Source organism: Balaenoptera ricei, chromosome 3 (genome assembly GCF_028023285.1).
Source record: "Balaenoptera ricei isolate mBalRic1 chromosome 3, mBalRic1.hap2, whole genome shotgun sequence".
Taxonomy (NCBI): Eukaryota; Metazoa; Chordata; class Mammalia; order Artiodactyla; family Balaenopteridae; genus Balaenoptera; species Balaenoptera ricei.
In genome coordinates, this window is record NC_082641.1 from 169644911 (window position 1) to 169710881 (window position 65971).

The 65971-nt window shown below is 56.2% G+C and overlaps 6 protein-coding genes across 12 annotated transcripts; 2 read left to right on the forward strand and 4 right to left on the reverse strand.

Annotated features, from left to right (window-relative positions):
• Nucleotides 1-9907: 9907 nt before the first annotated feature.
• On the reverse strand, nt 9908-14869 carry TMEM59L (transmembrane protein 59 like). 2 transcript variants are annotated; one of them, XM_059919738.1, is made up of 8 exons: nt 14639-14869; nt 13568-13727; nt 13373-13482; nt 12075-12140; nt 11401-11503; nt 10978-11095; nt 10758-10875; nt 9908-10517 (listed from the first exon to the last, which is right to left on the reverse strand). In XM_059919738.1, the coding sequence occupies exons 1-8, from the start codon at nt 14798-14800 to the stop codon at nt 10389-10391; spliced, it is 966 nt and encodes a 321-aa protein (XP_059775721.1). In that variant the 5' UTR covers nt 14801-14869; the 3' UTR covers nt 9908-10388. The 2 variants fall into 2 exon arrangements, with proteins under 2 accessions (XP_059775721.1, XP_059775720.1); XM_059919737.1 differs by having other exon boundaries at nt 12075-12227.
• An 8767-nt stretch (nt 14870-23636) lies between these two features.
• Nucleotides 23637-31282, forward strand: CRLF1 (cytokine receptor like factor 1). Its single transcript, XM_059919158.1, has 9 exons — nt 23637-23919; nt 25700-25981; nt 26318-26447; nt 26615-26784; nt 27792-27949; nt 28047-28215; nt 30125-30312; nt 30426-30468; nt 30969-31282. The coding sequence occupies exons 1-9, from the start codon at nt 23637-23639 to the stop codon at nt 30980-30982; spliced, it is 1437 nt and encodes a 478-aa protein (XP_059775141.1). The 3' UTR covers nt 30983-31282.
• A 280-nt stretch (nt 31283-31562) lies between these two features.
• REX1BD (required for excision 1-B domain containing) lies at nt 31563-34341 on the reverse strand. Of its 2 annotated transcripts, none has more exons than XM_059918073.1 (5): nt 34189-34341; nt 34012-34094; nt 33494-33785; nt 32427-32503; nt 31563-31788 (listed from the first exon to the last, which is right to left on the reverse strand). In XM_059918073.1, exons 1-5 carry the CDS (start codon nt 34288-34290, stop codon nt 31716-31718), a joined length of 627 nt encoding a protein of 208 aa, XP_059774056.1. In that variant the 5' UTR covers nt 34291-34341; the 3' UTR covers nt 31563-31715. The 2 variants fall into 2 exon arrangements, with proteins under 2 accessions (XP_059774056.1, XP_059774057.1); XM_059918074.1 differs by having other exon boundaries at nt 33494-33698; nt 34189-34337.
• Nucleotides 34342-35623: 1282 nt separating this feature from the next.
• Nucleotides 35624-38095, reverse strand: UBA52 (ubiquitin A-52 residue ribosomal protein fusion product 1). Of its 2 annotated transcripts, none has more exons than XM_059918077.1 (5): nt 38015-38095; nt 36976-37089; nt 36623-36709; nt 35904-36006; nt 35624-35818 (listed from the first exon to the last, which is right to left on the reverse strand). In XM_059918077.1, exons 2-5 carry the CDS (start codon nt 37076-37078, stop codon nt 35725-35727), a joined length of 387 nt encoding a protein of 128 aa, XP_059774060.1. In that variant the 5' UTR covers nt 37079-37089; nt 38015-38095; the 3' UTR covers nt 35624-35724. The 2 variants fall into 2 exon arrangements, with proteins under 2 accessions (XP_059774060.1, XP_059774059.1); XM_059918076.1 differs by having other exon boundaries at nt 36976-37086; nt 38015-38088.
• Nucleotides 38096-39117: 1022 nt separating this feature from the next.
• KXD1 (KxDL motif containing 1) lies at nt 39118-46354 on the reverse strand. Its single transcript, XM_059918078.1, has 5 exons — nt 46236-46354; nt 43548-43669; nt 42353-42505; nt 40903-40949; nt 39118-40105 (listed from the first exon to the last, which is right to left on the reverse strand). The coding sequence occupies exons 2-5, from the start codon at nt 43646-43648 to the stop codon at nt 39876-39878; spliced, it is 531 nt and encodes a 176-aa protein (XP_059774061.1). The 5' UTR covers nt 43649-43669; nt 46236-46354; the 3' UTR covers nt 39118-39875.
• Nucleotides 46355-51124: 4770 nt separating this feature from the next.
• On the forward strand, nt 51125-60544 carry FKBP8 (FKBP prolyl isomerase 8). 4 transcript variants are annotated; one of them, XM_059918082.1, is made up of 9 exons: nt 51125-51220; nt 52612-52937; nt 55285-55454; nt 55609-55697; nt 55993-56213; nt 56789-56961; nt 58868-58945; nt 59446-59577; nt 60004-60544. In XM_059918082.1, the coding sequence occupies exons 2-9, from the start codon at nt 52637-52639 to the stop codon at nt 60088-60090; spliced, it is 1251 nt and encodes a 416-aa protein (XP_059774065.1). In that variant the 5' UTR covers nt 51125-51220; nt 52612-52636; the 3' UTR covers nt 60091-60544. The 4 variants fall into 4 exon arrangements, with proteins under 4 accessions (XP_059774065.1, XP_059774064.1, XP_059774062.1 ...); XM_059918081.1 differs by lacking the exon at nt 51125-51220 and adding an exon at nt 51826-51959 and having other exon boundaries at nt 55285-55400; XM_059918079.1 differs by lacking the exon at nt 51125-51220 and adding an exon at nt 51829-51959.
• Nucleotides 60545-65971: the final 5427 nt, after the last annotated feature.

A 65971-nucleotide genomic window follows, 5' to 3' on the forward strand; every position in this document is an offset into this window, starting at 1 on the left:
GGAGCACTGGGGGTAGACGCCATTCCACAGCCAGGCAGGGCCAGGACTGCTGCTTAGAGGTAAGCCAACCCCAGGGGACCTCATGCAGGGTGGGCAAAGGAGGCCCCAGTAACTGATCCCCAGTGAGAGTGGGCTCTGGGCAAGGGGAGGAATCCCAGCTTCCCCCGTTGTTACTATTAATAACATAGTAGCCACTATGGACCAAGTGTTGTGACATGTCCTCCCAGAAACTTCTTCCTATGAGCCAGGGGTCCTGGTAGCTCCCCAGGACCAAAGTCACATGTGAGTGTCCGGCAGAGCCCAGCCTCACGCCAGATCCAAATCTCACCTCATTTCAAATCTACTCTCTTCACAGTTGACTCATCCCCTCTCAGCCTCAGTTTTCTCATCTTTAAAATTGGCGTACACCCAAGGGAAGTGAAATCGGGTGTTTAAACAAATACACATGCACACATGTTCACAGCAGCATTAGTCACGACCGCCAAAAGGAGGAAACAGCCCAAGTGTCCATCAACTGACGAATGGATAAGCAAAATGTGGTCCATTCATACAATGGACTATTACTCAGCCATGAGAAGGAATGAAGCTCTGACACATGCTATAACGTGGAAGAACCTAGAAAATATGCCGAGTGAAAGAAGCCAGACACAAAAGGTCACCTTTTGTATGATTCCATTTATATGAAATGTCCAAAACAGGCAAATCCATAGAGACAGAAAGCAGATTAGTGGTTGCCAGGGGCTGGGGGAGGGGGGTGAGGAGTGGCTGCTAATGGGAACAGGGCTTCCTTTTGGGAAAAACAGAAATGTTCTGAACTAAACAGAGGTGATGGTTGCACAATATCGTGAATGTACTAAATGTCACTGAATTGTTCACTTTAAAATGGTTAATTTTAGGGAGTTCCCTGGTAGTCTAGTGGTTAGGATCTGGTGCTTCACTGCCAAGGGCCTGGGTTCAGTCCCTGGTCGGGGAACTGATATCCCTCAAGCTGTGCAGCGAGGCAAAAAAAAAAAAAAAAGGTTAATTTTACATTATATAAATCTCACTTCAGTGGAAAAAAAAAAGGGGAGAGGCATAGAGACCACTTCCTTCCAGGATTGTGAGCAGGGCTCAGTGACAAATAAACACAGTTGCCCTTGATCTTCTTCTCTCTCGCTGTCACCCCAACCGGCCTCATTGCAGCGCCCCCTTGAAGTCAGATCTGCACCGGGTCCACATTCTCTAACTTTACCTGCCGTCTAGAACGTTTCCTGCCTGGGTCGCCCTCCCGGCTCACCACCATAGCTATACCTCCTAAGATCGTACTGGGTACTCGGTGACCTCCAGACTTTGACCCTCGTCCTCACAACAACCTTGCAAAGTGGGGAAAGTGAGACTCAGAGAGTGGAAGCGTCCTGCCAAGGCTCAGGAGCTGGAAATGGAACCCCCAATCTCCGACCCCGAGGCTATGCCCTCTCCAGCACCCCATGCTGACTCCCTCTCCTCCTTTTCTTCAGGCATTCAATGAGCACATATTGACAGCCTCCTATGCCCCAGACCCTGTGATGGGCACGGAGTACATGCTCCAGACAAGGCTGAGACAGCCCTAACCCCAGGAGAACAGTCTCTCTGAAAAGAAATTGAACAAACGCCCTCACTGTACTGGGTTGAATGGTGTCCCCCCAAAGACATGTCCACCTGGAACCTCGAAATATGACCTTTTTTGGAATAAGAGTCTTTGCAGATATAACTAAGGTAAGGATCTCGAGATGAGATTATGCTGGATTGGGTGAGGGAGTTAAATCCAAAGACTGGTGACCCTAGAAGAAGAGGTAAATCCAAACAGAGAGAAGGCCATGTGAAGATAGAGGCAGAGATTGGAGTGATGTGGCCACAAGCCAAGGAATGCCTGGAGCCACCAGAAGTTGGACGAGGCAGGGAAGGATCCTCCTCTAGAGCCTCCAGAGGGAGCACAGCTGCCAACACTTTGATTTCAGACTTCTGGCATGGCAGAAGGGCTGGTCAGTGTGGTCCCGTGCACCCTCCCATGTTCTTCAAACCCACCACAGGTCTCTTCCTCCAGGAAGCCTTCCTGGCTGCTCAGCAGAGATCCCATTTCCCCTCTGCCTAGTCTGGCTGCCTAGCCTGTGTCCAGATTGGGGCCTTGCCAGGCTTCCAGCCTCTTGAATCCAGCATTGGCTGGCAGCAAATCTGTCGGTGAATGAATGAATGAATGAATAATATTTTCTTGTGCTGGCTCTGCTCTGGCTTTCCTTAGTTTCTTCCAGGCTTGAAGCTCTCTTGGGCCTCCCAGTGTACCCATTATCACCCCAGAACCCAGCCCCCACTGGCTTCTCCTACCGGGGGAGAGGGGCCCCACTCCGAGCTCCCTGTGTGTGACTTCTTCTAGGGAAGAGCAGAAAAACCCAACATTGAAGACAGATGGAGCCGAGTTTGCACCTTCTCTGCAATTTTTTTTTTAAGTTACCATTTACAGAGTGTTTTCAATGCCCAGAACTGTGCATCCTCGTGTATTCTCACCACACCTCTGAACAGTTATTAGTGTCCCCATTTTAGAGATGGAGAAGCGATGGCTCTTACGCTCAACTAGTGGGAATGTCAATTGGTACAACCACTTGGGACAGCCGTTTGGCAATATTTGCTAAAAGGGAGTATTTGTACACTCTGTGGCCTAGCAATTCCATCCGTGGGCATTTTACGAGTGTCCTGGGGCTGCCACAACAAATGACCACAAATGGATGGTTTAAAACAGAAATTTACTCTCTCACAGTTCAAGAGGCCAGAAGTCCGAAATCAAGAAGTTGGGAGGGTTGGTTCCTTCTGAGGGCTCCGAGGGAGAATCATGCCTCTCTCCCAGCTTCTGATGTTGTCTGCCATTTTTGGCGTCCCTTGACTTGCAGCTATATCACTCCAATCTCTGCCTCTGTCTTCACGTGGCCTTCTTCTTGTGTCTCTCTGCGTATTCATTTCTGTCACTTACCAAGACACTCTCATTGGATTTGGGGCCCACCCTAATCCAGTTTGATCTGGATTCTTAGCTAAATTCCATCTGCAAAGACCCTATTTCCAAACAAGGTCACATTCTGAGGTTCCATGTAGATATGAATTGGGGGGGATTTGGGGCACCACTCAACCCACTACAGGTATCCATCCAACAGAAAGGAGGACAGGGATTCACCAAAATATGTAAACATAAATGGTCATAGCAGCCCCAAACTGGAAACAGCCCAAAGGTTCATTAACAGGTTGATGGATAAACAGACAATGACATGTTCAGTGGTGGAATACTATGCAACAAGGAAAAAGAATGACCCACTGCTACATGTATCCCACAAGGGATCTCACCAACACTAAGCAAAAGAAACAAAAAGGACACATGTTGTGATTCCATTTATGTGAAATTCACAAACAGGTCTCACTAATCTGGGGTGACAGAGGTTGGGCCAGGGGGCCACCTGGTGGGTATCATCAGGGAGGCAAATCAGTGACCACAAAGGGACACGGGGCCTTGGGGTGATGGAAGTGTCCTATATCTTGATTATGGGGCAACAGGGGGGATTACATTTGTCAAAACTCATTGAGCACTTAAAATGCTATATTATTAAATGTAAAGTTTGCCTCATTAAAGCTGATTTAATAAACAAAAATAGGGAGTTCCCTGGTGGCCTAGTAGTTAAGATTCTGGGCTTTCACTGCCGTGGCCCAGGTTCAATCCCTGGTAGGGGAACTGAGATCCTGCAAGCTGCATGGCGTGGCAAAAAACAAAAACAAAACAAAACAGAAAAACAGGTTGGGGCTTCCCTGGTGCACAGTGGTTGGGAATCCGCCTGCCAATGCAGGGGACATGGGTTCGAGCCCTGGTCCGGGAAGATCCCACATGCCGCGGAGCAGCTAAGCCCGTGTGCCACAACTACTGAGCCTGCGCTCTAGAGCCTGCATGCCACAACTACTGAAGCCCGTGCATCTAGAGCCCGTGCTCCGCAACAAAAGAAGCCACTGCAATGAGAAGTCAGTGTACCACAACGAAGACTAGCCCCGACTCGCCGCAACTAGAGAAAGCCCGCGCGCAGCAACGAAGACCCAATGCAGCCAAAAATTAATTAATTAATTAATTAATTATTTTAAAAAACAGATCGGATGGAGCAAAGGGGACAGAGGTCAGATGTGGGGCTGCCTCTGGGAAGTGACTGGAAGGGGGCACAAGGGAGCCCCTGGCGGCTGGCAGGTACTCTGTATTTGGGTCACAGGAGTGTTACCATTCATTGGGCTGCACAGTAAAAATGGGTGCACCTTGCTGTTTGTAAGTTACATTGGATTGAAAAGAAAAAACCTGGGGCTCAGAGAGGTAAGTAACTCACCCAAGGTTCCAGCAGGATAGTGTGAGAGCTGCCTACCCTGGAGCTCTCATCACCACCTCCTGGTCTCATCACCCCCTCTCTCCATTCAATCAACAAGCACTTATTATGCACCTGCTATGCACCAGGGGCTAGGGATTCAACTGTAAGCACACCAGACCCGATCCCTGCCCTTCATGTTCCAGAATATTCTGGAATATATATTCTAATGGGAAGGACAAACCTGAGACATACAAACCAATCAATGGCCAAGACCTTTCCAGATGTGATCATTGCCATGAAGGCAATGGGCTGAGAGTGACCGAGAGGGGAATGACTGCTTTAACCAGGAGGTTGGGGAGAGCCTCTTTGAGAAGGTGATGTCCCAGCTTTAATAAAGCAGGAGACAGAATGTTCTAGGGTGTTCTGGGACATTCCAGAACATTGCGGAAAGGCCCAGAATGTTCCAGAATATTCCAGGTGGAGGTAATGTGTATGGATCAAGCCGGGTGCCTGAAAGAGCCTGAGGGACAGAGATGAGACCACATTGGCTGGGTTGACATGGGCAAGGCCTGGAGCTGGGAGGGAGAGTGTTGACAAAGATGTATTGAGAGCAAGCAGTGTGTGGGACACAGCTGTGACCGAGACTGCTCCAGTGTCGCATCTGGCAGAGGGAACATTTATTAAACCAATCATCACACAAGCAAAGAAGCAATAAGATAGAGATTTGAGCTGGGGCGTAGTGATTTAGGGGGGCTGGGCTGAGCCATGGGATCAAGGAGGGACATTCGGGCTGAAAAGTTGGCTAGGAAGAGAACAGAGCCTTCCAGCCAGAGGGAACAGACTGTGTGGGGACCGTGAGGAGGGAGCGTACCAGGAGCCACTTGGAACCTGGTGGGACTGGGTGTGAGGGGAGTGGTGGACAGCATCACATGACACAGGACCCCTGGAGACTTCAGTTTCCCTGTTGGGTTCACACCTGGCCCCAAGCAGGGACTTAAGCAATCCTCAGCTGGGATTTGGCCTGCACCTGCCCCCCTCACAGAAGAGAAAGACATGAGTCCCCATTCTTCCCTCCAAGATCTTACAGAGTGTCTCCAGGGACGCCTCCCTCCCTCCCTTCCCACCCCTAGGCCCAGAACTCAGGCCTGTCGCCAGGGAACCAGGACTGCAGGTTGCCGTGGTAACTCTCACTACCCAGATACATGGGCGCTCCTGCTTGTTGCCATGACACCAGTCACCCACCCACCTTCCACCAGGCCTGCACTGGGGTATGAGAGGAAGGCAGAGGGAGGGGCAGAGAGGGTGGCATCCCAGATGCCTTGCGGAGCTGGGGGGGAGGGCTGAGGACAGACGAGGAAACTGAGGCTCAGAGAGCTGCAGCAAGTCAGGACTTATCCGTGAGTAAGCTCTGTGGGGCCCTGCCCCTGGGAGGAGCCTCTGATGAAGGTGAAGGGCTCCCTCTCTCCTAAGACTCCTGAAGAGTCTTCACTGAGCACTTGGGGCCCCTTCTCCAGTGAAGCCCTCAGAACGGCAGGTTATGTGAGTAGGTATTACTTTCCTCTGAATGTACACACACACCTTCAACACGCATACCCATGCACCTGGAACACCCTCCCTTCTCCCAGGATTCTACCCAGCCTTCAAAGCCCAGTTCAGCTGCCACCTCTTTCAGGCAGCCACCAGCTTGGAAGGGAATCCTCTCTCACCTCCACACATCCACAGGGCTCACAGTTTCTACCCGCACCATATGGCATTACGCATTCCACAACTATGAGGGATCCGATCTGGGCCCAACCCTGGGCTGTTCACTGGGGTTTCAAGAACTAATGCACTGGGGACTTCCCTAGTGGCGCAGTGATTAAGAATCCGCCTACCAATGCAGGGGACGCAGGTTCGAGCCCTGGTCCGGGAATATCCCACGTGCCGCAGAGCAGCTAGGCCCGTGCGCCACAACTGCTGAGCCTGCACTCTGGAGCCCGCGAGCCACAACTACTGAGGTTGCGTGCCACGCTACTGAAGCCCACGCGCCTAGAGCCCGTGTCCGCATCAAGAGAAGCCACCGCAATGAGAAGCCCACGGCACCGCAACCAAGAGTAGCCCCTGCTCACCGCAACTAGAGAAAGCCCGTGCGCAGCAACGAAGACCCAACGCAGCCAAAAATAAATAAATAAATAAATAAATTTTTTAAAAATAATTAATGCACTAGGGAATTCCCCAGCAGTCCTGTGGTTAGGACTTAGTGCTCTCACTGCCAGGGGCCCTGGTTCAATCCCTGGTCCGGGACCTAAGATCCTGTAAGCCATGCAGCAAGGCCAAAAAAAAAAAAAAAAGATTTAATGCACTAGACACACAGCAGCATACAAACAAAAGTCTCTGCCCTTGCAGCTCAGTCTTGAGAGAGGGGAGGGAGGACAAAGAGACCAGAATCAGTCACAACTTTTCAGTTCCAAGGAGCCCAACACAAACTGGCTTAAGCCAAAAAATCAAGGATAAGATGGCTTCAGGCACAGCTTGATCCAGGACTTACAGCAAAGGCATGAAGATACCGTCTCTTTCCATCCCTCTAGCTTCAGACTGACATTCTCCCAGCTCAACAACCCCACTTAACAGGGCATGTCTCTCTCCCAATAAATCCCACCAATAGCAGAGGAAGCTTGGGTCATGCTGCTCAACTTCCCCTGAGCCACATAGGTTTGATCAAACCAAACCAGAGTTCTGTTAGAAAGGAAGTTGAGGGTGACAGGTGACAGGTAGATTCCTACCAAGTCTATGATGGTGTTCTGAGCAGAAGGAGCAGCTACAGCAAAGGTCTGGAGGCTGGAACATTGATGTCCCTTATGTCTTCAGACTAAAAGTTTGGAGGAACATAAGAGGTGGTGGCTGCCAGCTTGGTGAGGATGAAAAGCCCTTAAAAGGTAAGCAGAGGAGGTACTTCCCTGGTGGTCCAGTGGGTAAGACTCTCACGTGCATGCCGCAACTAAGAGTTCACATGTCACAACAAAAACAAAAAATTCCCGCATGCCACAAGTTAAAAAAAAAAAAAGAAAAGGTAAGCAGAGGAAAGTTAGGTGGTGTCCGAGGGCAACAGGGAGCTTGTAGGAGAGGGACAAGGTCAGACTCCGTGTAGAGAATGGACTTGACTGGGTGAGGCTGCTTCTGGGGTCTGAGAGGGAAACAGGGAGACACGCAAGCAAAAATAATTACTGGTCACCTGCTCCATGCCAGGTCACATGTGAGACCCTAGGGAGCTGCCTTCATGGAGCTCATAAAATTATGTTAAAGGAGGCTGACATTGAAGCAAATAATTATTAATCGACTGTAAATGTGGTAAGCACAGGGAAGACGAACAGGGAGCTGAACATGGGTATAACAGGGGATGCTGGCCCAGTCTGGGGTGGTGGGGATGTCTTTGGTTGAGGAGGAACCCTTTTTGTTGAGAATTTTGGTAGAACAGGGCTTCGAGGGTGTTCCTGGCAGAGGGAGATGCGAGTGTAAAGGCCCTGGGGCTGGAAGGAACAAGATAGGTTCGAAGGATCCAGAAAGAACCCATGTCAGCAAGGGACAAAGCCTCTGTAGAAGCGGTTGGAGATGCTAATTGGGCCAAGTCATTGGGGTCCTTGTTGGTTCATGTGGATATTTGGGCTCCTCATGGCAGCACTAGACCCCAGAATGGGGTGATGTCTAGGATCAGATTTGCTTTATACCAACAGCTCCCCAGCTGCTGCCTGAAGCTGGAGAGTGGCTGGAGGGGAAGCAGGGAGCTCTGAGAGGAGATGGGCACATTTGTTGGGCAAGAGATGATGGCAGCTTGGACCTCGGCTGTTGCCATGGAGATATAGAGAAGCATGTGGGCTGGAGGCTGAGGGGACAGGCCCTGCTGATGGGATAAGGTGGAGGGAGGACAAAGAAAAATCAAGACGCCACCCAGCTGTCTAGAGCCATTGAAATGGGGAGGCCAGAGGCAGGGCAGGTCTGCAGGGGAAAGGACGGCCAAGGTTCCCTTTGAGCTGGACAGAGGAATTAGGGTAATCATTTAAATAGATAATGGTGATAATTGCACAACATTGCAGAGGTACCTAATGGCAAATTTTATGTGATGCATATTTTTTTACCACCATGAAAAAATAGAGGAAAAACCTTAAATGTACATCAACTCAAACTAAAGAACCAGGAAACACAGTCCTTGAGTCGCACTAGCCAGGGCTCTGCAACACCATGTGGCTGGGGGTGGCGCAGACAGAACATTTCCGTCATCACAGAATGTTCTACTGGGCAGCGCTGGCCTGCCATCACTTCTCACCTCTGCCCAGGTCTTAGTTCCTGGTGACGTTCCCAGGGCTGCTCTGAAACCCCACACTGGGCCCAGAAATGTACTCAGGGGCCTAAATTGCCTTTATGTTGAATCCTGATGCTAATGATACCAGGCAGGGTCCTGGCAGCAAGCAGGAGCCAGTCAGAATGGACGATTCAGGAGAGCAGTAATAAAGGGGATATTTACAAAGGTGCAGCAGGGTTGGGTAACTGACATGGGGTGGTGCAGCACACAGGATGGGCAACAGTGGGGAGCTGTTAACACGCCCAGGCTGAAGGCTCACTTGGTGGAGTTGTGGCATTGGGTTGGAGGATGCAGGGAGGGAAACAGGGAGAGAAACCCCCGACTTCTCACTCCTCCTTCCCTCCACCTCCTGCTGGTGGCCCCCCCGGCTGACTCTAGCAGAGGCTGAGGGCCCAAGTGAATCAACCTCCCGGGACACAGGGCGGGGTGAAGGGTGGCGGGGCAGATAATCAGCCCCACTCAGCTTTCTCTAACTCACCTTCCCCCAACCACTCACCCATCACCCACAGGACTCCATCAGCCCTTGGAAACTTCTGCCACATTGACCACCATGTCCCTCATCCCAAACTCTTCCCAGGAGATGCGGCCCCCACCAGCCAAGAATCTCTGGTTGCCAGCAACAGAAACAACTCTAGCCTACTTAACCAAAAGATATATTGGGAGGATCTTGGGGAGTCTGCAGAATGGACAGGAAGGATGGAGTGTCATGGCTGTGGCCTCATCAGGGTGGGCTGTTCCTGTCCTACAAGACTCCTCTTGAATGCCAAGTGCAGGAAAGAACACCAAGTCTGGACCTCTTGGGTAAGGAAGGGGAGAGAACCTGTGGACAGGACCCTGAGACTGCCCCCAACGGGGCAGAGCTCCATCCCCAAAAGAAAGGCGGATGGAAGCCAGGTGGCGACAAAACTAACAAATGTCCTCTTCAAGATGTGACCTGTCCATTTCACAGGAGCCACGTGGAGGCCCAGGAAGGGGCACTGACCCACCTGGGCCAGGCAGGTGGCACAAGCCGCTTATCCAGAGTCACCCCTAGTTAGGAATGTGATGTGCGCTGGGTAGCAGAGGGGCTGTCCTTCCAGGTGTCAGCTGGTTCTCACCACTCAAGCCACGGGGAGTTCCCGAAGTTCCCCTCCCCCATCTCAGAAAGGGCCTGGTGGGCAGGGGTCATGGCCACGCTCAGACCACTCCCCAGGAGGCAGGTGGAAAGACCAACAGAAGCAGGCTCAGTCCAAGATGGGTTTTATATACATGGTTTATTCCTCCCTACCCCCATGCTGCAACTCCCAGCATGGAGCTACCCACCACCTCCTCTCTTGGGGGGGCCTCCTCTCACGAGGCTACATCGCCGGTGGTGGGGTGGGGAGAAAGGGAGAAGCCCTAGAACAAAGCGGCTCCCGTGTGGCCTCAACCCCCCAGAAAGGGGAGAAAGGAGGAAGGCAGCACAGAACTGGGGTTGAAATACTCAAGAAGCTACACGATAGAAGACAAAAGTAACACGCTCTGGGGAAGGGAGGGGTGAAGGAACCAAGGTCAGATCCCGCCCCCCAGCAGGGGCATGGCAACCCCAGGATGGGGGGAAGGGGGGGAGGGGCAGGACTGGGGAGAGAAGAAGAATCTGGGGAGAGGAGGAGCCCAAGGACCGTCCCACCCTGACCCGGACCTCTAGGCAACGGGCAAGTGAGACCCAAGGAGCTCCTGAACTTGGCAATGGAGGCCTACAGCTTGGTCAGGTCCAGCTTCAGCTTGTAGGGCGGGGGGTTGTCTGCAAAGGCGTGCGACGGGGGAGGGTACAGGGGCCAGTCTGGCTCTACCATAAAGCCCTTGTGTTGCTCCAGAGACAGGGGCTACAGGGGGAGGAAGAGGGAGCGAGGGCTATGAGTCCCCAACCTGGCAAGTCCTTCCCACCCCTGATCTGAAGTCGTCCCTACTAAGGGTGGGAGTTGTTTCCCCCATTTCATAAGGGAGTGAAGAAATGCCTAATGTCACGCAGCAAGTCAGGGGTCCCTGCCTCCATGGGAGAGGGGGCAGCCCTATCCAGACGAGGGAGCAGTTCTCCTCCCACCCTGCCTGTGGGCCCCGCCCACCTGGAACTTGAGGTGCTGGCCGGGTGCGGTCACCAGGGTGGAACAGCTCAGCCACAGCATCACCAGCACAGAAAGAAAGAGGCAGCAGGCCAGGATCCAGCGAGGAAGCCCGGAGCGCCTGCCCCAGCCGGCAGGCACTCTCAGTGGCCCTAGTTGGGCCAGATAGTCACTCCCCTCTGGCCCCACCCCCCTCCGCCATCCCCAGGGTTCTGCCACCCACCGGGACATGCAACTGAGGAAGTCGTTGTCCTGCAGCTCATCAGACTCCACCTTGGCCTTGCTGCTGGTCTTGACTCGAATCTTGGCCTTCCTTACCTTGTCCAAGGGGCCTACAGGGTCTGAGAGAATAGGTCACCTCTCAGCAGCCTCCAGGCCTTCGCCAAGAGGCGACAGCAGCCATGGAGAACAGAAAGGAGGCCAGGACCTGGGGCAACGGGGCATTGGGTCCTGGAATAAATCAGAACCCTGAAAGATGGACCACGGACCCCTGGGAGATGAACCATGGAACCCTGGGAGATGGACCAAGAAACCCCAGGAGTTGAGAGATGGAAATCCCAATCCTCAAGGGTTCATTTGTCAGGAGAACCCCCTGTGGCAGTGGAGCCACCTGTGGAAGGAACACTGGTCTAGGCTTGGACCTTACCAACATGCACCTCCAAGGCCTCAGGGTGGGATCCCCGCCAGGTCACTTCCACTCGCTGCAGACGGGCCCCCTCGTGCCCCAGGCTCTCTACCACAGGCTGGGTCTGGGCCAGGAACGATACAGCACAGAGAAGCCTTTTAGAAAGGCACCATCTTGGCCCTAGGAGGCACCTCTCTGTGCCCCTTTTAGGTTACATTGTCCCAAGCCCAGCTGGCACCTAGTTCCACTGGGGACAGAGAGGACACCCTCTATGGAGCTGTGGGCTGTGATACCAGGGATGTTGTTCCCTGCTAATGTGGGGCCCTAATTTGTCTTGCTCCTAAAGTAGGGATGTGATCCAGGGCATGCCAATAGAATCATAGGGATTGGCTGAGAAGTTATCACATGACTCAACCAGGGCCAATCAGCTTAGTTAAAACCTCAGAGAGGTTGTCATCTAGACCCTCAGGCAGCCACCCTGCTGTGAGGAGGGATGTGCTTGCCTGAGAATGAAGCCACCAAAAAGGACAGCAGAGTCCAGCGGTGGAGTGAGACACTGAACCCCTGGATCCAGCTGTGCCTGAAGCTTGGTTCCTGTGGACTTTGCATCCCATGAGCCAAGAACCAACTCATCCCACCTTCTTACCCTGACCACCCAACCACTACTCTAGTGTGGCCCCTGCCAGAGCCCTCACCTGGAACACCACCACCTTCCCATTGTCAGTCTGCAGGTAGTATGTCCAGGTGGAGGAGACGAAGCCCTGCGCCGAGTTGACAAGGTCATTGCAGAGGGTGGAAAACAAGTCCAGGAGCGAGAGGGCCCCACTTGGAGCTTCCAGGACTTTTCTCTGCCAAGGGGAGGCCCAAGGCACAGAAATGTCACCAATGTAGGGCATTAACCAATGGGAGGGGAGCTGGGAGAATTCATTGTGATCAAAATTCACTAAGTGGTTTGAGGCAACAGGGCTTCATACAATGAACACAGACCTCAGCACTGCATTTGGCTGACTGTGTGTCCTTGGGGAAGTGGATTGCCCTCTCTGAGCCCTGAAATGGGGATGATTCTCTTTCCTCGTGGGGTTGCTATGAGATTTCAACTAGACAATGGTACAAGTGCCTAATATGTAGTAGCTACTATTATTAAAAATGTCACCATCATTGTTCTTATTTTGACAGCATCAGGAGAGAACTCAGAATAGGAAGAAATGATAGTGCACTGTGCTTTTATGAACAGTGAAAGCCTGGAAAGGGTGGAGGAAAACGAATGAAGAGAGAAAGGGCTTTCTGGGGAATCCCAGCCCATGGGTTTCTGGCTGTGATGAAGGATTTCCTGTGCCTCAGTTTCCCCTGATGCAGCGTCTTCTAGACTCTCTCACAGACTATGATAGGTGAGCAGTTATTATTTCTCCCTGGAGTGGGGAGAGGGGTACTACATGTGTGCTTGGGAGGCTGCTCCTCCCTGCACCTCCGTTCTGAGCCACCCCAGATGAGAGTGGCCACTTGTTCATCACAAGGAGAGTGCTTAGACCAGTAGCTGGTATGTAGGTGCTCAGTAGTCAGCTCTTGTGGCACTGAAGATGAGGGAGGTGAGGGGTGGTCACAAGCCCTAGTGGCACTGGCTTTAAATCCCACCTCTGCACAGCCCTGTGTGACCTTGGCCAGTTGCTCTGTGGGCATGAAATCAGGATGACACTGTCTCAGGTGCCTCCGGGTGGCCCAAGGAATTTAGGACAGGCTGAAGTCAGGCCTGGACCAGGACAAATGCTTGCTAAATAATGTAAATGGTGGCTGTTTTGGCGGCAGGGGGGGGCGGGGAGGGGGAGTACTTCCCATGTCACAGAGATGACAAGTGAGTCTTGAGATGTGAAATGGCTTAATCAAGGACACCCAGTAGGCCCCGAATGGAATGGAGAGCCTCAGAGACGCTGGATATGAGTGCAGATTTGGGGGGTAGAGGGGGGGGGCGTGGGGCCACAGGTGGGAGGTCGCCCACCTTCTGCTCCAGCTCAGGCTCGGGCTCGGGCTCCGGCTCTGGATTCTGGCTCCAGCAGCCCTCGCTGCAGGCCTGCTGCTCCGTCTCCTTCACATAGGCCTCCACACAGGCTGCAAGAGGCAGGAGAGGGTGACTGGGGGGACAGCCCCTCCCAGGCCACCTCTCCCCACCCTGGCCCACCCATCCAGCCCTTACCTGCTTCACACTCAGCCTGTGTGGCATTGGGCTTGGAACTCCTGGCCACGAATCGGCAGATGGAGAAGAGGCGGCAGCCTCGCTCGCAAGCACTGATCAGGACGGCCCTATTATACGCATTCGCTTTCCGGGACTCAGTGGGGTCCTCCTCCAGCTCCTCCTGGAAGCGACGACGTGGGGCTCAGGCCAGGGGAGGGGCAGGAGGAGGGCAGCGCTGGAAGCCCTCATGTGAGGAGGTAGAAGATTTGATCCCCCCACCAGATCTTCTAAGGGGATTGGGATGAGGTGGGGAAGGAGGCTAAGCATATTCGCAGGGGCTCTTGGCTCTGAGGAGGAGAGAGGGAGAGGGGGCTTGAGAAAGAGAATAAACAATGGAGGTTGCTGGGTTTGGGTAATGGCTGGAAAACTGGGGAAGATGGAGGGAAATGGTCCCCCCCAAGGCTCCAGGGAGGAGGGATTCTCAGGCCTGAAGAAGGAGGGGGGGCTCAGAGGTTTTGTCACCCTTCAGGCCTGGGAAAATTGGGATCCGACTGCGGGGGGCATGAGGATAGGAGCGGGGGCTGGTAGCTCGGAGGGGGAGGGAGGAGGATGTGGAAGCTGCTAGGGTAGAGGGGGAGGAGAAGGGGACTGTCAGGCCTGAGGAAAGTGGGGGTTGGGCGCCCCAAGGGTCCTTGCGCAGCAGTGTGGAGCCAGAACCCTCTAGGTAGCGTCAGGAGCCCCAGCCTCCTCCCTGCCTCAGGCTTGGAGAGACTCCCGCAACACCGAATTCATCAGAAGGACACGCATCCCTAAACCCTCCCCCATCAGAGGGACCCCACGGCCCCTCCCCTGCGGAAGGGACATCCCCATCCTCACCGGAGGGACCCCCGACCCCTGCGCTCACCACCATCGAAGGAACGCCAGCCCTTCCCCCACCAGAGGGACCCACCCCCATTGGAGAACCCCCTTCCCTGACCCCTTCCCCCTCCGAGGAACCCTTGCCTCCCGCTCCGAATGGGGGGAATCGCATCCTCAACCCATCCCCCATTGGAGAGATCTCTGGTCCTCCCGCTGGCGCCGCATGCGCTTCACCTGAGCGGGCTGCGGATTAGGGTAGCGGTCTCGGCACCGCAGCTGGCAGCTCTGCGTGTCCCCGAGCTGCAGGGCGAAGGGGTCGCGGGCAGGCGGTGCGGGGGTGGCGGGCGGAGGCTGCAGCAGCAGCAACAGGAGCGGCATTAGGGCGACCGAAACCATGGCCAGGCCGGGCGCAAGGAGCGCGGGGGACGCCGGCTCCTGGCAGGCGCGGAGGATGCGGCGGCGGCGGGGACCGGGTAGCTGACGTCACCCGAGCGAGGCAGCCTGGGAAGGGGGGGTGGGGGATGCGGAGAACGGGCGGGGGAGCGGCGCTGCGGCACCGTCAGTGTGCGGGCCGGGCGAGGCAGGTGGATCGTGGCCCCTGCCGTCTGTCCCATCTCGGGGGTCCATGACACCTCCCTAGTATCCACGCACGAGGGATCTCAGCCATCGCTAGGGGCCAAAAGGAAACAAATAGGGTGGTAGGATGGGGGAGAGATCTATTCGCCAGGGAATCAAGGAAGGCCTGCCGGATAGGCAACGTTGGAGCTGGCCACGCGAGGAGGCCGAAGGAACAGCGAGGGCCCTGAGGAGGGGATGAGCTTGCTGGAAAAGGAAGTAGGAGGGCGGTGGTCGTGGCTGGAACCCAGCCAGAGAGTGGAGATGGAGGGTCGTGAGTGTCGCAGAGCTGTGTTAGAGAAGGCCTTCTGAAGGTCTGTGTCATCATCTACTTTGGTACCCAAGTCAGAGATCCGGTAACGTGTGCACAGTTTGCCTCCTTTAGGAAGCCCTCCCAGACCCTCCAGGGCTCCCCCAGCCTCTCCTCCCTCTGGCCCAGCCCTGATCTACAAACCTGGGGGATCTGGTCCCTGCTCCCCCAGACTAGGGGCCCCGCGGCCTGGGGCTGAGAGGGAGGGGGCACAGATGCTGATAAGGGTGATGGGGTGCTGCTAAAATTTATAATTCTCGTGGGAAAACTTGGGACAAACAGGAACACTTCTGACTTCCATCGCACTCCAAGGTGACAAGAGTGTAGCCCCATGAATCTTGGGTTAGGAGGTCTCCCTAGCTTCCTCTCCGGCAGGCATGGGAGTGGGGGCTCCCCTCTAAGCCTGAGACCTTGCAAAAATGACACCCTCCCTCTTTCTGGCGTGCCCCGCGCAGGTGTCTGCCGCCTGCGCATCTTCCATCCACCCTCTGCCTCAGCAGACAGGGCGGCAGCCACTCGGGGTCGGCGGGTCAGAGGGCGCCGTAGGTTCCGGCCGAGGAGGAGGGGACTGGGGGGGGGGTGATGGCTGGCACGCCCCCTCCCCCGGCCGGCCGCCGCGCTTTCATCTCCGCGCCTCGGCCAGCCCCCACATGGCTTAATCAGGCGCGGCTGTGCCTGGCGGACCCTGAACATCTGGATCCCCGCGCGGCCCCTCCCCCGCCCCGCCCCTCCCGGGCTAGGCTGCCGCGACCCTGCGGCTAGGGCCTCCAGCCTGCGGTTTGCGCGAGAGCCAGGGAACCCCGCATCTAACCTACCGCGCGCCAGGCCTGCGCCTTGGGAAACAACCATTGGTTATGACCAATACTGTCCCCCGTTTCACAGGTGGGAAACCTAGTCCCCAGGACCCCTCCGCAGAGCCAGGATTCAAGCCCACACATGTCAATTCCAGAGCCCAGCGCGCTGAAACCTTCCACAATTACTGTTCTTCATTCATTCCAAACAAAACACTTCCCAAGTATTTTCTTGTAACAACCTATAAGGAAGAACTGGCAGCGTTGTCCAATTTACAGCTGAGGAAATTGAGGATCAGGGTGGCAAAGGGGGTCGGCCCAGGTGACAAGCGAGAGAAGCCAAGAGAGGTGGGCAGACCCCTGCCAAGACTAGGAGGTGGGGAGTCAGGGGAATCGGGCTTAAGAGGCGCCTCTTAAACCACAACAGGAAGGAAGGATACCCGCGCCTTTTTAAAAGCGGAAGGGGAAACTGAGGCTGGAGGAGCTGGGACGCTGGCCTAGGTCGCTGGAGAGGAGTGAGAGGATTTGATTGCCTCCCACTCACCCCCTTTTCCGCTGCAAGAGGCCGCCTGGGGCGGGAGCGGAAGGAGGACTTGACCCCGGCCCCCCAGGTGAGCCCCCGCGCCCCTCCTGCCGTTCCCGAGGGAGCAGGTCCAGGTGAGGGGCAGGCGGGCCGGCGGGCGGCCGGGGTCGGGTTTCAGGAAATCCGCCGACATTCCTTCGGGGCTTAAGAGGGAAAGTTGACTCGGCGCCGCCCCTCGCCCCCCCCACTTCCTACCCCCCGGGGCGGCAGGCGGGGTGGGGGGCGGGGGGGAGGGCGCTGCGGCCGGCCTGGGCGTGAATCAGAGGCCGGCCGGGCGTCCGGGAAGCGGCGGCCGAGGTCAGGGCGGGCATCGGACAAGCGCCCTTTATCCCTTGCCGCCCTCGCCACGACCCCGCTGACCCCCACCCCCAAGCCGGGTACAGCCTGGGGAGCGGGCACGGCTCCCTGGCGCCGGCGGCTTGCAGACAGTGGGTGGGGGGAGGGGAAGGGGCACAACTGTCACCCCCAACATAGCTGGCGCCTCCTGACGTCCGAGGTTCTCCAGCGTGCTGAGAGGCAGGGAACCCAGGCCTCCGAGGCCCGGTAAACACTGGCCCTGACCTAGACACAGGCAGCTAGCTCTTCACTCCTGAGATCTCACCTCCAATGCCTATGGGGTCTGGATTTTTTAAGCATAGACTGCACAAAGCTTGGGACCCAGGCAACCCAGCTCCCCAGGCTGAACCTCCAGGGTGGAAATGATAAAGCCCCGCCTTCTCCTGCACACATGTCCTGAACCTAGGTTCTGCTGTCCCAAGCCCACGTCCAGGCGAGACCCTCACTGTCCCTGCTTCCTGGGCACACTGGCCTGGAACACAAGGCAGCTAATCCCATACTGAGGGGTCTCAACATGGGAGAGGCAGCTCTGTGCCCTCCTCAATCCCAATGGGACCCTGAAGGGGCTGTTACCACTGCCTCTCCCTGGGGCCCCCTCAGTGCCCTGGAATTATGCAGGGAGCTGGGCTGGAGGGTCTCCCCCAAGGTAATCCTTAGGTGCAAAGACTGAGGAGCCCCTCCCCTATGTGGGGCCCTCCCTCCATCTGCCACCTCAGTACATTCCCAGCCACCTTCAAGGACTTGGGTCAATATTTGCCCGAAGTTCCATCAACGCTCGTTCCCCTTCCTGCACAAAGAGGTGGTGGGACTGATGAGGAAGGGGTTAAGCCACCTGGAGAACCAAGGGCAGGGAAGGGTGCACCTAGAGGCCAAATCACTTTCCTTAAAGTCAAAGGTTTGAGGTAAAGGTCACCCAGAGGGCAGAGGGCATGCTCCAAGGAGGGGCTGGGTGAACAACCCATACCCTTCTACAGGTAAGGACCAGAGAGGGGTGGCTACCAGGTTAGCTCACACCGCAAGTCCAGGGCCTGGCTGGGACCCCAGACAGCATGATTCACTGGGACTGAATTTTCTTGCTACTCTGAGGGACTGAGAGAATTCTCCATCCTTTCATTTTGCAAATGTTCACTGAGCTCTTCTCCTGTGGCCCTCACTGGGCCCAGCATGGGGTCCTAATGGCTCTCAGTGTGCTCACAGTCTAAAGAAAATGTCTCAAGAGAAAGATGATGTTCGAAGAACTGTGTTACAAAGATAATTTAAAAAGAGGAAGGGGATGGAGGGTGCCTGGGAAGGTTGGGGGACCCCTCTGAGAATACTTGACCTGTGACATGATGGAAGAGAAGGTGCCGACTGGGGGAAGATTTGGGGGAACTGCATCCCTGCAGGGGGAAAAGCAAATGTACAAAGACCCCGTGATAATAAACAAGCCTATGTGTTTGGGAGAAACGGGGCTGCAGCAGCTGGAGTGGAGTGAGGGAGAGGAAGAAGGAGGATGAGAAGAGAGGAGAAAAGGAGGGGGGAGAGGGTGGCAGGGCAAAAAAGACCTGCTTCGCTTCTTTTAAAAGCTCCTTCTGCCTGCTGTACAGACAAGGGCAAGAGGATTTACCCAGGAAGCCTAGGAGGAGGCTGGGCGGCATCCCAGACGGAGATGGTGGGGCCTGGAGCCGGATGGGGTGGAGGAAAGGGGTCCGAATCTCAGAATGGGGATGTGTTTTGGAATCAGCCAACAGGATTTGCTGATGGATTGGACGTAGGGGATGAGCAAAGGAGAGAGTTGTCACGCGCACCTCCAGGTCTCTGGCCCGAGCATCTGGGTGGATGGGGGAGCCTTTGCCCGAGACTGGGGAATGACTGGGGAGGAGCAGAGACTAGGGAGGAAAATAATCAAGATTTTGCTCCAGAAGCCTGAAGTCCTCCAGGAGGAGGTCAAACGTTGCAGGACAGAGGTTGTGGGGGAGGGGGTGGCATAAATCCTGGAAACACAGTTCCATCCAAGAACTGCCACCTCCACTTAACTCTCTGGACCACCTGGCAGGTGGGACTATGGCCCCATTTTTCAGAGGTGACAAACTGATGCTCCAAAAGAATGTGCCCCCGGTGCCAGACACTATGCTAAGTGTTTAGACCGTGGAGCCTTCTGCTACATCGCAACTTCCCACAGAAACCCTTAGGCTGGCTAGGAGTCACCCACAGTGCTGAGGAGGAAACTGAGGCAGAGAGGCCTGGTGTGCCCCAGTAAACGACAGTGCAGCATGCCAGGGCTTTACTCTCTCCTTCACAAACCCATCCAGAGTCCAGAATGGGGGACTAGAGGGGTGCACCCTGGACTCCATCCTTTAATCCTCTTTTCTGACAGTCTGAGGTCTGAGTTGGGGACCCAAGTAGCAGGAGTGGAGGGCAGCCGTGAGCAAACGAGATGGGAACTCCTGAGCCCTCCTCAGACACTTTTACCCCCTTGGCTGGTTAGGGACCAAGAGGGAGGGTCCAGGTCTCTAAGGGAACCTCTGGAAAGGGGAGTTAGAGCCCTTCCCCTCTGAGGGCACGCGGCTGGCGGCAGGGCTGCGACTCTAAGAGCCGGGCTGAAGGCGGCCCCGGAACTCTCATTTCAGGCTCCCCCTCCACCGGGGCCTTGGAGGTCTAGAGCCCTTTTATCGTGGGCGCCCAAATCGGATGGGGACCAAGAGGAGGGGGGTGAGGCGCCCGGGCCGGGAGGGGTCCCGAAACCCAAGCAGTGGCCAAAAAACAATAACACGGAGAAGGATCCCTACGCAAAAATAGGAAGACAAGCTATGCGTCGCTCGGGGCAGCCGGCGTTACCTGGAGTCGGCGGGCGGCGGCCGCCCGAGCGATTACTCACTGCGTGGCGCACCCCACCCGCGGGCCGCTGAGCGGATTTTTCCGTGGGGGGGTGTCAGCGAGTCGGGGGGAGCCTCCTTACCGCTCTCCTCCTGGGATTCTGTCCTGCCCCGCACACGGGACCCGCGCAAGCCCCCGTCCCCTTTCCCACGGGGGCCCATTTCTCCCCGCCTGCCCACGCGGGAACTCCCTACTGAGGCCCCCGGGTGCCCCCAAAGAACCTCAGCTCGGTCCCGCTCGAGGGGGACAGCTGAGCCAGGGTAAGGTCCAGGGACACTGTGCCTTGCAGCTTTTTCTCCGTCTTCCCTCCAGCAAAGCCTGGGGCCGAGGCTTCGCGCGCTGGAGGACCAGAAGAGGCGGGATGAAGTGGGAGGGGGAGCGCTGGGCCAAAACCGGTGGGACCCGCGCGCCGATGGCGTGGGGCGGGAGGGAGGGCGACTTTTAGGCCCCTGGGGAGGAAGGGGGGCTGGAGATGGGAGCAGGCGGGGCTCAGGGACCGCTCAGTGGGGGGGCGGGGCCAGAGTTCGGGTGGGGGCCGAGACAGAGGATGGGGGGGAGGAGCGGGCGAGGGCTGGGGGCCTCAGGGGACGCCGAAGGGGCACATGGCTGAGAGCAGGGTGCAGGGAAGTGGGCGAGAGTATGGAAACCCGACTGGGGGCTCCAGGTCCCAGATTGGGGGTAGGGAGCCTGGAGCTGGCGGGGTTGGAAAGGGAGGTCCCAGGTCGGTAAGGGTAGAGTTGGGGGTTTGGGGCCGCGGGAAAGGGCGCGTGCGGTGCGCGGCGGGGCGGAGGCCGGACGGGTGGGGCCCGCGGTGCCCGCGGGCTGGCGGGCGGCTGGGAGGCCGGTGCGGGGCCCGCCGCTCGCCCCCCCCCGGGGGCCGGGCCGGGGGCGGGGCCGGGCGGGGCCAGCGGCGCATTAGCGCCTTGTCAATTCGGTTGCTCAGACTTGCTCTGGCCTCCGCGCCCGCGCCCAGCGACGTGCGGGCTACTTGGCCCGCGCCCCGCCTGCGCCCCGAGTCCCTCGCCGCCGCCGCTGCAGCCGCCGCCCGCCGCGCGCCCCAGGCAGCGCCGGCCCCATGCCCGCCGGCCGCCCGGGCCCCGCCGCCCAATCCGCGCGGCGGCCGCCGCCGCTGCTGCCCCTACTGCTGCTCTGCGTCCTCGGGGCGCCGCAAGCGGGATCAGGAGCCGGTAAGTAGCCGGCGCCGTGCTCCCCTTTTCCCGCCTGGGCCGAGAGCGTGCGCCCCGGGGGCAGCCGCGGGGGGAGGGGGCGCGGGCGCCACCTGGACGGCCCGGGAACAAAGGAAGGCGCCCCCGGCGCGGCCCTCGGGGCGTCCTCACCTGTGGGGCGCACAGCGCCGAAGTCCCCTGGCCCAAGGGTCCGGCTTCCGCTGCCCAGGCCTTTTTACCTGGGCTGTCCTGTGGAGGACGCCCGACTCGGCCCCGGGGGGTCGAGGGGCCGCGGCCTGGGACACTCTGCACTCCAGGACGCGGTGGGCGCACGCGACAGCGTCTGCTGGCTTCGGAGACGCGGAGACCGCGGGTCACCGCTCTTGGGCGGGGGCGCACGCGGTAGGCGCGCTGGGTGCCGGCCCTGAGCGGGGCCCCCCCGGGTGGAGGGATGAGCCCCGTGAGGAAGGCGGGGCGGGAGGGGGCCGCTCTGGCCGCCTGGCTCGCGGCCCGGGGTCCCCGGGGACGCGCCTCTCCGCGGGCCGGCGCCGCCGCCCTCCCCCGGCGGGACCCCGCGCGCGGGGGTCCGCGGAGTCCTCGCCACTGGCGGCGCTCAGAACTGTTCCCGGCCACGCTGCGCCGGGCTAGGAGACTCTAGAGAGAGAAATCTTTGTGAGATAGTGGGTGAGAGTGAGAGGGAGCGGGACCCAGCGAGTCCGGGCACCGCAGGCCCAGCCGTTGGGGGGGAGCAGCCACCGGGAGCCCACAGCCCCCTCAGGCCGAGACCCCCACCCTGCTGGGAGCGCCTGGCCTCCGGCACTCTCCGGTCCCCCACCCAATGCACACCCCCGCCAGGACACAGTCTCCACATCCAGACCCGCTCTGGGACACACCCAGAGACACACAAAGACTCACACTGGCTTGTGGCCCGTCACCCTCGCCCTCAGATGTGCTCACACTGCATCCCAGATGCACATTCGCACACCATCGGGGCGCACACACACATTCCATCCCTGACACACACACATTCATGGTCACACTCTTTCCGAAGGAGAGGCAACACAGGGCACACACGCAGGCACAACCTGCCCTGGATGTTCGGATGTTCGCAGTCACTCCACGCACCCCATCCAGGCACACAAGTCGACCCGTGTGGGCAAACACTGCACCCCAGGTGGACCTACACTGCACAGAGCTGTTTGCAGGCTCCCTGCGGTGCTCTTCCGGAAAGAGCAGGGTCCGGTGTCCTGGAGGCACTTGCTGAAAGCCTAACATGCCCAAGGCTCCTGGGCAGGTGAGGGGCTGCCCCAGGCCCTCCTGGGGTTCCTGACAGCTCTGCCAGGCAGTGGGCAGCACCTGTGAATGCCACCTTTAGTGGCAGGCTTTGTTTCCCAGCCAGCAGAGCAGCAGGCAAAGGTGGTGGTGGTGGAAGGATTGTTGTGCGTGTGTTTTTTCCTTTAAGGGGGAAGAAATTAAAGATTCTCACACCTCAGCAATATGTTTCTACTTACGGTGTGGTGTGTCTTAGCACCTGACCAACAGGCGGGTGGGTCGTAAAGTGTCTGCAGGTACCAGCAGGACAGGAGATGGGGACCCCCATGGGGACCCCGGGTGGAGACCACCCTCCTGCCTTGCTTGCAGAGAATCTCACACTTTTCCCTTTTAAAACACATGGTGTTCCTTTTTAATAACGGCAGTGGCTCCAGATTGGGAAGGGGGAGAGAAAAAACTTTTAAAGGCCCCAGCTCTGCGGGAAAGGCGGGGAGGCAGGGAGCAGGGGAGGGGGGCTGTCCAAAAGCCTAGCCCAGGGATCTGCTTAAGGGAGCCTTCTAGGAAGCCCCCCAAACCAGGCCAAGGGCCCTCCCAACCTCAGTGGGCTGTCCCCAGCTGCTTTGCCTGGGCTGGAATGTGTGCATCCTGGTCCCAAATGCCTTGGCCCATTGTTTGGGGAGGCCTGGAGGGAGTGCACCAGCCAGCCGGGACCCCAGAGCTGGGAGGGGCCCTAATCCCAACAGTTCCTAGGCACTGCAGTGTGCTTGGCCCTCTGGACATGGTGAGCTCATCGCATTCATCTCCCCAGCAGGTAGAACGTATTTTCCTCCCATTTTACGGAGGAGAAAACTGAGAACAGGGGAGGGGAAGCCAATTGCCCAGGTGCCCCAACTGAGATGGGCACCCACATCCCAGGAGGAGAAGGCCTCCCTGTGACCTTTCCTGCTGGAGCTTGGGGTGGGGGACTGGCCTGTCCAGGCCCGCCTGGCCTTGCCCTCTTGCCCTGTCCCCCGCCCAGCCCTGGGAGGGCAGCTGCAGCTGCTGGCAGGCAGGCCACACCAGCCCAGGCCAGGCGGGTGTGGCAGAGGGGCAGTGCCACAGCCAGCCAGGACCCCCCTGAGAGCCCCTTTCCTGGCCTGGCCGTGGGGGTGAGTGGGAGACAGGAGGGCCGTGACCCACCCCTGGAGGTTTGAGAATGGGCCTGGGGTCCGGGCAGGCCTGGCCGTGCCTCCCACCCTGCTGGGGGGGCCCAGGCAGGAAGCGGTGGGTGGGCCGGGGCAGAGACGCTGGCACGCCCGAGTTCATGCTGAAGGAATTCCGAATTAGCGGGCGGCTGGCTGCCTGGGACCTCCGGGGCGGCCCCCTGGCCCCCCGCCCCCCAGCCGCCCCCGCCTCCTCGGCTCTGGCCGGCTCAGCCGGCTCCTTCGCACGGACGCTGAGACCTCCGGCGAGCCCTGGGCCAAGCCCCAAACGCAACTGCGATCCCAGGCTCCAGCAAGACATGGCCCTCAAGCCAAGTTTGCCCCGGAAAATCGTCAGGGCTGGCCCCGGGAACTGTGTCCACCCCACCTCGCCCATTTGGGGCAGTGAGAGCCAGCACAGGGCAGCCGCTGGCATTTAGGGGCCTCCCAGGGGAACCAGGATCACCCTGTCCTTGGCTGCCAGGGAAGCTGGGCTGCCCCTGCCTCTCTGCCCCGCTGCAGTCCCTTCTTACAGCTGCCCAGTGATCCTTCTAAAATATAAATTCCTCCCTTGCTCAGAATCCTGGAATAACTCCTCCCTGCAGGTCTGGCCCCCTGCTAACCTCCCAGACCTCATTTCCTACCACCCCTGCCCCCCAGTATCTTTGCACTTGCTGCTCGCCCTGCCTGGGCACTCTCTTCTGTATATTTTCATGGCTACTTCTTTCACTTTATTCACATCTCAGTTCAAATGCCACCTCCCCAGACAGGCCTCTTGGGCCATTTAGCTGCTACCACTGATTCGTGCTTTATTTTTTCCCTTACTTGTTCTCCTAGACATTTATTTGTGCTTTTTCCTACTGCTCCCTTGGATTCAAGGCCCAAAAGGGCACGAATTTTGGGTATCTTGGTCACCATTGTGCCCTCAGGTCCTGGCACACTGTAGGTGCTCCTTGAATGAATGAATGAACAAATGAGTGAATGAGTCCTCACTACCACTTTTGGTGGAGGGAGAGGCCCCTTCCCAAAGTCTCAGAGAAGTAAAAGAACTGGGTTAACCTCCTGAGTGAGCTGGGGGCATTCGAACCCAGCTCAGCCTGGCTTAAAGATCCCACAGAGTTGTCCTTAAGACAATATTTTCACTCTTCTCAAACAATCTCATGTGGCTGATACCATGATGCCCACTTCCCAGGTGGGGAGACTGAGACTCAGAGGGGCATCAGGGGCTTGAACTGTGCATCCCCTCCCCCTCTTCTGTGCCTTGGTTTCCCCTTGGATAAAAACAGGTCTCTCTTAAGTTCTAATCTTTGGACTAGAAGGCTTCTCCAGTGGAAGGCAGGAGGAAAGGCATCAACCACGGCATCCCAGAGGCTCCTGTGCCCAGCACCCAATTCACACACAACCCAGTTTAGGAAGTCACTTCCCATCTGATATTCCCAATGGCCCTGAGGACCGTGAGTTTTCTTGTTCCCATTTTGCAGATTAGGAAAACTGAATCGAGGGAAAGCATGATGACGGCAAGTCCCTTTGGATGAGGTGGGGAGCCTAGAGCTTGCCACAGTCACTTTCAATTCCAGTGGCAGCACAGAGACTGACAAATACAGGTTTAAATAGTGTGCCCTTCTATTTGGTGACCTTAGGCAAAGGACTCGATCTCTCAGAGCCTTGTTTTTTTTCATCCATAAAATGAGCAGGATTCTAGTAGGGGTCAGGGCACCCCTTTTTAGAAGTGCCTTCCTCCCCACAGAGACATATGTGTGCGGTTCTGGGGGTAGAAGAGAAAGAACACACAATCTGTTATTTCTAATTGTCAAAAATAAAATGAAATGGAAAAAAAAAAAAAGCAGAGTGTAGTGGTTGTCAGAAGTATGTGCAAAGCAAGAGGTACTTGGATCTGAGTGAGGTTTGTAACCACTCAGAAAGCCCTGAGCAAGTCAGTGAGGAAGTGGTTTGGAAGGACCTGAGTTGTGGAATCAGACAGTCCTGGGGCTGAATCTTGGCTTTGCCACCAACCTTGGGTTTGTCACTTGACCTAATAGAGCCTCAGTTTCCTTCTCTGTAAAATGGGGACAATCATATAAAGCTCCTTTGCAGGACTACTGTGAGTCTTGGAGGACCTAGGATGGTGGGGGATGCTCAGGGCAGCTCCATCCCAGGCCTGACAGGTGCTCCTCTCTGACCCCAGACACGGCTGTGATCAGTCCCCAGGACCCCACGCTCCTCATCGGATCCTCCCTGCAGGCCACGTGCTCAGTGCACGGGGACCCACCAGGGGCCACCGCCGAGGGCCTCTACTGGACCCTCAACGGGCACCGCCTGCCCCCCGAGCTGTCCCGAATGCTCAACGCCTCCACTCTAGCCCTTGCCCTGGCCAACCTCAACGGATCCAGGCAGCAGTCGGGGGACAACCTCGTGTGCCACGCCCGTGACGGCAGCATCCTAGCCGGCTCCTGCCTCTATGTTGGCCGTAAGTGGGCCCCCAGGACACCTAGGGGTAGCTCTTGGGGGCAACATCTCCCTCTGGAGAGGGGCATGAATCATGGGTCCTCTGGTCTGGGGCTGAACAATGGGTATACTGGCATAAGTTGAGAGGTACAGGCCGCTAGGGTGGGAATGAGAGCCTGGAGACCACCCCCCCCCAAAAACCATCCTCAAGAGAGCCATGCAGGTGGTCCTGCCAACGTCTGCTCTGTCCATCCTCCTTCCGCTCCAAGGTGGGGGCCCCAGCGGGCAGCCAGCAACTCCCCCTTCCCCCTGTCCACGGCCGGTCCAGACCCTCAGCCCCTGCACCCCCCTTCCCCAGTGCCCCCAGAGAAACCCTTCAACATCAGCTGCTGGTCCAAGAACATGAAGGACCTGACATGCCGCTGGACGCCGGGGGCCCACGGGGAAACCTTCCTCCACACCAACTACTCCCTCAAGTACAAGCTGAGGTTGGTGGTGGCCCTCGGGTGACTTGTGTTCCAGCCTGGCTGTGTGGCCTTGGCCAAGCCTTCCCTCTCGGAGCTCTGGTGTCCTCTCTGCACTCCGGGGCTGCTGGGGGGAGGTTTGGGGGCCCAAAGGGACCCTCACATGTCCTCCTCCCCTCCTGCCCCTGCAGGTGGTATGGGCAGGACAACACATGTGAGGAATACCACACGGTGGGACCTCACTCTTGCCACATCCCCAAGGACCTGGCTCTCTTCACACCCTATGAGATCTGGGTGGAGGCCACCAACCGGCTGGGCTCGGCCCGCTCTGATGTGCTGACACTGGACATCCTGGATGTGGGTGAGCCCTGCCCCCCGCAAGGCCAGCCTGGCCCACCTGGGATCCACCCCCTCCCCCTCGGCCCCCACCAGCCCAGCCACGCTGCAGCTCAGCTGAGGTCTGCGCTGCTGGTTGGAATGGGGAGGAGCTAGGCATCCGCCCATCCGTCCCCAGCCCCCTGAAGCAGCCAGGATACCCCTACTCTGTGGAGAACACCTGGCCTGGCTGCCTCCCCCTCGGCGGCCCAGGTGTGCTGAGGGGGGGCCCCCGGGGAGCTGGGAGGGGGCGCCCAGGTCTGGAGGCGCCCCAGGAAGCAGCAGCCTGTAGCTGGGGGGGCGTGCAGGCGGGAGGCAGGAAATGGATGATCTGCGAGCAGAATTGGGCCTAATCTAATTAGGGTGTTTCTCAGCCCCAAGCAGGCCTGTGCCTTAACCCTTTCGGCCCCTCACCAAGGCCTCAGGGGAAGAGGCCAGCCCTCCCTGCTGCCCAAAGGGCTCCCAGAAGGTTCCTCAAAAGTGTTGCAGTGACTCCCTCCTCCTGCTTCCCACTTTGCTTCCTTAAGTCCTGAAGCTGCAGTGGGCATGTTCTAAGCCTCAGTTGTCCCTTTGCACCAAGCAAAGCCGTCACATTGAGGACCTTTGTGAAGTTGGAAGGAGCAGGAGGTGGGCAGTGGGGGGGTCGGGGGAGCTTCCCAGGAGTCTGGCAGCCTGAGGGCTCCCTGGTCTCCTGGGCATAATAATAATATCATCATCCAGGCAGTGTCTGCTTTTTACATAGTTCCCTGAAGATAGGATTATGTTTCTCCTGTCACAGATAATAATGGTGATAACAGCTAACATTAATTGAGTGCTTCTAGGTGCTGAGTGTTTCCTGAATATTATCTAATGTAATCCACCCGTCCTGAAGGGGGGAGAGGGGAGAACGGAGGCAGGTGCCATCTAAGCCACGTTCCCTGGTATTTGGACCCAGACAGGGGCCAGCCAGGTCCAAAGAGAGCCCGGTGACTAAGCCCCGCCCCGCCCCCCTAGTGACCACCGACCCCCCACCAGAAGTGCACGTGAGCCGCGTAGGGGGCCTGGAGGACCAGCTGAGCGTGCGCTGGGTTTCACCGCCTGCCCTCAAGGACTTCCTCTTCCAAGCCAAGTACCAGATCCGCTACCGAGTGGAGGACAGCGTGGATTGGAAGGTGCCCGCACCCACCCCCCAGTTCCGCTCCTCCCTCCTCCTCTCCCCCCTCCCCTCCCCAAGCTGCCCCCGCCTCTGACCCTGCCCTTGCCGCCCAGGTGGTGGACGATGTGAGCAACCAGACCTCCTGCCGCCTGGCGGGCCTTAAGCCAGGCACCGTCTACTTCGTGCAAGTGCGCTGCAACCCCTTTGGCATCTATGGCTCCAAGAAGGCAGGGATCTGGAGCGAATGGAGCCACCCCACGGCTGCCTCCACCCCCCGAAGTGGTGAGCACCCCAACAGGGCTGGGTGGTCCTGGGACCAGCCCCAAACCAGTCTGGGCCTCTGTTTCCTTGTTTCCTTCAAAAGAGCAGAGGTCTCAAACTTTTGGTCCCGGGGGCCAATTGTGGCCCTTGGATCTATTTTCTTGGCCTGTCATTTGGAAAAAAAAAAGTTTGACCTACTGGCAGACTTTTAAAAACAATAAGTTTTAACACAAATATCCTAGATTCCCTAGAAAAATTGTCTAGAAAATGTAATAGGACACAGCCAGAGTTACTCCACAGCCCCCATCAGCAGAGGCTGCCCCTTAAGTCAGGGCCCTTACTCTTTCAGTTGTGCCATCCCCACCTAGCCTGTTTCACCCACATGTACCCCTTCCCCAGCCCCTAAGGGCAAGTGAGTTTGAGACCCCTGCTTCTAAGACGATGGGCTGCCAACTCTCCCTATGACCGGCTTTGATTTCCCCTTCTGTTAAAGGTAGCGGGATGGGATGATCAGGGGCCTGGGTCTGATTCCCTCTGCGGTCGGGGGTTTATCTAAGCCCATGGACCTCCCTTCTCTCCTTTGTGAAATGGTATGAAATCTTATTTGGTACGTCTGGCCTCAGCTTCCCTATCTGGAAAGTGGGGATGATAATCATGCCTGCCTCAGGCTATTGTGAGGGTTAGATGAGAGATAACCCATGGAAAGTGCTCTCATGGTGGGTGCCACACAAGGGTTTGCAAGTAATAGTTACTGAGACTCCCATCCCCTGCTCCCCCAGTGGTTTCACCTAAGGGAGGGCCCCTTTTCTGAGATGAGGACACCAAGGCCCCAAGGTCACACAGGGATCTGAACTCAGTTCCCTTGAAGTCCAGGCTCATGCTCCTGGGATGATGGGGAAACCAAGGCCCAGAGAGGATCCCAGAGTCAGGGAGTGGCAGAGCAGGGCTCCAGCCAGTCCCCCAGCCCCCATCCCGGGCCCCTCCAGGTTCGGCGGTGGGCGGGAACTAGCACAGCTGGGAGGGGCCTGAGCCTTGGCCCCTGCTCGTGCCCAGCACCTGTGATTCTTGCACGGGAGCCAGCAGGCGGCTGTGTCCGCTGGGGAGGCTGGGGAGGCCAGGGGAGGCCGGCAGGGGCGGTGGGGGCCGGGGCTGTGCCAGGGCCTGTCAGCGGGTCCCCGGCGTTATTTATGACGTGAGGCCGATGTCCTTATCCGCCGGCCTGCTCACGGCTGGCTGCGGCCAGCGACTGGACCGACAGGCCGGCCTCCCACCTGGCCCTCCTGGCCCACTCCCCAACCAACGGGCTGTACTCTCAGGCCTGTCCTGGGGGCTTGCCCCTCCCCCTCAGAGCCACCTCGAATTCTCTGTCTCCCTTTATCTCTCTGTCACTCACTCTCTTTCCCTGTTTCTATCTTTCTGCCTTTCTTGGTTTCTGCGTCCCTACACCCCCAGTGTCTCTGTCCCTCCCTGCTCTGGCTCTCCATCTCTCAACCCTCTGCATCTCCTTGGCTGTCCCTCATTGCTTTCGCTCTCCCTCTGTCTGTCTCTCCTTGCCTCCATCGCTCAGTCTCTGTCTCTCTCTCTCCAGCTCTTTCTCATCAGCGTCTCTCTCTTCCTTCCTCTGCCCCCTGCTCTGTCTGCTTCTCATCCCTTTGGCCCTGGCCTCTCTCCTCCCCCCGCCCCCTTCCACTCACACCTGGCTCAGGCCACAGGAATCGGGTTCCTAGAGGGGATGTGGAGGAGGAGCCCCTTCCTTCCCCTGCCCCCTATCTCCTTGGGGGCGCAGCTGGGCTGCAGTGCTGGGCTGGGCCGTGGGGAGGACCGGGTCCCGTAGAAACAGGGAGGGAGGTGCCCTAAGGGAACATCCCTCTCCTGCCCGCGCGCGCCCTCTGCCGGGCGCGCCCTGACGCTGCCTCTCCGCCCCCATTAGAGCGTCCGGGCCCGGGCGGCGGGGCGTGCGAGCCGCGGGGCGGCGAGCCGAGCTCGGGGCCGGTGCGGCGCGAGCTCAAGCAGTTTCTGGGCTGGCTCAAGAAGCACGCGTACTGCTCGAACCTCAGCTTCCGCCTCTATGACCAGTGGCGAGCCTGGATGCAGAAGTCACATAAGACCCGCAACCAGGTAGGAAGGAGGGACCCCCGGGCGAGGGGTGGAGGGGTGGGGCCAGGGGGGTAAACGGGCTGGGGAGGTAGGTCCTCAGCTCTCAGACACTGCCTCCTTCCTTCCAAGCACAGGACGAGGGGATCCTGTCCTCGGGCAGACGGGGCGCGGCGAGAGGTAAGGGGGACCCAGGTGGGTGGGCAGGCAGGGAGACAAGGGCCCCTCCTGGTGGCCGTAGGCGACGGGCCCTCCACCCTCAGCCCTAGTTACTGAGGTGCAATCCCTTCCTCCATCTCGTATCAACATTTACTTAACACCTACTGTGTGCCTGCCCCTGTAGCCCTTAGTCTAGTTAAGAGCATCCAGACCCCTTTAAAATGTCCAGAGGGGAATGTCGTCCTCAGGGATGAATGCACATAGCCGCCCGGTAGCATTATATGAGCGCCTACTGCATACCGGCTCTGTGCCAAGCGCATTACCTGCAGGACACCCCATGGGATAGATAGATATTACTTTTCAGATGGGAAAACCGGTGCCTAGAGAGGGGCAATAGCCTACCCAAGGTCACCCAGCTGAAAGTGGTGGGACCAGGACCTGAACTGGGGCCTCCTCATTTGCTCTGTGGTCCTGGCCCCTCCCCGGCTCCTTGCTAAGCCTGGCTTCCCCTCTGCCTGCAGGTCCTGCCAGATAAGCTCTAGAGGCTGGGGCTGCCCTCCCTGCTGCATGGAGACCCAGGGGCCACCCCCAGACTGGGGGCCACCTCTGTACCCTCACCTCAGGGTGCCCCAGCCCTCTCGGCAGCAGCTGGGGCGAGCACTCTGAGCTCCGAGGGCCACAACAGCTCTGGCCTCCACGTGAGGTGCACCCCAGTGGGAGGAGTGTGTGTGAGGGGGGCTGAGCTTCCCAGAACGCCTGCCAGGGCTGGGGGTGAAGAAGGGTCATTACTCCCCCTACCCAGGACCACTCCAAAGAGTCTTTTTAAATAAACAAACTATTTAGGTGCCCTGATTGTGAAGGTGAGTTTGGGGCTAGAGTGGTCTAGGGTGGGGGCTGACGAGGAATCCTGATGACCCTTTGGGATGGGAATCTTGACCTCCCAGAATTTCTGACTCTCTCCATGATCTGAAATATCTGGTTCCAAACTCCTTGGAGAGTGTGATTCAAAACACCAGAGTTTTTACAGTCATGGAGTCGGGGAATCTTGCACCTGCCATCCCTGGCTTTGTGGGATCCCACCCCAGCACAGAGAGACAGTGGAGCAGCTGCAGACGAAAGGTTCTTTAGGTTCTTTATTATGAGAGGTGAGGCGAACTTGAAGAGGGTCAGTGGTCCGGTGAGGCGTGACCCCAGCCGGCTGGCAGTCAGGGCAGAGCGCTATATGCCCCATTTCCCATCTCCTTTGGCTTGTCCCCGGGGAGCCACCATCACTCGGCAGATTCTGCATCAAACCTGAGATCCTGGAGAACCTCACTGATCGCTTCCATGGTTTTAATTACCCTACAAGAGTGGATGGGAACTATAAATAAAACCCAGATGGGGCGAATTAGCCGCCGCTGCGCAGCTCCGAAGAGGCTGTAGCCAGCCCCGGGCCCTCCTGCCTGCTGCCAAACCTCCAGGCAGCACTAGCAGCCAGAAGGACCATTTAGGTGCCTGGGAGGATGGGTGGTCCCACGGGTCCCGAGTGGCAAGAGAAAAGGCCATCTTGGGTGGGTGTGTGCCATCAGGAAGGTGTGCAGGGTGACTGTGGCACATGTCTAGTGGGTGTGCACATGTGTGCGCTTGGGGGGCTACAGGCAGGAATGTGCAGGTGTGTGCCTGGTAGGGCCTGGGCGACCATGTCCAAGCTCGGAGTCGAGCCATGTGAGCAGGATTGGTGTGTATGAGGTGCGCAGCTGTGTCCTGGGAATGCACAGCGAGTCTGGTGTGAAACTGCACAGCCTGTGCGCTGGGGGAATGTGTGCAGTACATCTAGGAGTCACCAAGTGAGTACTCTGGCATGCACACCCTAAGGGTAGTGTGCAGGTCCAGGGGGTTGGCACAGTCTGCCCTTGCCAGCCCTGGGGCGCACCTGGCTGGGGGTGGGTGCCCAAGGGTGCAAATCTAGCATGGTCAGCCCACTGGGAGGCGGTGCTCACTTCATCTTCAGCTGGTGCATCTGCAGGCTGTCCTGCCCAGTCAGCTCTGGTGTCCCCATCAGCTGCAGCAGGGCCACCTGGTTGGGGAATAGGCAGCAAGGAGGATGCCACAACTGGCAGAGGCCACCCCCTGCCCTCCCACATAGTAGGGAGGAAGAGACACTGAAGCACCCGGAAAGGCAGCGGAAGGGTGGGGCCACAGCAGGCGGGAGTCTCAAGGGGCGGTACTTAGCGCAGGAGGAATCTAGGATTAGGTTTAGGGGGGCTCCTGAGGAGAGGGGCCGAGTGGGCGGGCCCTAGAATCAGTGCAGAGCGCAACATGGGCATGGCCTCATGTAGGCGGGGAAGGGGAATAGTGGTGAAATCTCAGCCAGGGATAGGTGGGCAGGGGCGGGGGTGGGGTGGGGTGGGTGGGTTGTGAGGGTTGTGAAGTAGGCGGAGTCTCAGGGACCAGCCAGGGCGTTACAATCCCAGGGTGGAAGTAGGCCAAAAACCTAGACTGGGATTGGGTCTCTAAAGCAGCGTGGCCTGGGAATCCCAGCGTAGAGTGTGATGTGGGCGTGGCTTCGCGTGGAGTTGGCCTGGGAATGGTAGTGTATCTTGGTCAGGATTGGCTGTAGAGGCAGAGTAGGCTGGGCCTTGGATCCCTAGCGCGAGGAACAGGCCCAGAACCTAGGCTGGGATCGAGGGTGTACCCAGAAGGGGACCTGGCCTGGAAATCCAAGGCCCCCAATAATCAGGGGGTTGAGTACCTGGCCTGGGGCACTGGGACAAGCCAGGGGGGGTAGGAGCATTGTAGGGGCGGGGTCTGGGATAGAGTGCGCGTGTCCTGGGACTAAAGATCTGGATGAAAAATGCGGGCGGACAGGAGGGGGCTAACCCTGAGACTCTCGAGTGAACTCTTAATGGATGACTGAGGTGGGGCAGGAAGAGGGGGTGCTGGGGCGCCAGGGGCGGGGTTCGAGGGGACGGAATCTGGCCCCTCCCCCAAGGGGTGCACAGTGGGCCAAGGCCCGAGAGACAAGCCGTGGAGTAGGGGGATACATGGCCGGGGTGCGGGACCTCACCGTGGCCAGGCGCGTCTCCTCCAGCTGCTGCAGCCTGCGCACGTGGCTCGCGAGCAGCGGCTGTGCTCGGGGTCCGGCTAGCTCGGCCTCCACCGCCAGCACCTCCCGCGAGGCGGCGGCGAAGGCCTGGGTCACCTCGTGTACTGTGCTCCGGTAGCGCGGAAAGTCGTAGGGCGGGCCGCTGCTCAGGTACTGTCGGTGGCCTCTGCGGCAGGCGGGGATCCTGAGGCTACGGCCCCGGCTCTCACGCCCTGCACCCGCATCGACCACCTTAAAGCCCTCCAAGTGTCCCCTAGACCCCAGAGTGTTGAGAACGTTCTGACTCCCGCAGGGTAACCCGAGACGGGCCCACTCCTGCGCACGCGGAAGGGAGCGATCTGGTCTCCCCGCAAATCCCGCCCCACCTCTGACACCGCGGCCCCGTGGGGACCCAGTTCCTCCCCCAAGGCACGCCCATCCCCGGAGCGGACTGGGGGCTGAACATTGCGACCCCTCCCCTCCCCTACGCCCTCACTTACTCCTCCAGCCGGCGGAAGGCCTGCGCGCGCTCAGCCTGCAACTGGTGGATGCGCTGCACCAGCGCCCGTATCGCGGCATCTTTCTATGGGGCGAGGGGCACGGCTAGGGTATGAAGCCGGCGCCCCCGAGCCTACACCGCCCGCCCCGCGCCTGTTCCCGCTCGGGCTCGAGCTCACCCAGGGCCACACCAGCTGCTCGCGCTCCGGGGCTCCAGTGGCTCCCGAATCACCGGGCACCGCCGGGACAGCGGACTCTGCCGCGGCCTCAGTGGTGATCATGACTGCGCAGCTCTGGTCCCACCCGGGAGCAGGTTGCTCCGCTGCGTCTGTCGCCCCCTGCAGGCCCGGAGGCCTCTGGAGCCAGCTTACGGCTGCCAGCTAACCTGGAGACACCGGGGGAGGAATCGGAAGCGAAGACTGGGGGCTTCTCAGGCCTGACACCCTCCACCCACCCCCACCCCTGTGCTTGTTCCCGACCGGCGCCTGCCTTAACGTTTTCGACCTTAAATGTACGGTTCTGTATACAGCAAGGCTGTCCTTCGGCTTATTTCTATGCAGCTATGTCAAAACCCGACTTCACTTCCTCACATCCCATCCCCACTAAGATAAAGAAAATTGAATCCAAGAAGTGATAGCCATCATCTAATGCCACAAGGTTGTGACAACAGTGGGATCTGAACGCAGGTTCTGACACTGGAGAATTCAAGTCACTGGCACCCACAGGTTGTGTGTGAACTGCTCTGAAGAGGGGGGCCTGTGCAAAAGGCCCTGAGGTGGGAGTCTGGTGCAGGCCTGAGGTTGGGGGTGGGGGGTGGGAGGGTTCCTATTAAGTACAGAGAAGGCCTGGGAGCTGGACATACACTGCCTAGTTTGAGCTTCAGGAAGCTTCCTCCTCCAGGAGTGGACACAGGGTAGACCAGAAAGATGGTGGTGGCCTGGCCTTAGGGAAGAGGGGGCAACTGACAAAAATGAAACTCAACTGAGGCCTGAAGTGACAGCCTTTAGCTGGCACTCCAGGTCTCAGCTGTTCTCAGGCATTCAGCTGTTCTCAGGCATCACTGTCTAGGCCTGGGTTGTCACCTACGGGAAGCCCCAGTCATCCCAAGACAAATAGAAGCATGGCCTTGTCAGGGCACTACAACCCCTCACCTGACAGACATCAGTCTTGGGTGGGACCCAGGAGCTCCTAAAGATGAGTCAAAATTGAGAACAGGTATTTTACGCTAGGTGGGGTGTTCCTTCCTACCCCGCCATCCACCCACACCCAAACACCTCCAGGGCCCAGATGTGAGGGTTGTTAATGTGCCTGACCAGGTTCCACCAGTCCCTAGGCTGAGGTCTTTATTCCCATATTACAGATGACAAAATCCAGATGGGTGAGCTCACTAGGCTATGTAGCAGAGGGCCAGGAGTGAGACTTGCCTGTGCTGTGGTTATGACAACTTTAGACATGAAGGGCAGAGACCATGGCCCACTTTACAGGTAAGACAACTGGAACCCAGGAGAGAGGACCCCCAAGAGCTATGAAGAACTGAGTGACAGAAAGTCCCTAAGGGAGATGCCTGCACCTCAGCCACCTCCCCATTGGACAGACCAACCACATGGACACCAGTTACTGCTCCAGTCAACAAAAGGGAAACTTTACTGAGGCCCCAGGGCCATGGGGCTTAGGCAGGAGGCCACCCTGCGGGCAAAGAAGCCGGTGGAGGGGCCTTATTTGACCTTCTTCTTGGGGCGCAGGTTGTTGGTGTGGCCGCACTTCTTCTTGCGGCAGTTGACAGCACGGGGGTGCAGGCGAGCGTAACACCTGTGCGAGGACACGAGCAAGTGGTGAGGGCACATCCCGACCCCCACCAGGGCCAGCCCACACCCCCAATCTGAAGAGTACATACTTGCGACAGATCATCTTGTCGCAGTTGTATTTCTGAGCGAGCTGGCGAAGGGAAGGCTCGATGATGCCACCTCGCAGACGAAGCACCAAGTGCAGGGTGGACTCTATAGGAAACGAAGGGCAGAGAGAGACAGTGACTGAGCCTAGGCTCACCACCTCAGTCCCATAGCTTCTCAAGTGTGACAGGGACACACTGGAATCCGTTGGGTGTTCTATGTGTAGATGGACACACCAGCCCAGCCCACCCCACAGAACCTCCACCTTGTCATTTCCCACCAGTTCTCGGGGAGTCTGAGACTAATATAAATATACGTCAACAGTGGTGTCCATCTGGGTTTCCCCAAGGGCAAGGCAATTTCTAAGTGGTGCAAGGACGACCTTTTATTTTCCTAGGTAAGACATTTAAATCTTTTGCTGCAAAAAGTGGTGCTGATTTTCTTTACAGTAGTTATCACATTAAAAAACACAAACACAAGAATTAAAGAAAGTGAATAAGAACACGAGAAGCCATCGCCATTTGGAAATCCTGGTGGAGATCTTGAGATGCTTTCCAGCGATGGAAACAGTACCTTACAAAGCAATACTCCCTAGCCCTATCTGATCCTCAGCTTAAGAAGAATCCTCCTCTACAGCCCCCTCCCGGTGCTGAAGAGGCTGTCAGTGCCCCATCCTGGGTCCTAGGCCTCACTGAGGTCCTGTCTAGCCACCCCACCCCCGTACCTTTCTGGATATTATAGTCTGACAGAGTGCGGCCATCCTCCAGCTGTTTGCCCGCGAAAATCAGACGCTGCTGGTCAGGTGGGATGCCTAAGGAGAGAGCACTTCAGTTACTAAAGCTCTGGCAAGAATACTACCAGCAGATCTCCCCTCCCTCCACAGGGCTGTGCCAGGATCACCCCCAAACTGTCAAAAGGGAAAATGAGGTAGAGAGGACAAGCTGCCTTCCCAAAATCACACAGGGGAAGCACTGGCATGGCTGAGATCTGTCCAAGCACCCATTTCACACAGGACAGCAGATCCCCAGGGCTGAAGGGCCCCCATTGTGTGGCGCACCTAGCCCCAACCCAACTCACCCTCCTTGTCTTGGATTTTAGCTTTGACATTCTCAATGGTGTCACTGGGCTCGACCTCTAGAGTGATGGTCTTGCCCGTCAAGGTCTTCACAAAGATCTGCATCTCTGCGTCTGCTGGGGAAGAGAGGGGGGAGAATGGCCGGGTGGAGTGGTGAGCACTGAAGGTCTGAGCAGCCCGAGCTCACAGGCCGGCCAGCCTTAGTTCCTGCCAGCCCTGGGCCAGCATCGACTTCAAATGCAGGCCCACCCCAGTGCCTGTTTCCTTCCACCCTCCAAGCCAGCAGCTTCGTCTTTGAAGATGGAACGAAAAGTACAGGTCTATGGCACCATCTTGCCAAGCACGGTCTGGAGGTCCCATCTTTCCTCTCCTCTGCCAGCCCCCGCTCTTCCTGCAGCCGGGGTGGGAATCCCATCTTAGTAGCATCCCCCCAACACACACGCTTTCCTCCCTACAGTCCCTTCGCCTAATTCCAAGCTCAGACACCCAAAACTTTGGCTTCCTTCTGGGTTACGCCCTAATCCTCAGACCACATTTCCTGCCTTTGATCCAATCCATAAGTAACAACTGCCAACCACGTGCCTGATACTTGTTTACATAGATATTTCCGTTTTTTCACTTTCCAACTCTAGAAAATAGCTGCTACTACCAAACTCTCCTTACAGATTTAGAAAAGGAGATAAGAGACCCAGCTCAAAGGCTTAATATTTTTAAATGAACTGGCAGAGTGTCTGCCACGAGACAAAGTTACAGTTAATACTCCTCTCCATTAAATCGGATCTGCCCCGAAGGACACATCCTCGCCCCAAGCCTCGTCAGATAGTTGGGGCCGGCGGAGCGGGCAGGGTCCTCTTCCAATGGCCGGCTTCCCTCTCGGGGCCCAGTTCGGGCTCGGAACCCGGCCCAGTGTGCCTTGCTAAGCCGCCCCACAGGGCCTAGCTCGCCTAGACGGATTCCAGGCCGCCCCCTCCGCTGCCTGGGCCCCCGCAGGCTACCGCCCAACCCTGCCCAGGGCCAACCCGCAAGCCCGCCATCACCGACCTGCTCCGTCGTCTGGCTGAAGTGAAAGAGGGCTGCTGAACCGGAAACCGCCGATTCGCCGCCGAGGGCGCCTGCGCACCGAGCACGCTGCGCGTCTGCGTCACAATCCGCGCCGCGCCCCGCCCACGCCCCCCGCCCCCGCCCCTATGTTGGGTGCGAGCGCACGAAGCCGCGGCGCCTGTGGGCGACCGGTGCCCGCCTGCCTCGGGGTGTGAGCTCCGCCAGTCGGGTCACGTAGGAATAATGCCGCACCTTTCCTGGTGTTTCTGCCCGCTGTTTCCAGGCCGCCTGAAGACTGCCCGCACGTAGCGGGTGCTCCAGAAATATTTCAACAGAGTAGGGGAAACTTTTGTGCTAAAGTGAAGGCATTAAGCAGAGGGTCTGCGGGTCCAAGACGCAAGGGTCAAGGCAGAAGGCGGCGTAAGGGCCGAATGTGTTGGAGCCACTGGAGGCCGGCCGCTGTGCACAGATGGATTTCAGGGTGGGTCCGTATAGGAGCACGGAGAGCAGGTGGGGCTGGTGCATTCACCCAAGGAAATAGGGTGGGACCCAGGGTCTGTTTAGGATATAAGACGGAGGAGACTCAGGATGGCTAAAAAGTGCTGGGTGCCGGAAAGCGGTGAGGACTGAGAAGTTACCTGTGGGTTTGGCAGCGTACCTTATTTCCTTGAACACTTCCCGGCACCCCCTATGGACCAGGCAAAAGCAGACACTCTGAAGTCTGGGAAGAGGCCTTTAATAACATAATTTCTAAGTGCTCCAAAGATGAGGGGACTCTGTGAGAGTGTCTGATGGGGAATGAGACCCTAGCTCCTTGAGGAGCCCACCTTAGGGCTGAGATTTGGAGGAGGAGTTACTCAAGGAGGTAAAGGAATAATGTTGTGGGCAGTGGGAATAGCACATTTGAAGGCCTGGGTGGTGATAGGAAGTGGGGTTATTATGGTTGCCACCACTGGAGACTCCCACTCAAAGCAGAGCAGCCCACTTCTTTCCAGCTCAGTGGTGCCTGGCTGTCCATAACCATCCTGTCCCACATCCAGCACTTGCCCCCATTCTGGACTGCTGGGCCCAAGGATGGAAGGAAGCCACTGCTAGGTGCACCCTTCCCTTTTTAGTAACAGAGTCTTTTTATTGATAACTTCCCAACAGCATCTGTAAACATCGGGTACAAAAATATTCTGCTTAACTCTGTTCTCCAAGATGGCGCAGCTTGCTCCATGGAGGCCCCAGGAGAAGCCTGCTAGGCCCTCAGGGTCCACACCTCTGGTCCGAGAAACAGGGCCTAACCAGGCTCGGTGCTGAGTGGATGGCTAATCTCTGCCTTGAGGCTTCTACAACTGTCTCAGAAACCTCCTTGAGATAATGATTGGAGAAAGTATTCAATACTGTCATTGGAGGAAGGGGCAAGGAGACCAGAATTAGTAGGCACAGGGGTGGGCTGGGGTGAACTCAGACATGACAGTGCTTGGCCACCTTGAGGAGGTCCTGACCAGGGTGCTGGGGCAGAGGACATCTGGCTCCGGTCTCTGGGAACCTTTAGGTGTTGCTCAGAGCAGACCTCAGGCCTGGCTCTGGAAAAGCTCCCTTGCGCCCAACCCAACTCCAGCTGTACTGGTCATCCCCTGGCCTGGCAGAGGGGTCTACAGAAGAGAGATGTTCTCAGTGAGGAAGGAGGGGGAATGATAGATCCCCAGGAATTCCATATCCCAGGGAGGGAGCCTTGTCCCCCAGTGAGCCCCAAATGACAGAGTAGGGTGGCAAAGCTGACTGTCTCAAGGCAGGGTTACCCACTGCCACCTCAGACATCTGGGCAGTGGCACCACTGCTGCCCTGAGACCCCTCTGAGCTCCTGGGAGTAGGGCTACTCGCCCGGCGTCTCCTCGTCATCTGTATGGCTGCGGCCATTGATGGCAGGGGAGCCGGGCCGGATGTGCGACAGGTCCTCGAAGCCGGGGCTGAGGGAGGGCGAGACTGTGTCAGGGCTGGTGTCGCATGAGCCTGTGCTCTGTTCCGAGGTGGCAATGGTTGTTGTGGTGCTGGGCGGGATGGGGTCTTCATCCTCGTCTTCCAGGAGGGACGCCTCCGGGATGTCTGGGGGAAGGAGGCCCAGGAGTTGGCTTAGTCACCATGCCAGGCACTGTGCTGAGGGATTAACTGGGCCCGGGACCCCTGACAGCTACCCCCACCCCATGGGACATAACTTGGTTCATTTTACAGATGAGGAAACCGAGGTCCAAGCAGGTGAGAGGCCTCTCTTTGAGGTAAGGTAAAGACTCAGGTTCTCTGGGGTTAGGCCTACGCGGGCCCTGGGGGCAAGTCTGAGCCTGGCTCTGCCCTCTTGACTGTGTCACCTGGGCCAGGCCCCTCACCTGCCTGTGTCTCAGCTCCCTGCTCTATAAACTGGGAATGACGGCATTGCCTTTATGCCTGTGGTTGTCAGCGGCCCTGGAGTGGGGAGCTGTTGGCCCATTCTACAGACTGGGTAAACTGAAGCTCAGCATGGAGGATGCTGTGCTTCCTCTGACAAGTCACTGCCCCTCTGGGCACAGTCCCCACCTCATAGGTGGTTGTGGGTAACAGCCTGGCTCGTAGGGGTACATGACATTCACTGGGCTAAGGACTGTCATCATTCTTGTCCACATTCCCTCGTGTGACCTCCCCCAAGGGAGGAGACTCTAGTCCCAACACCTGCTCCGCAGGTTGCCAAGAAGATCAGGCCAGCACTCCTGCCCCTGCCCCAGGTCTTACTGGACCCACTGTCCACTAGGGCCCGGGCTTGGTGTCAGCCCTTGAGGTGACCTTCCAGAAGCCAGCCCTGGGCTGAGGGCCCTGGCATCCAAGGGTGCAGAGCCCAGAAGCAGGATGTAGGAACTCTGGGTGACACTTACGGCTGAAGGCCTCCGGGTGCTGCCTGGCCAGCTTCCCTTTCAGTGTCCTGCAGGGGAAGGGAAGGCACACAGGGCTGAACCTGCCGAGTGTGCAGGCTGGGCCCAGTGCAGGCCAGGAACCTCCCCCTCACTGCTTGTCATACTCTGCTCCAGGGCTGGAGGTAGGACTGGGCGCTCAGCCAGCAGACCTCCCACCCCCAGGACGGATGGCAGCTACCCAGCTGTCACCCAGCTTCTGCGTGTCCTTGGTGCTGGCTCAGCGTGCTGGCTGGGCCCTCTACCTGCAACGCCTCATGTCTAAACCTCTTCTACCAGGACAACCTTCCAGGAAGCTTCCCTTCCCCTTGCCTCAACAGGCACTCCTCTGGGTGACTTGTCCCAGCCTGTCTCTCCAACCCCGGGGTGAGGATGCCTGTGGGGGCCAGGAGTACTGACTATCCACACCCCAAACACCGAACACTGGCACTCACTAAACTGAACTTCACAGAGAAGCCCCTGCTTCCCTTTTTAACCTGCTGGTTTTTCCTTTTTACCTGAAGTAATGCAGTTCTGTTTACAAAGAATTACAAAAGGCTCTTCAGAGCAGTCTCTCACCCTTGACTATGGCCAGCCAGCACTGTCCCCCCCAAAACCCCCCACCCTGAAGTACCACTGCTGCTGCACCCCTGCCTGGGTAGACACACTTATCTCCTTCCTGAGTGACACAGATACACACAAAAGGTGTCAACCCTTGGGGTTCCTACTCTACTCCCACCCCTGCAACACCACACGTGGGCAACCAGCCTGGTGAGATGCCCCAGAAAAGATACGCTTTGATAAAGGATTTATCCGGCCTGTCTTGTGATTTCTGCACAGAGCATGCTCCAAGGAAACATGCTGCCCTCAATCTGTGGCACCTGCTCTGCCAGCAGATGCGGCTGCCCCCGGAAAAGAAGAAGCAGCACAGTCAGCCAGAAATACAGCTGTAGTGCCAGCTTGTTCCAGGCCTGGGCGCCCCAGCGGCAGTTGTTAACGGCAGCAGTGGTGATAGGAGCTCCGGGGGCCGTATCAAGCATTCTATGTGGCTGGGGACTTGGACATCGTCCTTCTCTGTCCTCATGGAAACCAGCTTGAGAAGGACCCACAAAACCTGGCAATCTCATTTTCCTCTTGAGACAAGTCCTGGGTGGAGGCCAAGGGGGACACGAGGCTAGCCTTTCACTGTCTGCTCCTGCCTGCCTTTTGCATTATGGGTCTGGCACTATGTTGCATTTTCAAAAAAGGAATAAAATTTAAATTCAGAAACTCCAAGATTTTCAGATCTTCTCCAATACTAAGTGTGCAATGAAGCCTCGTAAAACAAGCTGAATCTCCCCACCGCCCTGCTACGTGGGGAGGACGGCCCTCATTGAAAAGAGGAGGAACCCGAGGCTCAGAGCAGGAGGCAGAGACTGGAGGGCCAAGCACCCACCTGATCCTGCGGAAGATGCTGTCCAGGTCCCGTTTCATCTCCACCAGGGTCCTTGTGTGGTGCAGAAAGCGCTCGCTCATCTGCTGCAGGCGGGCACTTGACAGGTTGTTGAAGTTGAGCAGCATCTCGTTCGTCTTCTCAAAGCGGTCCAGCCTGGTGGCGGAAAAAGGGCACCGACTCCTCTGCTCAGCCTCCAGGTCCCTGCCAACTGATCCTGCTAGGCCCTTTCCTCTCCATGACCTTTGCGTAGACCATTCCCTTGTCTTGTGGAGCTCTACCTGGTGTTTGAGCCAGCTAGCAAACTCCTATTCAACTTTAAAAACCCTACTCAAAAGTCCTACTCAAGTGTACCCTTCTCATGTAGCCTTAACCCTCTCCCTCAAGTAGACTCTTTGACACTCTGACTCCCCTAGCCCCAGCTTCTTTCTCTGGCCCAGCCCTGACACTCCGAGGCCAGGAAGGTTCAAGTCTGATTTTGTCTCCCCTCGGTCTGGGAGTTCCCCAGGGTCAGGTCTGAATCTGAACTAAAGACCTAGGAGGGAGATGGGTATTGCTGAGACCCAGACATATCCAGCACCCCTGTCACAGGGCAAGAAAGGTAAGGTATCAGGTCTGTGCTGTGTTGTAAATGCAAGGAAGAGCCTTTGGCTTAAAGACACAAAAATAAAGCCCCAGGAGACCGTGTTTCCCCCCGAAGGTTGTGTCAGCCCTTCTTCCCCACAGAGCAGGCCGGAATTAGGGTGAGGCTATGGTGGCCACAGTGCCAAGCCCCAAAGAGAGCAAAGGCCATTCACAGCCCTTCCAAGTGACCCCGGGTGCTCTGCAGATACAGCCTAGGCTCTGAGAGAATAGGTTCCCAACAGGAAGTGAGCCGACTGGCTCCCTTAAATCCCCCAGCAGTTCCTTCCTTATCCCCCCCGCAAGTCTCCCCACTCCAGGCCTCGGGAAAGGAGCTGCTGTGGTCCCCGCCAAACTGTCCGCAGCTGCGAAACTGTCCCAGAGCCCTGCTTCCTGTGCCAAGGCCTCGCCTCCAGACCAGGAAGGAATTTACTTTGGAGCCAGCCAGCAGATTTGCTCATTTCCTTCATTTTATCACCAGTGTGGGCCCGGGGTAGAGGCGGGCAGGGCTAGAATGCTGGCCAGCAAGTGGATTCCTTCCCACACCGGGGGCCCAGGGCCCTTGGCTTCCACTCACATGTTCTTCTGGGCCAGGATGATGGCGTTGACATCGTCCGCATTCACCATGCTCAGGATGCGGCTACAGAAGACCCTCGAGGCCGAGTCCGGGGGGTCCATCTCTTCCTCCTCCTCCGCTGCCTGAAACAGGCAGGAAGAAAGTGTTTTCAGTCCGCATCAGGAAGTGGGGGGAGGTGGGATGGAGAGGAGGGGCTGGGAAGCCCACAGGCCACCTGTCCGTAAGTGGGTCATGCCACCTGAGCCTCAGCTTTGTCATGCCAGGAACTCGGGGGTGTTTCGAGAACCACAGGAGTTCCTATTTCTAACTTGCACCCAAGCACATCACAATCCCATCACCCCTCCCACCGCCACACTCCCCACTCTCCATGTGCCCAAAGCTACAGGCACCTTCCTCCTGCATAGATCTGCCCCCCTCCTACTGGCTGCCCCCTCAAATCATCACCCCCTCCAATGCCTTTTCTCCCAAGAGATCTTTGATGACTACCCCTATCCTGGTCACTCATCACTTCACCTTTTTTAATTGCTCCACTGTCTCATCTCTTCCTGAAATTATCTTAGTTATCAGTTAACCCTTTTGATTGTCACCCCCACAGCAATATTAGCTCCAACAGAACAGAGGCGTGTGTGTCTTTCTTGCTCACTGCTCTGTCTCCAGAGCCCAGCCCAGAACCTTGTTCACAGCAAGGGATTGCCCGAATTTAGTTTGATGAAGGCAAACAGAACCTTCCAAACTCAGCTCTGAAGCTAGACTTATATCAGCAAGTTAAAGCCAAGAATTTCAGGCACTGGCAGCCAGGCTGTGGGCCCCAGCAACCCAGATGGCTCTGTGGCTCTTGGCTCCCAGCTTCCCTGGCACACAGGTGCCATCCCAGCAGGTGGGGACTTCCTGGACCATGCTAGGGCAGGAGGGACCACAGCTTCAGCACTGACCCTCCTAAGGGGGTTCAGGAAAAACCCAGAATCCTGACATAGCTTGGCTCTGAGGTCTGCACATTTAATGGCCGACAGAAAGGCCCACTTGCAATTGGTTAAGATTCACACACAGGATGAGGAAGGGCTTTCAGAGCCCATTTAACTACCCTCCTCTTTATTGAGCACAAGACACCAATTTCAAACACTGGCAATTGTTACCATCCTTATTTATATATGAGAAAATTGAGGCTCAGAGACTGAGGAACAAGGCCGTTGTCACACAGCCAGTGAACATGGGTCACAACTCAAACGCCCACAGACCACAGGATCCACAAATGTGTGACTCTGACGTTCAGCAGCTACCTGTGACAGGACAGCTGCTTCTTACAGCACCTGATTCCTGCCAGACTTCTGATTGTTTTCAGAAATAAACCTGAAATATGGATTTCTTTTTCCTGTGAAATCGCCTCATTTACAAATGTTAGCAACTAATATTTTTCTTACCCCAACACCATAGAAGCCAAGAGTACGTATCTATTTGTGCCCTGAATCTGGCTATCAGTTTGCAGCCATTACGTGCCTTCTGGAGATAAACTGCCACACCTGATGAAATCCACCCCCTCCCCAATCACCATGTTTGAGCTCCTTCTATGTGCCAGGCATGGACACCCACACCCTCCACATTTCCAAAGAAGATCATGTATAAAGAGGACACTTGGGCTCTCAAAGGACAGAGCCATGGGGCGGGAAGCCCACAGCTAGAGCCTGGCAGGTGCAGGATTTGAACCTGTGGGAAATGGTTCTGCTACAAAGAAGGGCTCTTTCCTGTCTCTGGCTCCCAGATGTGAGGGCTTGAGGGATTCAAGGCACACTCCCCCACCAGCTGCCTCTCACAGGAAGCCTTCCCTGACTAACTGCTAATCTGGCCCACATACAGAGTGGAAATGACCCAGCATGGGCTCTGATTCCTGCTCCAAATATATTTACGGGGGACACACGCAGAGAGGGAGGCTGTGTGAACTTGGGAGAGTCACCTCACCTCCTAGATCCGTTTTCTCACCCAGAAAATAGGAATAACAAAGAATCAGAATCTCACAATGCTGTCTGTGGGGACTAAAACCAATAGTGATAAGAGGTGCTGGGCTCGGAGCAGTCAGTTTCTCCAAGTGGAGTGTGAAGAAATCCTAGGACAGGCCCCGGGAATCAGTATTCTAATGAGGGCCTCCCTAGTGCTTCCAAGAATACAGAACAAACACTTATATAGCACTTCATTTAATCCCCAGTCACCCCTACAAGGGCATCTCCGAGGGCACCTAAGGCTCCCAGGGGTGGGCTCAGGTCACACACCAATGCGGAGAGGCGCCGCAACTCCACCCAGGTCATTTAACATAATTTAATTTGGCTGCCCAAGCTCAGCAAAACCCGCGAGGCGGGGCGGGGCTCACAAATCCCCTCATGCCCCGCCCCTGTGAAGCGGGAAACTGAGGCCCAAGCAGGTCAACGCCCGATTCCGGGAGACACGGCACAGCCTGAACACAGGCGGCCCCAACTCCCGCGCCCCGGATCCAGACTCGGCCCATGGCGCCGCCCGCGCCTCCACCGCGCAGACGGAGAAACTGAGGCCTGTGCGCAGGAGGGGTGCCCAGATGTTGCCAGCGGCGCGCCCCACCCCACTACAACCCGAGGACCGCGCCCGACCTGGCCCGGCTCCCCAGAGGCTCCTGCGTCCCCAACCCCACCCCGAACTCGGCCCCGGCGTCGGTGGCAGCAGCACCTGCACATCTGGCGGCCTTGCTCGCGCTTCCGGGATGGCGCCCGCGCCGCCGCGACGTCACCACGCACCATGCGTGCGAGCGCGCGTGGCGGCGACGTGCCCTGGGCTGACTTGCGTGCTTGGAGGCGCGGCAGGAAAGGGTGGAGCTTAGATGCAGCTTCTATTTGCGGGTGCATCACAACAAATAGCCAATCAAGCAGTCCCTCTCGGGCCTGCGTAGTTTCCAAAGCCCGAGCTCCGAGGCAGCCCGGAAGGAGGGAGGGGAATGGGGAGGGAGGATGAAACAACCAATTTTATAGATGGTGAGACTGAGGTCCGAGAGCGGCAGGCATTCGCACAGAGTCATATAATCCTCGAGTGGCCCGTGGTGGATCCAGACCCAAATGTTCTGCTTTCCAGGCTGGGAATCAGACTCACTCGGGTTCAAAAACCCCTGCTCCGTTTTTGGTGACCTTTTTCTGGGCCAGGATCTTGCATTGCATTTAGTCATGTCTCCTTGGTCTCTTCCACTCTGTGACAATTCCTGTCTTTCTTCATCTTTCATGACCTTAATACTTTTGAAGAGTACTGGTTTTGTAGAATACCTAACATTATGGGTTTGTTCAATACTTCCTCATGTGATTAGACTGAAGTTGAGCAGTTTGGGAAAGAATCCCACAAAAGTGATGTTTCCTTCTCAATGCATCATATCAGGAGGCACTGGGATGTTGCTATGTCTCATTGTTGGTGACGTTAACTTTGATTACTTGCTTAAGGCAGTGTCTACCAGCTTCTCAACTGTCAAGTTACTATTTTCCTTTGCAATTAATAAGTATCCTATGGGGGGATACTTAAGAGACCATGTAAATACCCTTGGTGTTTTGGTCTTGGTTTTTTGTTGTTGTTGTTGTTGTTTACATATTTTTCACCCTTTAGTTTTAGCATCCATTCATGGCTCTTGGCAGCAATAATGATTACTTACTATGTGTTTGCATAATGGTGATTTTTAATTTAATTATTAATTGGAATTCTATTGTAAACAAGAGCTGTCCATTCTTCTCAATTACGTATTCAAGTATTTATATCACTATGGAGTCATGAGTATTTATTTTATTCTGTGGCTTATAATTAATTTCTATATTATTTATTTTACTGCCCCTTTAATTTAGCTCCTATGTCCTTTTAATATGTCTCCATGTTTCTGTGAGTACGTCCTTACTTTTGGCACCACAAGATGTTCTGTGCTTGCTTTGGAATATCCCTGGAATCAGCCATTTCTCCAAGGAGCCTGGTTCTGCTTCTTGGAGAATGGTATTTAGAGACCAAGATCTGGGTGCTGGGTGTGCTCACTGCTACCCAGGTATTATTGCTTAGAGACCCTCTCAGCAGTCAGAGCTAGGAAATACATGTATGTCTACTAACCCATGCATATACACATCTATTTTTAGTTCTATATCTGTTCCCTTGTGTCTCTACTGAAAACCATGAGTTCATACTGAGATGAGGATGCATTAAGTGAGATAACCCAAGTTAAATGCATGAACAAAATGGGGCAAATAGTAATTGCTTGATAAGTGTTAGCAATTACTATTAGTTTCTGAGGTCTTATGAAATGTATGTTATATATTATATGTCTGATTTTTCTGTGTCTCAGTTTGTAAACTGTGAGTCTGGGTGAACCTAGCATCTGCCTCTTAAGGTTGCTCAGAGCTTGAGAGATACACACATGCCCTTGGGCACATGGAAGACTCTTTGAGAGCCCTGGAATTGGCATATCTGAGTTCTAATTCCAGCTGTCACATCCTAGCTGGGTGGCCTTGAGCAAGTAGCTTAACCTTAAGAAATCATGCAGGTTAATTCCTTACAAGAGGGGTCCCCAACCCCGGGCCGCAGACCAGTACTTGTCCTCAGCCTATTAGGAACCGGGCTGCACAGCAGGAGGTGAGTGGCAGGTGACCAAGCAAAGCTTTATCTGCCACTCGCCATCACTCCCCATCACTCACATTAGCACCTGAACCATTGCTGGCATTACGGCCTGAACCATTGCCCCACCCCACCCCCATCCGTGGAAAAATTGTCTTCCACGCAACCAGTCCCTGGTTCCAAAAAGGTTGGGGACCGCTGCCTTACAACAGAGTTTGGCCCATTGTAAGCCCTTGGTAAACTCTATTGTTACTCTCACGCTCTCCTGCCTTCGTTCATTGAAAAGTTAATGATGATCAGGAATCTTATGCATTCTTATAGTTCAACCAACAGTTTTAAAAATTGTTCAGTAAACCCTCTAGTCACCCCTTCTGGGTTCGGCCCATATTCTGAGAATCCAGAAAATACTCAGTCCCTGCCTAGACTTGGAGGATGAAGGAGAGTCTGACACAGACAATCCCAGCCCTGAAGGGAACAATGTTGGACTAGAGGGAGGAGAGACTCAAGGCTGGAGGAACCTGCAGAGTGGGGTATGAGGACTTCTGAAGGCCAGGAAGCAGGTACATCTGGATGGAGTTTTGAGGTAGGATTAGGAGTTTTGCAGGTGCTGACAATCATTCAGGACTGAGGGGATCACAGGAGCAAAGACAGGATGGTGGGAAAGCACATAGTGTGGATTTGATCTTTTAAGAATTGTGGAGCTCCATGAGCCAGACAGCAGCCAGTGCTGAGAAGAGCCTGGGTGGCGGCTGCTGGGAAAAGTAGAACCGTGGCTCTGTCTGCATGGCTTTGCCAAGCTGTAGCAGAAGAGGCCCAGACTGGAGAAACCAAGCTTTTCAACGGGTCTCTTGGGCTCTGTTGGAGGCCAGGGAACATTTACGAGGGTCCTGGAAGGGGTGGGGGCTGCACATTGAAGCCAAAAGGGACTTGGCTGGTCCCAAATGTTTTCCTTTTTTATTTTGTTTAAATTTTATTTATTTATTTTCTTGGCTGTGTTGGGTCTTTGCTGCTGCGCGCGGGCTTTCTCTAGTTGCGGTGAGCGGGGGCTACTCTTCATTGCAGGGCACGGGCTTCTGATTGCGGTGGTTTCTCTTGTTGCAGAGCACGGGCTCTAGGCGTGCAGGCTTCAGTAGTTGTGGCACATGGGCTCAGTAATTGTGGCTCGCGGGCTGTAGAGCGCAGGCTCAGTAGTTGTGGTGCACAGGCTTAGTTGCTCCGTGGCATGTGGGATCTTCTCAGACCAGGGCTCAAACACGTGTTCCCTGCATTGGCAGGCGGATTCTTTTTCTTTTTTAATTTTATTGATTGATTGATTGATTTTTGGCTGCGTTGGGTCTTCGTTGCTGTGCGCGGGCTTTCTCTAGTTGCAGCAAGCGGGGGCTACTCTTCGTTGCAGTGCATTGGCTTCTTATTGCTGTGGCTTCTCTTGTTGCGAAACATGGGCTCTAGGCGCACAGGCTTCAGTAGTTGCAGCACGCAGGGTCAGTAGTTGTGGCTCACGGGCTCTAGAGCGTAGGCTCAGTATTTGTGGCACACGGGCTTAGTTGCTCCGCGGCAGGTGTGATCTTCCTGGACCAGGGATCGAACCTGTGTCCCCTGCATTGGCAGGCAGATTCTTAACCACTGCGCCACCAGGGAAGTCCCCCCACCACCTCTTCTGACTGGCCAGCCTTCCTTCCTCCCCGCCTTCCTTCCTTCCTTCCCTCCTTCCTTCCTTCCACAATGATTTCCCTGAATACCTCCCCCTGTTTTGTGCCATGCAGTATGTAGGCCTCAGGACTAAAACAATAAGAAACAATGTACTCTTCTCAGATTTTGGGGGTCTTCCAGTGTATTGGGTGAGGCAAAAGTCAACTGATGGCACAGACACAAGTGAATCAGTTATGAAGTGGAGGTTCATTGTACCAAGACTGCAGCCAATCAGGACACCTGGCCTTGCCATGGGGAGGTCAGGGATGGCTTCCAGTAGGAGGTGACCTCAGAGCACCTATCTGAAAAGTTACCGCCAAAAGCCAGTTACCTCCTCCAGTGTTAGCTACATCCAAAAGCCAGTGTCCCGCTCATTTATTCATTAATTCATTCAATTATTCATTCATCTATTGAACTCCCATAGGCCCTAAAACATCATTCAAGGAGGTGGTGAGGACAAAACAGACAAAATTCTTTCCAGGCCGGAGCAAAATTGGGGGAAGGGGGGAAGCAAAAGAATGAACAAGATCATTCTGGAAGGGGGTAACTGCTGGGAAGAAAATAAAATAGAGTGAAGAGGAGTAAGTGCTCCCTCTTTCAAAACAAGAGCCATAAAAACCCTTCTAATCAATGCTGCCACCTTCTCCTGGGGCCGTGGGGACCTTATCATACTCTAGCAGAAGGTGCAGGGAGGAGGGACTCCTCCCAGTGGCCCTGCTCTCTCAGCAGTTAACCTAGCCATTATTGAGTTCCTCCTGTATGCACCAGGCCACCCTCCCGGGATTAGACAGACCAGGTGCGGGGGCGGTGTAGGGGGCCGGAAGTTCTGTGTGCTCTTGGGCACGTTGCTCCCCCTCGGGGCCTCGGGTCTACAGAAGTAACTAGCGGTTCAGAGTGGGTTATCCAGCAGTCTGGCTGCCCTGACCGGCAAGCCTGAGCTCCTTAAGGAAATACCATTTAGTGTTGTCCTCCCAACAGCCCCCAAGGTGAGAGTGCGTGCATAGAGGTGTTTATGCCCATTTCACAGATGAGCAGAATGAAGCTCAGACAGGGGTTGTAAGTCTGGCCAGGCTGCGCGGCGCTGACCCGAGAACTGACTCGGATCTACACCCCCCGCCCCCGCCCCCGCCCCCGCCCCCGCCCCCGTCCGGGGTTGGCGCGACGGCCTCTGCCCCTTTAAGAACGCCCCACGGATACAAGCAGGAAGGGGGCGGTGCCTGTGCCTGAGACGGATGTGCTCGCGCACCAATGGACGCTGCAGTAACTGCGGCGGCGTCCAATGGGCGCGGTGAGGGCGGTGCTGGGCGCCAGAGCCTGGTTCCCGAGGCGCGGCGGCCGCGGCTGGGGGCGGGGAGGGGGGCGCAGGACCCCAGGCTGGGGTCCCGGAGCCGGAGGCACGTGTCCCGGGGCGCCGGCGGGGTAGCGCTGGCCCGGAGCGCTGCCCGGACCTGGGCTAGTCCGGGGGCCGGCGCGGCGGGGGCTGCGGCTGCTAGGCGGAGTGAAGGGCCGCGGGGGAGGCGAGCCGGGGGGCGCGGGGGGTCTGAGTGCCGGAGAGGGCGCGGCCTGGTGAGGGCAGCTGGGGGTGGGGGCCACGGAAGGTCAAGGGCAGCGGGCGGGGGCGCTGCCGGCGGAGACGTGCAGGGCCGGGGGCGCCCGAGGGTTGCGGGGGGTCGGGAGCCCCAGACTGGTGGCGTCAAACAGGCATGGGGCGTTGGGAACTTGGGTGGGAGGTTGACGGTAGGCCAGGCCGGTGCAGGGGGCGTCTGGAGAGCGTAGGGTGTTATGGGATGGGGAGGGGGGGCGTCTGGGGATATCAAGGTGTTTAGGGGCGACGGGCCAGCTGTGGGGGAAGCTGGCCCGGGCTGGGGTCGGTGCTTGGGGTGGGGGGAGGGCTATTTATGCGAGCGCAGGAGATTGTGAGGGTGGGGGCTGGGAGGGTCTCAGAAAGTGGGACCCGAGTCCTGAAGGAGCAGGCAGGTGAGGGTTAGGGAGGGGATGCTGCGGGTTAGAATGACGGCTCTACCACCGCCAGAGCTTGGGGCCTGGGGGAGGCGGACAGTTCTTGATGGTCCAAGGAAGAAGCCGTGGGGGTCTCGACCACTCCTCCTCAAAGGAGGCTACTTTGAGAAGGTGGTAAGAAGGCCTGAGGAGAGGAGAAAAGGCTCCCAAGGAATGGCTTGGGTCAAGGTCCCTGGTGTTGGGGGCGGTGGTATTAGGTTCAGTGTATGGAAGGAAAGCCTTGGGGTTTCTGGGTGGCTCCCCTTAGGAGAAGGGACAACTGGAGGTGGGGAGCCCTGGTAAAGATTCAGTTATTTTTCCCTTGAGCTCTAAAAAATAGTCTCCCCAAGATCTCAGGGGTTGTCCCCCTGAAAAAAATCCCAGCACCAGCTCTGGACATTTAAGCAGATAAAGCCCTAGGTTCAAATCCTGCCTCCTGTGGTTGGCTTGCTCTGTGACCTTGGGCAAATGGCTTTGCCACTCTGGGCCTCAATTTCCTTTTCTGCAGGGGGATGTTCCCTACTTCCCCGGGGTGTTTATAAAGATTAAATAATAATTAAGTCTAATAATAGCTAACACTGTTTGAACCTGATGCCAGGGCTTGATGAGTGGGTTGTTAAGTCCTTTGGACAAACCAGGGTTGTTACTCTTCCCACCCTGTAGATGAGGAAACTAAGGCCTGGAGCCCCTGAGTCACACAGCAAGTGATCGGCGGTGTGGAGAATGGAGGCAGAGGAGATTTGAGGGGCTTGGTGGGATTCTTACCCCCATCCATTCTCCCCACCAGGGCCAATTCCCATCCCCCCAGCAGCATGGCATCCTGTGCTGAGCCCTCTGCTGCGGACCCTGAGCCCACTGCCCCGCCACCTGCTGGGGTCCCACCACTTGAGGACTTCGAAGTGCTGGACGGGGTGGAAGACGCAGAGGGCGAGGAGGAGGAGGAGGAGGAGGAGGAGGAGGAGGACCTGAATGAGCTGCCACCACTTGAGGATGTAGGGCAGCCCTCACAGGAGGAGGCCGAGCAGCCCGGGGCCCTGGCCCGAGAGTTCCTGGCCGCCATGGAGCCGGAGCCTGAGCCCGCCCCGGCCCTGGACGAGTGGCTGGACATCCTGGGTAAGGAGCAGGGGTGGCTCGGGTTGACCAACAGGGCCCGGACAGCTCAGGTTCAGGAGTGACCTTGGCCTAGGCCCTCTCCTCCCCTGAGCCTCATTTCCCCATCTCTGTTGTGAAGGAGGTTGGAAGTAAAACATGTGGTAATCACGTTGATCGCCAGCCACAGGCAGTTGCTTGAGACACTTCACGTTTATGCCCTTTTCTTGCCTCCCCACCCCGTGACTTGCTTTCGCAGAGCTGCTAACAGGGCTCAGAGAGGCTGAATCACTTGCCCAGAGCCACACAGCCAGCACAGCAGGTGCTGGCAGCTCCCAACCCCCACTTTTCTTGGCATTTGTCTGGCAAGTGCCTGTCCCCAGAAAAATGTGTCCTGAGGTCAAATAGATCTGTGGAACATCCCATTTTGTTCATCCCTGTGTCTGGTTCATAGTATTCATTAGTGTGCTAATTGTTCAGAAAAGTCCTGCAAGAAAGAAACTAGGAGAACCCACACATGTGCCACCCCCATGTACCCCATCACAACAACTCTAGAAGATAAACACAGCACTACTAGTTCTGATATCTAATACACTAAATAATGCTAATGACCACACATATAATAGTAAAACATTATTACTACCATCATCAGTGCTAATGATACAATAGTATGAAATAATACTGGCACTGGTAAAATCGAATTGGTACTGATTTCACCTCCACGACAGATATAAACCTTACTGCGCCTAAAAATAACACCAGGTGGTATTTACTGAGCACTGGTTCTGTGCCAGGCCTGTGCATCATCTTATTTTATCCTCACAACAACCCCACGATGTAATTCCTACCATATCCCCGTTTTACAGATAGGGAAACAGGCTCAGAGAGGTGAAGGCACTTGCCCAAGGTTGCACAGCCTCCTTGGCTGTATTAAAGTTTGGGAAGCCCTTCTCTACTGATGTTAAGAGCTGCCCTGCTCCCCATCTGAGCATGAGGATGGCTCTGTTTGTTTATATTCGAGCCAGCTGCTTTCTGAAGTCAGAATTCAGGCTTCTAGACAAGGAAACTGAGGCTTTGAGAGGGGATATGATTCTACATCCCTGGGTTTACCTGGGTGAGAGGCAGTGCCTGGTTGAGGTCCTACCAGCATATCCACTGTTAGTGCCCAGAAACCTCAAGACACAGGGGTCTCTTGGCATCCACTAGATCATTGGTTCTCAAACTGGATGCGGGGGCACGTATAAGTTAGGGAGCACTGCAGAAATTTGGAACACTCTAGAATATTCCATAGTATGAATAGATCTCTCGGCCCCTAACCTTTAGACTAGGGTCTACTCAGACTCATGGTAGTATTTTCCAGATCAGTGGAATATTACGGAATACAGGTACTTGTTGGAACATGGGTGACTGCAGATGATGTCAGTCTAACGTGCCCCATAGGTGTAAGCCCTCTATTGCCCCAGAAGTTGTCATGGCATGACAGTGGGTGTCATCATTGCGGGGGCTCCTTGAGTGGATTCATGAGGGCACGGGGCCTCATGCCTGGTACTCAGTAGGTGTTGGCTGTGGCCATTTGGCCATTCCTAAGATCGTTTGGGGTATGGAGGGGAACATAGTGGTCTCTTTGGCAGCTGGAGGGGGGCGTTGGGGGCTACTTTTGCTTATAGGTCCTTCTGTGATGTGGTGCTTTGGTCTGGACACAGTCCTGGCATCACAGGTGCTCTGCTAACCAAGCAAACTACTCACTAGGTGTCACCAGGATCACCCCCTGATCACCCCATTTCATGGCTGGGTAAATTGAGGTCCACATGTCACAGGGCTGAGATTGGAACCAGAGGAGGGAGGAGAGGGTAGCTCCAGAGTCTCATTACTGGGTATCCCTGCTGCCCTGATTGTGGTAGGCAGGATGGCTTTTCTCAGCCCTTTGCCCTCACTGAGCCTTGACTTTCTTTCTTTTTTTTTTCTTCTTTTGGCCACGCTGCGTGGCTTGCGGGATCTCAGTTACCTGACCGTGGATCGAACCCGGGCCACAGTAGTGAAAGCCCGGAATGCTAACCATTAGGCCACCGGGGAACTACCTTGGTTTTCTTAAGATAACAGACCAGCCAGCATTCACTGAGCCCATCGTTGGAGCCAGTATCGTCAGTCCCCAAATCAATCCTTTCATGCCCAGTGTCCAGCCGGGGACACCGAGGCCCAGAGGCATGGGGTCACCTGCCCAGTAAGTGGCAGAGTGGCCACTGAAAACTCAGCTTGTGCCCTGGTGCTGTGCCACCCCCAGGATAGGCAGAGCTGGGGGGGGAAGTGCCCAGGGGGCAGCTGCCCATCTGAGCTGCTCAGTGACAGGCTGCTTGTCCCTGCTCCATGGCAGGGAATGGGCTGTTGAGGAAGAAGATGCTGGTTCCAGGCCCACCAGGCTCAAGCCGCCCGGCCAAGGGCCAGGTGGTCACCGTGCAGCTGCAGACTTCGCTGGAGAATGGCACACGGGTACAGGAGGAGCCGGAGCTGGTGTTCACCCTGGGTGACTGTGATGTCATCCAGGTGGGAACGGTTCAGGGCCTGGGCAGTTCTGGGTGGGGAGGGGCTGGGGTGAGATGCAGGGGAGGTGGTGGTGGTGGTGGCGGCCGGGTGGGTGGGCACTGCTGTGCTGCACCTGGACCCACTCAACTCATGCTGCTCCCCTCCCCGACCCCAGGCCCTGGATCTCAGTGTCCCGCTCATGGACGTGGGAGAGACGGCTATGGTCACTGCTGATTCCAAGTACTGCTACGGCCCCCAGGGCAGGTGAGTACTTGCTGCCTGCAGGGGTCCCTGTGGGGGTGAGGAAGTGGGTGGGATGGGTTGCTCCCCCATCTCAACCCATCTACGTGCACATTTTATAGAAAAGGAAACAGGCTCCTGGAGGGAAACTCCCGCACCAAGTCACGGAGCTCAAAAGTAGCAGGAGTTAACTTCCCTTGTGTTTTACTGAGGAGGGGGGTGACAGCCCTTTCCCGCCTGCTCCCACTGAACCTTGTGTGTCTGGGGTTCAGTCATGGTGGCCGCTGGGTCTGAGTGCTGTCCCCACCCCATCCCCCAGCAGGAGCCCATACATCCCCCCACACGCGGCCCTGTGCCTGGAGGTGACACTGAAGGCTGCTGTGGATGGGCCTGACCTGGAGATGCTCACGGGGCAGGAACGCGTGGCCCTGGCCAACCGGAAGCGGGAGTGTGGCAATGCTCACTACCAGCGGGCCGACTTCGTGCTGGCTGCCAACTCCTACGACCTCGCCATCAAGGCCATCACTTCTAGTGCCAAAGGTGACCGCCAGGTGGAATCCCAGCACCTCCCCTGCAAAGCCATCCCCACTAGTGCTAGAAACTTCAAGCCACAGAGGGCCCCAGATTCAAAATGTTCTAGAAAATTCTAGAATATGGATAGATGTTTAGCTATGCCTAGTCTTTAGATATTTCTAGACTTATATCCCAGGTCAGTGGACTGTTACGGAGTGCAGGTAGATGTTGGAACGTGGGTGACTGCAGATATTGTCAATCCATGATCAGGCCCTCGTTCACTTAGGCTCCATTTTGTCGACTCCTTGGGAGTGCCCTGAGGACGGCACTGGTCTTGGCCCGTGTTAGAGATGGGGAAACTGAGGCCAGAGAGGCCTGAGGTCCCCCAGGGAGTAGGTGGTAGAGGCCCCAGCACTGGGATCTTGGAAACCTCCCATCTCCTGTGACTGGGACACTCAGAGACCCTTCCCCCCCCAGTCTCCTCCAGCACCAGGTGCAGCGGGGTGGGCCTTGGCCTGGGTCACATAATCCCTCTGCAGATGGTTGTGGGCGGCTGGCGGCGTGTTAACAGTGGCTGTAGTTGAGTGCTGTCCCCCCCACAGTGGACATGACATTCGAGGAGGAGGAGCAGCTCCTGCAGCTGAAGGTGAAGTGTCTGAACAACCTGGCAGCCTCACAGCTGAAGCTGGACCACTACCGTGCAGCGCTGCGCTCCTGCAGCCTCGTGCTCGAGCACCAGCCCGACAACATCAAGGCGCTCTTCCGCAAGGGCAAGGTGAGCTGCAGCTCACAGGCAGCAGGCGGGCAGGCTGGCTCCCTGACCTCAGAGCAGTGACGCTGGTCCCAAACCCTAGATTTGAGAAAGGCATAGGTATCAGTCAGCCAAGCTCTCTGGGGTATAAATGGGGAAACTGAGGCCCAGACAGGTGCAGGGGTGTGGTCTGGGTCACAGCAATTCATTGACTGAGGCCAGATTTTTTTTTTTTTTTTTTTTTTGGTGGGCTGCACCACATGGCATGTGGGATCTTAGTTCCCCAACCAGGGATCAAACCCGTTCCCCCTGCATTGGAAGCATGGAGTCTTAACCGCTGGACCACTAGGGAAGTCCCCTGACTGAGGTCAGATTTGAACCCTGGGTCTTAGGTTCCCTCTACTCCCTGACACTGCCCTTTGGCCCATTGGTAACTGTTCCTTGCATATAACCCTTTGTGACTCCCATCTCCCTCAGAGTAAAAGCCAGGTTCTTATTTCAGCCTTTAAGGCTCTGGGCTATCTGGTCTTCCTCCTGCCATCATCTTCCAGTGTACTCTTGCTTTTTTGCATCCTGCTCAGCTTCTCCACTACTTGTTGCCTGGGCCAGGTCTGCTCCTACCCCCGTGCCTTTGCACAGGCTATGTTCTCTGCTTGAGATATTCATACCCCAAATACACCCATGGGTCCTTCTCTCACCTCCTTCAAGTCTTTGCTCTGATGTCACCTCCTCAGGAAGTCCTCCCTACAACACCCACCCTGACCCTCTGCCCTGCCTTCATGTTTCCTGTGTCACTGTCAGCATGGGCAGGTGTCATGCCTCTTGTCCATCTCCCTTACCAGAAGGTGGGGATTTTGTATGTCTCATTCACTGCTAAATCTCTAGCCCTTCAAACAGAGCCAGGCGTACAGTAGGTGCTGAGTAAGTGCTGGTGGAATGTAGGAGTGAATTTGGCCTGAATGGACTTGACTTTAATTGCTTTTGTCCCCGTCTCTGTTCATCTTCACTCTGTTGGGATAGGGGGTGCTTTCAGCATTTTTTAGCAGTAAACCAAGGAAACTGAGGTGCAAGCAAACGCAGGGTCACCTAGTGTGTTAATGAGAGGCCTGAACAGGCCAGCCAGCATTTTTAAAGTACTTTTTGTGTGTAGAGTTCTGTATAGAAACGGAGAGGAGAGAAAAGATGCTGTCCCTGTTTTTCAAGGGTTTAGAATCTTCTTGTGGGGAGTGAGACTGTCTGCTTATGTAGCCTTATACATGTTTGGGTCTGCTGGTTGAAGGTGATGGAAAACTACTCAAATAGATTCAGCCAAAGGAATTAACGACTTGTGGAACTGCCAAGTCAGGGGTAATTGGCTTCAGGCACGGCTGGATCCAGGTGTTTAGAAATGTTGTGCAGATGCTGTGTCTGTCTGCCATGTTTCTCTATCAGGCAGGCTCGTCTTTCAGGGTGACCAAGATGCTCCCTCCTGCTCTGCCAAAAGCTCCAGGGTTCCATCCCTTCCACTTAGCAACTGGCCTCTCAGTGGTACCAGCATAGTTCAGGCTGGATCTCATTGGCTGGCTTGAGTCACATGCCTGGCTCTGAATCATTCGATGTGGCCAGAGCTTTGGCAGCATCCATTTGGCTTCTCGAGCCAGCCAAGGTGGTGAAGGAGGAGGAGAGACCAGCACCTGGGTCTCCTGCACAGGATGAGCCAGACACTCAGGAGAAGGAGCAGGTTAGGGGAATGACACCAAGCCTGGTGGTCTGCTCATGTAGTCTGAGGGCTCAGGGGAGTGGTGTAGGGGTGACTGGACCCCCGGGGCAGTTGCTAGAGATACATTTGGGACTAGTCAGGCAGCCAGGAGCCTGGCAGGGCTGGGTCTCTTGAAGGAGAACATGGCCCAGCGTGGGTCCAGAATGATGTACTCCCCACTTCCTCCCACAGGTGTTGGCCCAGCAAGGCGAGTACAGTGAGGCCATCCCCATCTTGAGAGCAGCCCTGAAGCTGGAACCTTCCAACAAGGTGAGCAGAATGGGGGCACCCTGAGATTTGCTGTGCCGGCCTGTCTGGGAAGTTTTTTCTGTGGTCTGCCCCTTAGCCTTCTTGCTGTGGCTCTCCCTATGGTGTTTCTACCTGGGAAGTGGCAGGGGGTAGGTAGCTGAAGGGCCCCAGCCCACCTGCTGAGACCCTTATTGACCCTTGCATAGGCAGTCTGGACTCACCCCCAACAGGGGTCCCAGAGGCCAAGGGCTCTAGCCAGCCTGGCCAATGCCAGTGTCTTCAGCTTTCTTCCCAGAACCTTCCTCTCTCCTGGCCACCCTTGCTCCCCTCCATCTTTTGGCTTCCTAGGAGGATGGAGATAGCAGCCCTCACTTCGCTGATGCCCAGAGAATAGCTGACAGAATTCCCATGTCCCAGTGGTTCCAGCCCCGAAGGGCCCTAGGGCCCCAGAAAGGCAGAGTGCTAGCAGTGATCGTTGGCTTCTGCTGCCACCTGCTCTCACAGACACCCCCCTCTCACAGACGATCCATGCAGAGCTCTCAAAGCTGGTGAAGAAGCACGCGGCCCAGCGGAGCACTGAGACCGCCCTGTACCGGAAGATGCTGGGCAACCCCAGCCGGCTGCCTGCCAAGTGTCCTGGCAAGGGTGCCTGGGTGAGCTGGGGCCGGTGGGTACAGGGAGGCTCCTAGAGTAGGGGCAGGGGCTATGGGCAGGGTACGCCATGCAGAGGGAGTTTCTTCATTTTGCAGACGTTGATGTCTTCATGAACTGGGGTGTTGTGGACCATGCTGGGGACACAGAGAAGCCCCAGTGCTGTGTGACCAGGACTAAAGCAGAAGATGAAACACAATCTGGAGGGCTCAGGGTGGGGCTCCTCCAGAGGGGAAGGGGAGGTGTACCAGAGGAGGGGACATTTGGCTTGAGTTTTGATGCATGAGTAGGAGTTTTCCAAGAGGCAGGCAAGGCATTGTCAGGCAGTGGTTTCCTGGGAGGCCTGTTTGGGGCCTGTTGATAGCTGAAGTGCAAGACATCTGTCTTGACTGCTGTCTAGCCTCCTCTTCCCTCTCCTTTATCCACAGTCCATCCCATGGAAGTGGCTGTTTGGGGCAACTGCTGTCGCCCTTGGGGGTGTGGCGCTCTCTGTGGTCATCGCTGCCAGGAACTGACCGCCCAGGTGGCCGCCATCCCCTCCACTCACCGTGGACCCCATCCTGCGCTCCCTAACTCCCCCAGGCTCCCTGTCCACTGCCCTAACTGGCCTAGCCCCCTCCTCTGGGGCGGGGGCAGTGAGGTTTGGGGGTCACGTGGCCCAGTGAGCAGGAGGGACTGAGCCCTATAGGAGGAAAGTGAGGCAGGGCCCGGGCCCCACGTCCAGCCCAGAACAAGGGGGCCCTCATTCCTCCAGACCCAATTCCCACCCCTAACCCCACCCCCTGGGTTAGGTCCCAACAGTGGCCAGCCTCAGCTTCTCCTTCCCAACAGGCCTGGGGGCAGCCCTTCTCCCACCCGTTCCCTGTCCAAGCGCCAACTCCTCCTGCCCCGCCTGCTGCCCTCCTTCCAGGTACCCCCCCACCCCACCCCCCAACACACACACAGTGAAATAAAGCCTCCCACCCCGCACCCTGCTGGCTCTGGAGCCTTCTTCCACCATCACTTGGGGCTGAGCCAGAGACAGCCTGTGCCATGTCCAGGGTCACACAGGACCGTGGATATGGCCGAGCTAGGACTAGAGTGGGGGTTGTCTGCTCTCAGGCCACAGCAGACCGTCTTTACCAAGGGGGAAACTGAGACCTGGAATAGCGGGGCGTTATGCTCAGGGTCCCTGGTCAGACTCTGCGGCAGTTCACAGCTAGCTATGCTCCTTACCCCACCTCTCTTGACTCTGTTGCCTCATCTGAAATTGGGGACTCTGATGGGACCTAACTGGGGACTGTGCTGAGCCCTCAATGACCACAGGGGTCTGGCTGTGCAGCAAGCGGACAGCCGCATGTCTGGGCAGCAACATAGCCAGTGCAAAGGCCTTGGAGCAGCATGGAACCTGGTCTGTTCAAAGTTGATAAAGGTGGGTGGTCAGGAGAGCTGGACCCTGCAGGGCCTTGGGGGCTATAGGGAGGGGTTGGGTTTGATTCCAGGAGCTCCATCCCATCTCCTTTTCCCTACAACCCAGGGCTGTCGGAGCTTCTTCCCAAAATGTTGCCCACCGTCACAACCAGGACAGCCAGAGCCAGTGTTTGGGCCTGTATTAACCTGAGTTCCTCTCGCTGCTGCTGTCTCCAGGATAGACCACACAAGCGTTTGGCCTGCTCCCATCCCTTACAGTCCAGGAGTAGAAGCAACTGGCCACAGCCACCCAGCAGAAGGTGGCCATGAGGCCTTGAAACTAGATCTTTGCCCTGCCTGCTCCAGGCCGTTGCTGAGCCACCTGGATTACTCTCAGGGCACAAATCGGGGTGGCTTGGACCTGCTTCTCCTCTCCACCATTCAGCCCCCTTAGGTTTCTACCTTGTCCTCAGACAGGAAGGGGGCTCCATGGGAGGTGCTGGGGCGGGGACCATGGGTTGGCCAGGCTCGGGAGACCTGCATCTCAGGCAGGATACCCCCTCTTTCCTCAGTCTCCTTGACTTCAGGCTGGGAAGCTGGCCTGAAGGTTGGCCAGCGGGACTGTGGGCCGGCTGGGGTGACTTCCTGGCCCGGGTGTGAGAGTCAGCACCGCTGACATTCCTGAGCACTGATTGTGTGCTGGCAATGGCGTTAGTCCACTGTTTACCCACAGCAGCCTTGTTCTGTGCCCGTTTTTCATATATTCTGGTGACAAGTCCTTTGTCGTATAGGTATATTGTGAATATAGTTCCCACTCTGTGGCTCACTTTTCATTTTCTTAATGATGTCTTTCAAAGAGCAGACATTTAAAATTTGATGCGGTCCAATTTGTCAGTTTTTCTTCTTCCATGTGCTTTTTGTCAATATTTGCTGAGCCCAGCTTGTAGAGATTTTCTAGGTTTTCTTTTAAACGTCCTATGGCTTTAGCTTTTGCATTGAGATCTATGAGCCACTTTGAGTTAATTTTTGTATGTGGTGTGAGGTTGGGGTTGAGGTTCATTTTTTTCTTTTTTTAAAATATTAATTAATTAATTAATTTGGCTGTGCTGGGTCTTAATTGCAGCACACGGGATCTTCGTTGCCATGTGTGGGACCTTTAGTTGCAGCACGCAAACTCTTAGTTGCGGCGTGTGGGATCTAGTTCCGTGACCAGGGATCGAACCCAGGCCCCCTGCATTGGGAGCTCAGAGCCGTAGCCACTGGAGCACCAGGGAAGTCCCCATTTTTTTCCATGTAACCATCCAGTTGTTGCAGAAACATCTGTGGGGAAGACTTACTTTTCCCTAGTGAGTTACTGTGGCAGCTTTGTCAAAAGCAACTGACCACACATGTGTGTCTTTTCTGGACTCTGCTCCATGGTGAGGGTCTCTGTGTCCCCTTGGCAGGTTCCACACTCCTGAAGACTGTAGCTTTTTAGTAATGATGGAGTCAGTCTGGGTGTGCCTTCCACCTTTGCCCCTTTTCTCCATGGTTGCTTTGGTTGTGTCCCATTATTAGCTGAGCGGACCGAGGCCCAGAGAGGAGACAGCTCCTGCCCAGGGTCCCACTACCTGGAAGCAACAGGCAGGGTTTGGCCCAGGTCAGCCTGCCTCCAGAGCACATGCTCCACCCACCAGCTGGTTCTGCATCTTACTGCAAGTTAAGGCCAGGAGATGAGAAAGGCCTTGAATGCCACGGCCAGATGTGTGACTTTAATGTGTTCACCCCCTTGGTCATTCCATCCTCAGTAGTCTGAACAGGGTTGGGGTGGGGAGCCAGGGCATCCAGGACGAGGGGCATCGAAGTTGCCCTAAAGGTACAAAGAGGTCTTTGGCGGGTGGCAAACGGTGCTTGCTCCTGGTTCAGGCATAGCATGTGCAAAGGTGTGCTGGCTGGATGGTGTGTGGTATGTTCAGAGGACAACTAGGATGGATTTTTCTTTCACATCAAAACGTATACCATTGCCTTCTGTGTACCCTGTCTTGGGTGATGACTCAGCCTGAACTTGCCCTCAAGGGGCGTGACTCTCAGTGGGCTGTGAGTTGGAAGTGAACATGGTAGAATGAGCTTTGCATGTGAGAACTCATGTCTCCTGAGCACTTAAGTGGGATGACCTTTGCATACTTCCATCTCATGTCATCCTTAAAGGACAACTTCCTGGTGGTGGGTGTTGGCTGGGGTCACCCAGTGTGGAATCATCAGTGTCTCTGAATGCCTGTGCTCTATTTCTCCTCCTGGTGGAACTCACCTTTACTCCTCATCATGCAGATGGAGCGGGTTCCCCACCAGCCTTCAGGGGTGGATATGCAACCCAGGCCTGACCAATCAGAGCATTCTAGCCCCCTGGCCACAGTGATTGGCTCCTGGGTAGTCACGTGACACACAGTGAACTATTAAAGCCTTCTGTGGTACTTCTGCTGGAGCCATGAGGGCACCTGGAGCCTCACCTGCTTTAGAGTGGTAAAGAAATAGCTCATCAGGCCTGGGTTGTCCAAAGCATGCACATTTAAAGGACTGGCCCTTGACTGGCACCTGGGAGGTCACCTCTAGGCTCTTGGAATGTCCTGACTGGTATAAGTGTTTACCTGAGGTCGTGGGCCACACCGGATAGTCCATGCTAACAATATGATTTAGGGTGGGGGCTTTTGGCCACATGGTATCAGTTCAACGTCTGGATGGGCTGGAGACTGAATTTCATCACATGGGTGGTCAGCCATATCTGCATGACTGACCTTTCCTCCTCAACAAAAACCCTGGACAAGGCTCGGGTGAGCTTCTCTGGATGGCAATATTCCATGTGTGTTGTCACAGTCATTGCTGGGAAAATTCAGTGCTGTCTGCAACCAGAAGCTTGTGCCTGGTTTCTCCTGGTTTCTGCCTTATGTACCCTTTTCCTTTGCTGATCCTTATCCTTTTGCTGTGATCAACCATAGTCACGAATGTAACAGCTTTTCTGAGTTCTGAGTCCTCCTAGTGAGGAGGGTGGTCTTGGGGTGGTCTTGGGGATCCCTGACAACAGATGTCTTTACCCCCATCCCGAGAAGAGCTGTGAGTGCCCCCCTACCCATTGCACAAATGAGTCCTGAGGCCCCAAAAGGTAGACTTGCTGGCTCTGAGGTGCCCAGCTAAGGGAGCACCGGAGCAGGCTGCTTGCTGGCCACCCCACCATGCAAAGGGGCCAGCTCCAAACAGTGTTCTCACGGATCATCACGTTCCCTTTGCTGCAAAACTGTTTGCTTCAGAATCCCAAAGGTCCATTTGCTCTGACCTAGCATCTCAAGTTTCAGGAAGTTCTGGGACAGATGTGCAGAGATGTGTCTCTAAGGGCTGTGTGTTGCCGAAGTTTTAAGGCGTTTCTAAGATTTCTCATCCTGTGTCATCCCAGGACTGGGAATGTGGTAGACCTCACTCCCATGATTGTGTTGTTATTGGGCACAGTTTACCTTAAGATAATCTGGGTGGGCCTGACCGTGCTGGTTGTAGAAGAGGAAGTCAGAGAGATTCAGTATGAGGGAGGTCTCTATTGCTGAGATGGAGGGGGCCACGTGGCCAGCGCCTGAGAGTGGCCCCCAGCTGACAGCAAGGAAGTGGGGACCTCAGTCCTACAACCACCAAAAAATGAGTTCTGCCAACAACCTGAAGGAGTTTGAACACAGATCCTTCTCCAGTTGAGCCTCTGGATGAGGACACAGCCAAGCCAATACCTTGATTACAGCCTCATGAGACCCTGAGCAGAGAACCAGTTAAAACATACTAGACTTACGACTCACAGAAACTGTGAGATAATAAATGTTCCTTATATTGAGTCACTAAGTTTGAGATACTTTGTTACACAGCAATAGGCAGCAATAGCAAACTAATACATATATTAGCGATAGCCAACTAATGAATAGTGGGTGTTCATCCCAGTGTGGTTTAAAAACCCACAAACTGCAAACAACATAAATGTCTAACGGAAAGAGATTATGTACATAAACTCTTGTAAACCCATTAATAATAATAACAATTTCCATGATGATGCCATTTGCCTTTGGTCTAGGGCCAGGCTCTTCGGTAAATGCTGTTATTATCCCTATTTTATGGATGAGCAAAATGAGGAACAGAGAGGGTGAGACACATCCAAGGCTACAAGGGGTGAGGGTCAGGCTAGGGTCACTGTTCCCATCACAGAGCTAGACCTTTTTCAATGGGCTTGCTAGGTGGAATATATGTTGAGAGGCTACCCAAGGTGATTAACTGGCTTCCAATTTCTTGGGTGACCTAGTTCTTAAAGGCTTTTGGAGAGCATGCCAATGCCTGATGATTTCCTCCATTATCGTTTCAGGGGTCCTGTTGGGAGCCACTGGGGCATTAAGTGTAAAGTGGAGAAAAATCAATACTTGTTACCAAGCACTACAGCCCATGGTTGCAGTGTTCCTAAGTCTTTTAACTTCTCTAAGTGCTGAGTTTCCTCATCTGGCAGATGGGACCAAGCCACTGTATCCACCCCAAAAGGTAGTCATGGGTGCCAAACACTGAGCACAGAGCCTCGTGTGTTTTAAACACTCTATGTGGGGTGACTGTTACTAGTACTGTTGTCTGTTTCTCAGATGAATCCACTTACACTCAGGGGAAGTGCCTTTCCCAATGTCACACAGCAAGCTGGTCAGCACTTAGAGCTGGCTCCTCCCACGTTCTACTCCATTCAGCAGTCTGGCTGTCTCTCCCCATCCTCTAACTCCAGACTGCCTGCTCCACAGCTACCCTTCTTGCCCTTCTGTGGCCCTTCTAGGGGCAGTGCAGCCTTGGCCTGCTCCAATATTTTGCTGGCCCAGCCTCCGGATACACAGTTGGGCACAGCAGTGGGTAAATGGGTCAGCGTGTCTGAGCAAGTGCCGGCATCTTGGTGGTAGGATGGACTGATCCCAGGTGAAGGGTGGATGATTCCAGAGCTTTGGCCCTGAGCTCAGACAGGCTGGAGTTGGAATC

Excerpts from the sequence above, each read along its gene's own strand:
- TMEM59L (XM_059919737.1), bottom strand. The coding sequence starts at position 14,800 with ATGGTTTCGGTCGCCCTAATGCCGCTCCTGTTGCTGCTGCTGCAGCCT. Across the intron at positions 13,483-13,567 it reads ACAGGCTGAGTGTGAAGCAG|CCTGTGTGGAGGCCTATGTG; the intron begins GTAAGGGCTGGA and ends TGCCTCTTGCAG. Across the intron at positions 11,096-11,400 it reads GGCCTTGGAGGTGCATGTTG|ACCCTGTAGGCCCCTTGGAC; the intron begins GTAAGGTCCAAG and ends CTATTCTCTCAG.
- CRLF1 (XM_059919158.1), top strand. The coding sequence starts at position 23,637 with ATGCTGAAGGAATTCCGAATTAGCGGGCGGCTGGCTGCCTGGGACCTC. Across the intron at positions 26,448-26,614 it reads TCCCTCAAGTACAAGCTGAG|GTGGTATGGGCAGGACAACA; the intron begins GTTGGTGGTGGC and ends CTGCCCCTGCAG. Across the intron at positions 30,313-30,425 it reads CACATAAGACCCGCAACCAG|GACGAGGGGATCCTGTCCTC; the intron begins GTAGGAAGGAGG and ends TTCCAAGCACAG.
- REX1BD (XM_059918073.1), bottom strand. The coding sequence starts at position 34,290 with ATGATCACCACTGAGGCCGCGGCAGAGTCCGCTGTCCCGGCGGTGCCC. Across the intron at positions 33,786-34,011 it reads GCCTTCCGCCGGCTGGAGGA|GGGACACTTGGAGGGCTTTA; the intron begins GTAAGTGAGGGC and ends TCTGGGGTCTAG. Across the intron at positions 32,504-33,493 it reads AGGAGACGCGCCTGGCCACG|GTGGCCCTGCTGCAGCTGAT; the intron begins GTGAGGTCCCGC and ends TTCCCCAACCAG.
- UBA52 (XM_059918077.1), bottom strand. The coding sequence starts at position 37,078 with ATGCAGATCTTTGTGAAGACCTTGACGGGCAAGACCATCACTCTAGAG. Across the intron at positions 36,710-36,975 it reads TAAAATCCAAGACAAGGAGG|GCATCCCACCTGACCAGCAG; the intron begins GTGAGTTGGGTT and ends CTCTCTCCTTAG. Across the intron at positions 36,007-36,622 it reads AGACTATAATATCCAGAAAG|AGTCCACCCTGCACTTGGTG; the intron begins GTACGGGGGTGG and ends CGTTTCCTATAG.
- KXD1 (XM_059918078.1), bottom strand. The coding sequence starts at position 43,648 with ATGGACCCCCCGGACTCGGCCTCGAGGGTCTTCTGTAGCCGCATCCTG. Across the intron at positions 40,950-42,352 it reads AGCATCTTCCGCAGGATCAG|GACACTGAAAGGGAAGCTGG; the intron begins GTGGGTGCTTGG and ends CTTCCCCTGCAG. Across the intron at positions 40,106-40,902 it reads GCACCCGGAGGCCTTCAGCC|ACATCCCGGAGGCGTCCCTC; the intron begins GTAAGTGTCACC and ends TCCTTCCCCCAG.
- FKBP8 (XM_059918079.1), top strand. The coding sequence starts at position 51,892 with ATGGTCCAAGGAAGAAGCCGTGGGGGTCTCGACCACTCCTCCTCAAAG. Across the intron at positions 55,455-55,608 it reads GTGACTGTGATGTCATCCAG|GCCCTGGATCTCAGTGTCCC; the intron begins GTGGGAACGGTT and ends CCCCGACCCCAG. Across the intron at positions 56,962-58,867 it reads CGCTCTTCCGCAAGGGCAAG|GTGTTGGCCCAGCAAGGCGA; the intron begins GTGAGCTGCAGC and ends TTCCTCCCACAG.